Source organism: Cryptomeria japonica, chromosome 6 (genome assembly GCF_030272615.1).
Source record: "Cryptomeria japonica chromosome 6, Sugi_1.0, whole genome shotgun sequence".
NCBI classification, from domain to species: Eukaryota; Viridiplantae; Streptophyta; class Pinopsida; order Cupressales; family Cupressaceae; genus Cryptomeria; species Cryptomeria japonica.
Window position 1 is genome coordinate 11,342,656 of NC_081410.1, and position 72,089 is coordinate 11,414,744.

The 72,089-nt window shown below is 35.8% G+C and overlaps 1 protein-coding gene across 1 annotated transcript; it reads right to left on the reverse strand.

Annotated features, from left to right (window-relative positions):
* Positions 1-20,459: 20,459 nt before the first annotated feature.
* LOC131069658 (uncharacterized) lies at positions 20,460-29,935 on the reverse strand. The gene is made up of 2 exons (XM_058005168.2): positions 29,709-29,935; positions 20,460-22,175 (listed from the first exon to the last, which is right to left on the reverse strand). Exon 2 carries the CDS (start codon positions 22,148-22,150, stop codon positions 20,999-21,001), a length of 1,152 nt encoding a protein of 383 aa, XP_057861151.1. The 5' UTR covers positions 22,151-22,175; positions 29,709-29,935; the 3' UTR covers positions 20,460-20,998.
* Between the last annotated feature and the right edge of the window lie 42,154 nt (positions 29,936-72,089).

Genomic DNA, 72,089 nt, shown 5'->3' on the forward strand with positions numbered 1-72,089 from the left:
TCTTATTCCTTTAGTGTCCATTATCATGATGGTATTCCTCTTTTTCTTTCTATTCATGATATGAGTCCTATCTGGGATTTTTCTCCTCCCTTTGTAAAACACTCCTTCCTCTATTTTTCTTAGTGTAAGGTCTCCTCTTATGTGTTGTGTCCATCTTTCTAGATCTCTCCAATTCCTGCTTCCTATATCCATTATGCTCTCTTGGCTAGCTTTTCTTCTACCTTTTGTGCGAATTGGTACACTTCCTCCATAGTGGTCATTTGGACCAATCTTAATTCCTCTTGAATGTTGAGACTAAGGCCATTAACATATCGTGCCACCTTCTCTCTTTCGATTTCACTATCTAGTCCTAATGATCATCTTGTGAAACTACTCAGTGTGTTCCTTTACGATCTTCTCACTTTGTTGCAAGTTTTGAAGCTTATTCAATAGTTCTAGCTCATAATCTATGGGTATGAATTATCCCTTCATTTCCATCACCATCCTATCCCATTTTGTGATCTTCTCCTTCTCTCTCTGATTCCTATCCAATTGTACTTCCTTTCACCATATGGTAGCATTCCCCTTCAACTTGGTTTTGGCAACCCTCACTCTCTTTGGATCGTCAATCTCTTCATACTCAAAATACTCCTCCATGTCACTCACCCAATCAATCAGCTCCTCCAAATTCAAGCTTTTGGAATAATTGGGGATTTCAATCCTCAACCTCTTTCCAATCCTGGCAATCACCTTCATCATTTTGATCTGATCCAAATCTTCTTTTCTTGGCTATCCTCATCCTGGACTTGTACCCTTGGCTCCTCATCATCAATCTTCTCTTTTAGTCTCGAGTTTGTGCCCTTCCTTTGGTCTTCCTCCATAGCATCCAATCAGTTCTTCATGGCTCTCATCACGTCCATCATCTCTTCTACTCTTTTGATACATTGGCCATTATTGGCATTCTTCATGGTGGCATCTTTTCCTGTAAACTAGGAGTGACTGGCTCAATTTAGTGATATGGTTCAAGGTTGTAATTGTCTCACTTCAATGATGAGTTGACAACACCTGCAACCTGCCTCCATTCGACGATCTATCTCCACCAAAAGTCTTCCAAAACACACACCTCCATAGGAATCTAATCTTGCTCTTATCTCAGTTAATGTAGTCAAAGTTGGAGAGTGTGGAATGGACTATCCATCCTTGTAACCAAACCACACACAAAACACAGCAAAAAATGAAAGTGAAATGGAAATATGAATTTTATTCATCATAACACAAAGCTTTCATGTCCATAATCCTTCACATGCCAGCTACATTGGGCCCATTAGCCCCACATGCTAGCACATAGGCCACCATGGGCTTATTACAAAGAGAATGCTATAATAGAAACCTTTCAAATCTACATTCCCCTAACTATTGCTCCCTAACTACTAGTGGTGATCTCCCGCGAGTCTAAAGGTGCTTGTATATTAGATTCAAATATTAGAACTAGTCCATGTCAGCCTCCCTTGGGTCCTAGATCCAATTGTTGGTGTAACATGTGCATCGACTCTGAATGTTTGAAGATGTTGCACACGCTCCGTGAGGTTCAAAAAAGTCCCACACACCTCCATCTTTAGGTCTGGTCTCAAGTTCTCTGAAATGCCCCTACATCAGTTTGTAAGTTTCTTATTTTTAAGTCACCTACATATTACTTAGTTTTCATAGCACATTGGTAAAAAAAATTGGTGGATCTAGAAGGCATCAAAATCTATGAGTTGACTATAAAATCATTAAATTTGGCCAAGTTGTAAGAAGAAAATACCCAAGGCATATGCTAAGGCCATACAACTTGGGTGACAATGTAGGCACAAATATTGTCATAAATTATTACAATAATTTTTCATTTTTTTAAACTTCTTGTATTTTTTTTAAATACAAAAAAAATAGTATTTTTCCCAATCTAAAAAACAAGCTTTGGATGTGGTTTTATCTCATATGGCGACCTTTTCCAATGATCTTTTAAATGCACTAATTTTTCACTAGCTACAAGATGGTGTAAATGGTTTTTAATCCAACACCTAGATTTTCCAAAAATTATAAGTTTTCAAGTCCATTCCCCACTTTTGGACTTCAAATGCCTATAACTTCCTCATATAAACTCCTTTGAATGAATCTTTTTTAAATGCAATTTTTTTATGTATTGTGTAGTGGATCTATTTGTTTGATCCAATTTTGTACCAAGATTCTACTTTCAACTTTCTCTCACATTCTTCAAGCCATAAAAAGTCTATGCGATTGTAAACAAGTGTTTCAACACTTGATTTTATAAAGTGACATCTTGTATAAGTTTGGGGTTGTCATTTACTTTCCACTTTATGTGTTTGCTACATAATTTTGGGAGGGGTCAAGAAGAACTGTTATGTCAAAATCACTACTAGATTCATTGTGAATTCTCTCAATTATAGAGATTTGTAATGTTGAAATTATTTCATGGCTATTTTGTAATCAAATGAACTAATATAAAGCTCCAAATCAAGTAGAAATATAATCGGTCTCTTTGTTTGGTTGATCTAGTTGGAGTCTGTCATTATTCATCATGGATGATTATGACATTTTAATATTATTGGGTAGTATCTTGAATAGACAAAAATATAAGTCCAAGCGAGTAGAAATCCTAAAACACTATAGATGGAAGAACATATTTCCCTATCTCTATGGACTTGTTTAAGAACCAAGTGAAATAAATCAAATCAATATATGAGTTGAATGGAAAGACAATAATGATCATGTTCTAGGATTGATTGGTTGCAATATTGATGAAGTCATAGGTTGCCTCATTTGATAATAATATGGCATACACTAAGACCCCATCTTCACCAACTAGGGGAGAGGACCCAGTAGTTGTGCACCCTAACTTTGTGCTTCTCAAAATCCTATGTCGAAATTTCAAATCACTCCCAATTTTTTATAGTAGCTTGCTTGGCAAGTCCCTGCTTATAACTAAGGTTTTAGGGCCACATCATCAAATATGGTGCCACATCAGCAAGATTTTTGCCAAGGTGTCCAAAATAGCCCAAAAAAATGTGAGACCAATAGTCGTGCAAAAGAGGCCCCTATACTTGTGCAGCTAATGTGGCATCACATGATTGGTTGTTTTTTACAAGTAATGGTACATTTCTTTCAATTATGGTAGTCATCATAGAAAGAACAACTTTAAAGTCACAAATATTGGTGCAATATTGTCAAAAAATTGGACATTAAATCAAAAAGAATGGGTATTAAATCAACAACTACTATCACAACAATTGAAATGTGCTCAACTACTACATTCTTTCCCCTACTTAAACAAATATCTCAACTTCTCTACATGCTTCTACAAACACTCTTTGTTGGTGCAAAATAAAATTGAAGAGACTAAGAATTTTCATAAAAAAAAAAAAAAGATAAAAAGAGGGTGGGGGGACAATGCGTCCTATCATATCTTGTATGTCATATCAACAGTTTCTAGCGATAGTTGTCGGCTCCCTTGTATGTTACAAGAGGCATTTTTTTCACAGTTGGTGCCCTTTTAAATTTCCTTAACACCCTTTACCATCAACAATTGACTTTTTCCCTCATCGATGGTAACATTTTTTAATAAGAGAATTAAAACCATGAACAAGGTTGATCAGCAAATCGGTATTATAAACAACTAAATAAATGCAACTATAAAACACTATGCATATGCTCCACAAATCAGCAAAATAAACAATTGTACAAGAATAGTTGAACATTAAACAAAAAGACACAGTTGATTAGCAAATCAGCAACCTATATGAGGTTCAGTACAACATCATACATAGTTGTGAGATGCAATTAGAATGCTTATCAGCAACATAGATCTTTCGTCAAGATGACCATCATCCAAGAAGTCCATGTTTGCACACACATTGTCCTCATCCTCAAATATAAGCTATAGTCAATGAAGAAGGTTGCACATCCTTCACACTGCAAATCAATTAAACTTTCAGTTGTTCAAAAGCCACAAGTTTAATTCCAAGCATAGCTCGTATGTCTAATCATCGTTGGTGTTAGAATGAGAGTGCTGCATTGTATATTTTTCCTCAAAAGAGATAATTTGAGCTTGTACGTTGTTCAAAATCTTTTTGGAATCTAGGGTGGCTTGGCAAGATTGGAGGACAAGAATTTGGGGAGAGAAGTTTGCACAAAGTGCCCAAAATTCAATTTGTGTGGGGTAGAAAGTGTGTGAGAATGCAGCCAAACATCAAAATCTCCTTATATGTTTAAGGATTATGTGTCTAAATGTCTGAGTTATAACATTGTGAGAAGTGAAGAGTCCAAGAAGCGTCATTCTTCAAGACCAAGCCTGAGGGAAGAGCACAAGAAGAGTGGAAAACAAAAGGTTCCAAAGGAGTTGAGCATGAGTGCACAACCAGAAAGCATGCTTAATGTTCTCTTTTTTAGCACAAAATGGGCAAGTCGGAGAGGGTGAAATGAAAGAAAGACGATCACCAATAGGAACTTTACAATGCAACACCTTCCAAGCAATCAACTAAGCTTGTGCATCCGCCTTAGATTTCCAAATTAAAGAGCTTAAATTGTTCCATCTTGATCTACTGAAATTACAATGCCATTTGATGTTATGTCGAGAAGGTAGGGTAATGGTGATGAGAACATACACTCTTTCATGGCTAAGGTGAATGATCTTGACCTCAGTATCAAATGTGTCGGTGGAACAATTGAAGAAGATGAAATTGTTGCTAAGGTGCTGAGATATTTGCCTCCTGCTTATAAACATAAATTTATTGCTATTGATGAGATCCAGAGTGTGACTATAGTAACAAGAGAAATGTTGCTTGGAGAGATTGTTGCATTTGAGCTGAGTGAGTTTGGAGAATCACATGGAAAGTCTGAGACTGCATTTAGAGCATCTGCATCTATATCCGGTAAGCAAAAATATGATCTTGATGTGTGCAAAATATCAAGAGAGAGAGAGAGAGAGAGAGATGGATGAACTTGAAGCCTTGATTGCTCGGAGATTGCCTAAAGGTGTCGATAAGTATGATGGAAAGTTGCCTTTGAAATGTTTCTCTTGTAATAAGATAGGACATTTTGCTTCTAGATGCCCAGAGAGAATAGCTAAGTATGACAACCATGATAAGTTTGATAAACATGATAGGAATGATAGATATGAAAAGCATGAGAAGTATGAGAAGCATTACAAACCTAACCGGAAGTATAGGAACCAAAATAATTGTTATTATGTTGTTGATGAAGGTATTACAAATGAATAATCGGAAGGAGATGAAGTTGTATTCCTTGCCATTAAGGAAGATGGACTTGTACCTGTTGATTCCACTAGCTATACTATTGAGGAGAAAGCTTTAGCTACTAAAGTTGAAGAGAAAAACGAATGGGTAATTGACAGTGGTTGTTCACATCATATGACCGGTGATAAAAGCAAATTTGTGAGTATGGAAAGGTGTGATGGTGGAATAGTTAGATTTGGAGCTGACAAAGCTTGTGTGATCTGTGGGAGAGGTTCTATTTCTTTTGATGCTAAGCATAACACTGATGATGTCTTGTATGTTGAAGGTTTGAAACATAATATTTTGAGTGTTGGACAGATGGTTGATAAAGGTTATGATCTACAATTCAAGGATGGAAAATGCAAGATCTTAAATGCCTCCGATATAGAGATTGCATCTGGAACTAAGACTGAAGGTAAGATTTTTTATTTGAATGTTGGTGAGAGCAATTGTTTGATTGTTCAAATTGATGATTGTTGATTGTGGCATAGGAGAATGTGTCATGTAAATTTTGATTCAATGATTAAGATTTGTTCTACACATGTTGTTAGAGATCTACCTAAGATTGTTAAGCATTCTAATCTGGTATGTAAGGAATATCAATTGGGTGAGCAAACAAGGATTTCTTTCAAGAGCAAACAGTATACATATGATGGACTACTAGATATTGTGCATACTGACCTATGTGGACCTACTAATATTAGAAATGTGCAGGGTGATAGATATTTTATGCTACTAATTGATGATTATTCTAGGATAATGTGGGTTATCTTTTTGAAGGAGATATCAAAAGCATTTGATAAATTCAACATATTTAAAGAAAAAGTACAGACTAAATCTGGATTGAAGGTGAAGTGTCTGAAATCTGATAGAGGTCGAAAATTTTGTTCCAATGAATTCAATTCATTTTGTGAGAAGCATATGATTACAAGACAATTATTTGCTCCTAGAACCCCTCAGCAGAATGGAGTTGTAGAGAGGAAAAACATAACTGTCTTGGATGTTGCAAGGAAATGTTTCGAAGAATTACTAGAGAGAGTCTATTAGTACTGCTATTTACACATTCAACAGAGTTCACATCAAAGGTGATACCAATAAGACCCCTTATGAGCTATGGTTTGGTCATGTTCCTACTGTGAGATATTTCAGAGTATTTGGTAGCAAATGTTATATCAAAAGAGATGAGGATATATGAAAGTTTGATGCTAGAAGTGATGAAGGTATCTTCTTGGGATATTCTACAAAGAACAAGGCCTACCGGTGCTACAATAAGAGACTGAGAAAGATAATAGAAAGTGCAAATGTGAAGGTGGATGAGAACCTTGGGAAGGAGATCAAAGGATGTGGTTATGATGATGGACAACCTATTGTTTTAGCCTCTATTCAACCTGAAGAGCCTAAGCAGAATGATCTGATAGAGACAATTAATCCAGATGTTGTTGTTGTTGGTGAAGGAGTGCAGGAACCGAAGAATCAGAACAATCAGAAGACTCCAAGGTACGTAAGACTGAATCATTTTAAAAATTAGATTATTGGTGATAAGAATAAAGGTATAGTGACTACAAGAAGGTTAGTTGTTGAAGAAGTATGTTTGATTTCTAAAGTTGAACCTAAAGATGTTGTTGAAGCCTGTAAAGATTAAAACTGGATAAGAGTTGGATCAGATTGAAAAAAATAATACATCGGAACTTGTGCCTAGACCTAAGGATAAAAATGTTATTGGTACTAAATGGGTATTCAGGAACAAATTGAATGAAGTCGGTGAAGTTGTCAGAAATAAAGCTAGATTGGTCTGGAAAGGTTACTCATAGCAAGAAGGAATTGATTATGAGGAGACTTTTGCTCTGGTTGCCAGACTTGAAGTTGTTAGACTGTTGCTTGCTTATGTTGCTTATAAATATTTTAAGGTATATGACTGTTGCTTGCTTATGTTGCTTATAAATATTTTAAGGTATATCATATGGATGTCAAATCCGCCTTTTTGAATGGTGATCTTGAGGAAGAAGTTTACATTGAGCAACCTAGTGGATTTTCGCTATCAGATGATGGAGACATGGTATGTAAGATGAAGAAAGCTCTTTATGGATTGAAACAAGGTCCTAGAACCTGGTATGCTAGATGAGATAAATATTTGTTGAAATTGGGATTTACTAAAGGTGTTGCCGACAACAATTTATACTTTAAGATAGAAAATGATAACATCTTGATTGTTGAAGCCTTTGTTGATGATATTATCTTTGGAGGTGATAATAACTTGAGCATGAAGTTTGTCGGTGATATGCAGAAGGAATTTGAGATGTCTATAATTGGTGAGATGAAATCTTTCTTAGGTTTGCAGATTGCACATATTAGAAAAGGTATATTCATATCTCAAACTAAGTATGTGAAGGAATTGCTAAAGAAGTTTGGATTAGATGACTCCAAACCGGTTGGAACTCCTATGATAATTGGTTGTAAATTGTCTAAGAATGATAAATCTCCTAAAGTGAATCAGTTTGTACAGATCTATGATTGGTGGACTGCTATATCTTACTCATACTAGACCGGACATTATGCATGTTGTGGGCATGGCTGCTAGATATCAAGTTGATCCGAAAGAGAGTCATGTTATTGTTGTTAAGAGGATATTCAGATATCTGAAGGGAATGGTGGATTATGGTTTATGGTATCTGAGGAATGATGACTTCATGTTATGTGCCTACACCAATCTTGATTGGGCCGGTGATGTTGATGATTGAAAGAGCACTACTGGTGGAGCATTCTTTTTTGGTAAGAAGTTGGTTTCATGGGCTAGTAAGAAAAAATTCAGTGTCCTTATGTACCTGCTGAAGCTGAGTACATTGTTGTTGCTAGTAATTACACTCAGGTAGTTTGGATGAAGCAAATGTTAAAAGATATCAGAGTTATTTATGATGAGCCTACTATTATATACTGTGATAATTCCAGTTCTATTAACATGTTAAAGAATCTGGTGCAACATTCAAAGAATAAGCATGTGTCAATCAAATATCATTACTTGAGAGAGCAAGTCAGTGAAGAGAAGTTGAAGCTGGAGTATGTATCTACAAAGGAACAAATAGCTGATATTTTCACTAAACCTTTGCCTACAGATTAACTACTTGAGAGACAAGTTAGGGGTATCCACCCCTCCTATTGAGAACTAGATCCATTAAGTTGCATCGATTTAGTGGATTTCAAAGCCTTATCCTTTTATCTGGATTGATGAGTTGGTACTGCTCCTCTGGTGGAGTAGTTTGGTTATGTATTTTTGGGGGAGAGAGATTCATGTTTTTGTTTTGAGAGAGTTTGGTTATCTGTTTTGAGATCTTTGGCATTGTTGTCAAAGGGGGAGAGAGATCATGTGAAAAAAAAAACTACTTTATCTATCCTTATCTTAGGGGGAGTTTGTTGGTGATATCTTCTTTCTTTGCATTGATTGTTTTTCACATTCATATATTTTTTATTAATTTAAAAATAGGTTTTGAAGGGACCTTAAACCCTGTACAAAGAAGATTTAAAAGGGAGGACGTGAAACCCATAACTAAAAATATTCAGGAATATCCACAAAATGAAGTTGAACAAAGACGAAACGGAACAAAGCCAAGAAAGGGGATCTAAGAAGACTGGCCCCTCTAGAAAGAAAAGTTGACTGTCAAATAAGAACATATGCATGGAAAGTCTACAGGCATTTCAAACAACAGCTACCCCCAACCTGGAGCAACCAACCAACATTAGGATTTCCCTTTGGATCCCTTCTGTTGGGATCTAAGGGTCATATCAAAAGAAGGCCAACACATTTTAGAATGTTTTCTTTAAACCAAAATACAGCCTTCTTCAACCTTAGCAGCTTCAGCTTGTCAAACCAGCAAATCCAACTCAGGAAACCCAACATCCAAGGAGAGACCAGCAGACAACGATAAACAAGCAGGACCAACAGAGCCAGGGCCAGGCACATCCCTGGAAGACGAGACAAACAGTGAGACAGCTCCAGCAGAAGCGTTAGAAGCAAAAACAAGCAAAGGGGCAGCACCAGCAGATGTACCCTCAAGAATCCTATCACATTCATATGTTGCCATCAATGCCAAAGGGGGAGATTGTGTTTGGTGAGGAGCCTGATCAGTCTCCAAATGGGAGATTGTTGATATGTGGCGACTGATCAGCAAAGTATTGTACACTCAGCAAGAATTTTTTTGCCCTTTTTTTGTTGATGAAAACCGACATTGTAATAAAACCCTAAAAAGGGCCGACTTTGTTTGTTGCCCTAAAAACGCATGTTATAGGCGGTTGGGATGCTAAAGGCATTGTAAGGTTGATGTACTATTTTTGCTGGATAATAAGAAAGATTGGACGGCTGTGTATGGTGGACGTAACCCATTCTGGGTGAACCACGTTAAACCTCTGTGTTATATGTGTCATGTTTTATTCCTTCATCTTTTGTATTTAAATCTGCATATAATTGTTAGTTCATATTTGCTTCAGATCTGCTAGAAACCCTAACAATTGGTATCAGAGCGAGGTTTTCTGTAAATTGGCAGGACTTTCAGTTTTGAGTGGGAGCAATGGAGGATTCCAAATTCAAGGTCGAAAAGTTTAACGACCAGAATTATTAGTTATGGAAAATGCGGATGGAGGATTACCTGTATCAAAAGGATTTGTGGCGGCTATTGGAAGGAAAGGCAAAGAAAGTGACCACAATGTCAGATGAAGAGTGGGACATTTTAGATAGAAAGGCACTGAGATCCATTCGATTGTACCTTGCACCGTCTGTAACTTTCAATATAACAGAAGCAAAAACGGTTGTAGATTTGATGGCGACATTGGCTAAGTTGTATGAGAAACCCTCGGCTTCGAATAAGGTATTTCTTATGAAGCGTTTGTTTGATTTGAAAATGAGTGAGGGAGGATCTATAGCAGAGAACTTAAATGAGTTTAATACAATTACCAATCAATTGTCTTCAGTAAAAATTACTTTTGCACAAGAGGTTAGGGCTCTCTTTATTTTATGTTCTTTGCCAGAAAGTTGGAATAGCTTGGTTATGGCTATAAGTAACTCTGTCTCTGGTAAAAATACTTTGATATTTGATAATATTGTTGGTGTTATCCTAAGTGAGGAAATGCGAAGGAAGAGCACGGGTGAAACTCCAACATCATCAAGTAGTGTTTTGAATGTGGAGAACAGAGGAAGATCAAAGGAAAGAGGAAAAGACCCTGGGAATGAGAAGTCACGAGAGAAGTCAAAGAAAAGACGCTCTCAATCTAGAGGAAAAAAAGATTGTTGGTACTGCAGAAAGCCTAGTCATCTAAAGAAAGACTGTTGGTCTCAGAAAAACAAAGGAGACAAAAATGAAAATGACAGTAAGGAAGCTAATATTACAAGTAATGCTTTACAAGATGTTTTACTCTTATGTTTGGATAATGTTAATGATTCCTGGGTAATAGATTCTAGGGCTTCATTTCATGCTACACCCCATAGAAAATATTTTCTAGATTATGTTCAAGGTGATTTTGGACAGGTATATTTGGGTGATGATGAGCCCTGTCAAATTGTTAGAAAAGGAAAGATAAAGATCAAGTTGAAGAATGGAAATGGTTGGTTTCTGCAGGAGGTAAGACATGTTCCTAATTTAAGAAGAAATTTAATTTCTACAGGGCAACTAGATAGTGAAGGTTATATAGTTACCTTCTCACACAGTATCTGGAAGGTCACTAAAGGATCATTAGTAGTAGCTAAAGGTGCGAAGGTAGGCACATTATATTTGTGTATTGGTAACACTTACTCTACCTTAGCTGCTACAGATACTGTTACTGCAGGGACAACAACAATAGATTTTGCAAGAACATATTCGATAATGTGGCACCATAGGCTTGGGCACATGAGTGAGAAAGGGATGAAAATCCTTCACTCCAAAAATCTATTGCTGGGACTAAAAAATATTGATTTAGAGTTCTGTGAAAACTGTGTTTATGGTAAACAGAAAAGAGTCAGATTTCTCAAGGTTGGCAAAGAGAAGAAGAGCGAGAAGTTAGAGCTTGTGCATTCAGATGTATGGGGACCGGCTCAGGTATCATCTCTTGGTGGCTCTTGTTATTATGTTATTTTTATTGATGACTCAACAAGAAAAACATGGGTATATTTCCTAAAACAAAAATCAGATGTCTTTGAAACTTTTAAGAAATGGAAAGCTTTGGTTGAGAATGAGACGGGAAAAAAGTTGAAGTATCTCAGATCGGATAATGGAGGTGAGTATTGCAGCAAAGCATTTGAAGATTACTACTCCTTAAATGAGATTTGAAAGCAAAAGACAGTTCCAAGAACTCCACAGGAAAATGGTGTGTCAGAGAGAATGAATAGGACTATCATGGAACGCGCGAGGAGCATGAGATTGCATACTGGATTGTCCTTACATTTTTGGGCAAATGTTGTACATACTACTGTTTATTTGATAAATAGAAGACCTTCAACTCCTTTGGATGGTGGTATTCTAGAGGAGGCATGGACTGGTAAAAAGATAAATTATTCTTTTCTAAAAACCTTTGGCTGTGAAGCTTTTGTCCATGTTGATAAAGAAAATAGAATCAAGCTTGATGCTAAATCTCATAAATGTACCTCCATTGGATATGGGATGGATGAATATGGCTATCGGTTATGGGACTTTGAAAATAAGAAAATAATTAGAAGTAGAGATGTTATATTCAATAAGAAGGTTATGTATAAAGAACAGATGCAGGAAAAGAAGCATGAACAGGACAAACAAGAATATGTGGTGTTGGATGAGATTCCTGAAAATGAAATGCCACAGGTACCTGATGCTCAGCAACAACAGATTGTCCCACAAACTCCTACAAGTGTTAGACGTTCTACAAGGTCAAGTAGACCCCCTAAAAAAATTTCTCCCTCTTTGTATTCTATTTTATTATTCTGGTGAACCACAAAAATATGAAGAAGCAATACAGGTGGATGCCAAACAACAGTGGGAGCTAGGCATGAAAGAGAAGATGGGCTCCTTGATGAAAAATAAGACTTGGGACTTAGTCCCTTTACCTGTAGAAAAAAGAGCTTTGCCTAACAAATGGGTTTATAGGCTGAAGGAGGAAGGAGGTCAAAAAAGATATAAAGTCGGACTTGTGGTAAAAGGTTTTGCACAGAAAAAGGGTATAGATTATGATGAAATATTTTCTCTAGTTGTAAAAATGACTTCAATTAGAACCGTACTTAGTCTTGTGGCTGCAGATGATTTACATCTTGAACAATTAGATGTCAAAACAGCTTTTCTCCATGGAGATTTGGAGGAGGAAATTTACATGTTGCAACCACAGGGATATGAGGTTAAAGGTAAAGAGAACTTGGTGTGCAGGTTGAAGAAAAGCTTGTATGGCCTAAAGCAAGCACCCCAACAATGGTATTTAAAATTTGATAGCTTCATGGTTAAACACGGTTATCATAGATGTCATTCGGATCATTGTGTATATTTTAAGAGATTGGATAATGGCAGTTATATTATCCTGTTGCTTTATGTTGATGACATGCTTGTTGTTTGGTCTAACATGCAACATATAAATGATCTTAAACAGAAATTAGCCAGGTCATAGGTGCACCTCTATATCTTTGTTATGTTTTGATAGCTATTAGTAGGCTTTTGTGTCTCTGCAGTTATGTTCTATTTGTTTTTAATCTCTTTAATGCATTTCTAAACCTAATTAGCTCGCATCAAAATCAATCAATCCAATTTTCATACAACATGGGAATAGAACCCAGGTTGTTTGACTCTGTGATTAGAGTTACTCAAATATAATACATATGGCTTGTTCATATTCCAATGTTTTATTAAAGAGAGATTGGCTCTAGTTAAGTTACTAGCTCTATTTGTCCATCTCTTTTCCATATCAAACACCATCCTATCCATTCATGTGTCCATGCATCCCTCTTTGCATTCATCATTAGATTTTGAGCTTCTCCCTAAGTTGATCCTAAAAGGGGGTGTTGGAGTAATTAGGATAATCACCTAATTAATTATCTCTAATTAAGTCCCATATTACTTTATTACACTTAAGCTAAACTTAGAAGTGTTTTTCTATTATTAGACTGAGTTATTTATAAGTCGTCTCAAGTCATTAACGTACTTTCCATGCATTTAATCCTCTCCTCAGATTTCCATGTAGAGTTTTATCTTTATGCTTCTATAGGCATTCATTGTAATTTATCCAATTCATTTACAAGTTAATCTCAATATCGAATTCCTCTTTGGATCAATCACTCTCTCAAGGTCGCATAGCATACAATCATGGCTCCTTTCCCTCACATGTGATAAGCATTTTGGTTGCAAATGATTTCTAGAAGCTATGGGGTTAACTATAAACTCCAACACTCTTTAGCAATATCTACCTAGATGGGAATAAATAAATAATAATAATATTCTAAATAAATTTATTAAATAATTGGAATATCACACTTAAAATAAAGTAATATCTTATGTAAAGTATGAATATTATACCAACACTTTGTAGTTATCATAGCTACCTTACATCATATACTTCAATTGACTATATTTTCTTTGTTGCAAATATTGGCTCCTATTGACACCTTTACATGCATTACTAGTACTTAGAAATTCTTAATATTCATAAATAGTTGTGCAATTTTTATTTACTCTTTAAATCAACACAATCATTTATGCAACACCAACCATATGCTTTTTGTTTCGTGTGCATATATAATTTTGTAAGATTAGTTTTCTAAATCTAAATCTTGTGCTTGGTTAATTTCATATTTTTTATATTGATTTATTTTACATCTAAAATTGTCAACTGCATTCCTCCCCAAACCTTTGATCCAAGCACAAAATTTATTTATAATTTGCATAGCTAATAGCTTGCATCAACTACCTCAATCCTATGCAAGTTTTTTCAATTACAAATAACATAAGATTAAGGATTATATTTAGTGATTAGTCATCCTTCAATGGAACTTGGTTAGAAAAAAGGAGTTTGACATCATTAAGCATGCTCCCCTTCATAGTTTTATAGGAATTGACCTCATTGATCATTAAGTCATTCTTCTATGAAATTTAGTTGCACAACATGTTTGTAAAGAGTTTAATATTATTAAAATCTTGAGGATTGAAACTTGTAATTAAGCATTTTTTAAAGCACTTAAAATTATTCTTTGCAATGTAACAATGAGTTGAGAAGTTTAATTTGGTCAATGATTGCAACTTTTGACACTAGACATAAATTGGATGAAAATCTAAAAATTTATAATAGTGTAAAAATCATCTAACACATTGTAAGAGGTGTAAAAAACATATTTGAATGTGTAAGAATAGGTAGCCTTTTTTGGACATGATATATATATATTCTAGTAGATTGATTTTGTCCTTCAATAAAAATTAAGATCAAAATTCATGAGGAAGGTCTTCAAGCTTCTAAAAGGATGCTTCACTACCAAACACGTCATAAAAAATCTTTCAATTATTTGGTTCATAATTCAAGTTCAATGTATTGAAAACCATTTATAATTTTTAATATTACTTTTGATCATAAATTGGAGCTTAGAATAAGATAGAGAATAAATTATTTTACAAGGTATAGAAATAGAGAAATGTTACAAAATTTCAAACAAGAAAATATATTGGTGTAACTCTATTAAAAGCTTAATACCATTTTTGGATCTCTTTGGATGTGAATTTTTTTGCCTACAAGAGTTTCACCACACATATATATATATATATATATATATATATATTGTGGTTGTTAAGTCCTTAGTATCGACCTTGTAGAGGTTCTCTTAGTCTTACAATATAGGATAAAGTTGGAGGCTAGTTATATCTCAAGTGAGAAGGGAAAAAAAATGTTTTTCTATCATTGTAGATTGTACTTGAGTCTCCTTGAATTTTTCATTGGCTTAATGTGGAAAGAAATAAAGAATTTTAATGTCCACAAGGCTAAAAATAGTCTATGAGACATACTGCCTCAAACTAATTTTTGCATTTCAACCATTTTCTAATGCAACGCAAGGATGAGTGCTCCCAACTTCTCAATGGTTCTCGCTAAATAAATTGTCCCAAGAGCTAGTTGTCAAGATATTTACATAATTATCATGTTGTCCTTGAAGACATCATACTCTAAAATGAAATGTTTTTCTATTTCCACTTTTCTAGAAGTGCAAAAAATGCATACTCTTTCTTCCCAAGCTTCTTTTGGTCTTTTCCAACACTTGATTTCACAACAAAAGTTGATGAGAGTTAGTTCTTGATTGAGCAATAAGAATTTTGGCTCTCCATGGAAAATTGGCTCGTGTACACTTTTTGATGATGATTACAAGTGGGATTAACTCTTCAATATAATATTTTTTCTTTCTCCCTAGTCCTTTATCCCAAGTATGCTTGTGGAACTTATTCATTACAAAAGCCTTTATCTCTTTACTATTCGTGGGGCACGTGTTCAAATAAATTTCTCATTTACTAAAACATTTGCTATTTTGTCACATCCAAGTCTTCTTGCTTTTACGCAAAAATGTCATTGAAGACAACCTTAGGCCATGTGTCTTATTTCATCTACTCAATTATTTTTAAATATCTTACGAGTCACACCATAGCAATTGCTTCAATAGTCGCAGCCCCCATTTCACTCAACATGATATTATAAGGGACTAAACTTCTAATTTTGAACTTGTTTGTAATCAAACATTTTTTAATTTTCTCAATTTGTTTCCACTATAAGTTGAAGGTATTGTTGGCCCACAGTTCACAAGCATAGAGTACAAGCGGAAGCACTAAAAGCCCAAAAAGAGTTTAGGTAGTCTTCCAATCCCATAGCTCTAGCTCTACCTCTTGGCACCTATTTGAAAAGCATAAAATGCTTTCCAACCTCTCAAAGTTTTTTTCTTTCTACAACATTCACAACTTTAATTTTTATTGAAAATTTTGAGGTATTTGTAATTTGTCACTTCTATGATATTGCTATTAGGGTTCAACTTTGTAGTTTTTGAGTCAAACTCATTGACCCATGTTTCATGAGTAGTGGTTCACAAGAACCCATCTCTCACGAGAATGAATGATCCACCTAGCACTCATTGCATCTAGGTGATGCTCACAAAGGTGAAGCATTGGGACTTCTCAAGAGGTCACCCATCCCAATACTACTCCAACTCGAGCATGTTTAACCATGGAGTTCCCTCCAAGGTTTTGCAAATGGGGTTGTAAGCTAAGTGGGTTTAACCTTGGAGGGAACTCTATGGTTAAGCATGCTTGAGTTGGAGTAGTACTGGGATGGGTGACCTCCCGAGAAGTCCCAATGCTTCACCCCTATGAGCATCACCTAGATGCAATGAGTGCTAAGTGGATCATTCATTCTCATGAGAGATGGGTTCTTCTGAACCACTACTCATGAAACATGGGTCAATGAGTTTGACTCAAAAACTACACAATTGAACCCTGATAGCAATATCATAGTTTAACTTGCTGTGGAAAATACCTCTTGCTTATCAATTGATGAGTTAAAGGGGCTCTATAATAAATGGTTCATAAGGCACAACACTTGTTGAAGGTTTTGCAAATGGGGTTGCAAGCTAAGTGGGGTTAACCTTGGAGGGAACTTCGTGGTTAAAGACGCTTGAGTTGTAGTAGTACTAGGATGGGTGACCTCTCGGGAAGTCCCAATGCTTCACCCCTATGAGCATCACCTAGATGCAATGAGTGCTAAGTGGATCATTCATTCTCATGAGAGATGGGTTCTTGTGAGCCACTACTCATGAAACATGGGTCAATGAGTTTGACTCAAAAACTACACAGTTGAACCCTGATAGCAATATCATAGTTTGAATTATTGTGGAAAATACCTCCTACTTATCAATTTGCCACTTCTTCAAGAGTATTGCCTTCAAAGTATAACTTATGTTGGTTATGTTTTCTTTTGTTAGAGAAGACCATCACTTTCATCTTGCTAATATTGACTTACATCCCCATCATTCTACAAAAAAAGTTCAAGGGAAAGTAAGTGCTCTTGCAAGCCAAAAGCAAATTTAGCAATTAGAATAAGGGCATCCACATACAAAAGAAGCCTTGTAACAAACTTGCTCAAATGGACACCATCGCTACCTTGCAAGTTTAATCACTCTTCAAGTTTGTCAATATATAAACCAAAGAAGGTAGGAGACAATGGGCACTCTTGTTTGACCTTGATACCACTCCCTAAACTTTTGAAGATGCTCGCTAAAGTTCTAATTTTGACTTTAACCTCCTCATGCATTCTACAAACAGTTGCTCTAAAATGTATAGGAACCCCAATTCCTCCATTCTGTGTCAAAGCTTATCCTTAGGGAAAGTGTCAAAAGCTTTTTTAAAATCAACAAAGCAACAAAAGACTTCCTTGTTTTTCTCCCAATATTTATCAATGATATGCCCTAAAGTTATATCATGATCCACCATGGAATAATTAGGTCTAAAACCTAGTTGCCCATTAACACATCTATCTATTCTACCACCCACTTGCTAATTCTATTTTCTAGCATGCTTCCAAATAAATCTGCAAACAAAGGATTTACCATAATGGTCCTATAATTGGAGAGATTATTGACATCACCACACTTGAAAAGAGGTATTGCTAGGCTAGTTGTTCAATCTATAGGAAACCCCTATTGAATGATGTTGAAAAAAATTGTAATGTGAGGTGCAAGAGTTTCATACCCCACTTTAGCTACTTTTCTCAAAGTTCAACCAAGTCTTTTGTTTTTCCAACATCCAACTTCTTAATACCCATCTCGATCTATTGCACGGTGAAAAGCTTCATAATAGTGTTGACCAAAGGGGGAGGGTCAACACTTTAGATACTCTGCTTGAAGTTCAAACAAGTCTTTCGTTTTTCCAACATCCAACTTTTTGATACCCATCTCGATCTGTCGCATGGTGAAAAGCTTAATAATAGTGATGACCAAAGGGGAGAGGGTCAACCTTAGAATCCTACTCATAAAGCTACCATGCATAATCAAACATTGAGAAGCTCTCATATTTTTTTCAATTTGCCTCTTTCTTAGTTAAAGCTCCTTCCAAAATAACTTGTGATTATTTTTCCCAAGGAAGATTAGCTCTTCCCTCATTGTGACCATAAATTCAGCGTTTTTCTTTCTTAAAACCTATTTGTAATCTTTGAGGTTTACATTTTTTGAGAGAGATTGTTGAATACATTGAGTTTTCGTCCCCAACTAATTCTTTTCAATCCAAGAGAAACTTAAATAAATCAGTTTGTGATCAAATTTTAAATCCCAAAGCTGTTCACAATCAATACTTCCTCCATTGTCTTAACACAAGTCATGCGAGCAAATTGCATAATCCACTACACTTGCACCATTCTAGGTATTACAAGTGAAATTACCAGACTTCACCTATCTAGCCAAACCATTAAAAATCACTAAATCAAATGCCCCACATAAAATAAGCAGCTGCAGTCTTTGTTGTCTTCTAAAACTCTTGCCCATTGATAATTACTTTCTTCTATTATCTAAATAAGATTGCAATCTTCCTTACAACAAAGAAAGCTAGCTTATTCACAGGCAGTCCTAGTATTGAAAGCTAGCTTATTCACTGGCAGTCCTAGTATTGAAATCACCCACTAGAAGGACTTCACCTAGCTGAGGATGTGTTGCAATATCTAAGGCTGCAAAAGGGTCTTTGTGGTCAAGCCCCCTACTTTTGTAAGTTTTTGAAACCTGTGGAGCAAAATAACATGTTGCAATTCTAATGAGATTTTCATTATTTGAGATTTTAAACCAAATGAATTGTGAGTTTTCTCTTTCTAGCTGAATGAAACAACCTTCTTTTTCCCTCACTAAGATCATAACAAATAATGTATGGTCCAGCACTTCGTCGCTGAGCGGTGAGCGCTGAGCGGTGAGCGCTGAAGTTGGATGCACCACAATGCTGAATAGACTATCCAAATAAATTAGTCGCTCTGTCATATGACATGACCTTCAAAATAATTACAAATCACACCAAATAAACTATAATGAAACAACCTTCTTTTCCCCTCACTAAGATCAATAACAAATAATGTATGGTCCAGCACTTCGTCACTGAGCGGTGAAGTTGGATGCACCACAATGCTGAATAGACTATCCAAATAAATTAGTCGCTCTGTCATATGACATGACCTTCAAAATAATTACAAATCACACCAAATAAACCATGTATATAAACCCTGGAGCATCTCATCAGGCAGTTCATGAAGGACAATGTTGAATAGGCTATCCAAATGAGACTAGTCGCTCGGTCCTATGATATGACGTTGAAAATAATTACATATCACAACAAATATAAAGGGTAAAGATTTTAAAGGCCAATTCTCTGCAGATGCTCTTCCCATCCCCCCACACCAAATAAAATCTGTATATAAATCTTGGAGCATATCATCAGGCAGTTCATGAAGGATGCATCACAATGCTGAATAGGCTATCCAAATAATACTAGTCGATAATTACAAATCACAACACATGTAAAGTGTCAAGATTTTACAGGCCAATTCTCTGCAGATGCTCTTCCAATCCCCCCACACCAAATAAACTATGTATATAAACCTTCGAGCATATCATCAGGCAGTTCATGAAGGATGCATCACAATGCTGAATAGGCTGCCCAAATAAGACTAATCGCTCTGTCCATAAAACTAGTCTCTCTGTCCATAACACTAGTCGCTCTGTCCTATGACATGACGTTGAAAATTATTACAAATCACGACACATGTTTGAACTCTAGATAAGTGTAAAGATTTTAAGGGCCAATTCTCTACAGATACTCCTCCTATCCCCCAACACCAGATAAACTATGTATATAAACCCTGGAGTATATCATCAGGCAGTTCATAAAGGATGCATCACAATACTGATAGGCTATCCAAACAATACTAGTCGCTCTGTCCTATGACAGACGTTGAAAATAATTACAGATCACAACACATGTTTAAACTCTAGATAAGTTTCAAGATTTTAAAGGCCAATTCTCTGCAGATACCACTCCCATCCCCCCAACACCAAATAAACTATGTATATAAACCCCTGGAGCATATCATCAGGCAGTTCATAAGCAGAAAACAAAGCCACACGTCTTACCTAGTTTTAGTTTGAATTATACAGAACCCTGTGCGTTGAAAGTTAAACCACGTGAATTTACTCCTCACGATCTAGAAAACTCAATGCTCCAGTAGAACGGAAGACGCAGAAAGACAGATTATATTTTAACCAACAGACATAAAGAGTGTTTCAAAATCTATAGCTGCTATAATATATGAAAATGACAGCTGCTAATTTTACGAGAAGGCAGTCTCTCTTCTGTATGCATCCGGCTGTTCCCTAATGGCTTTCACGTGTGATTATTTGTGAACATGTCAATCATCAGAGTTCGTTTTGCCCTTCCCAATGAAGTTAAGTAAGAATGTACAACCATGAACCATTTAGTACAGGCTCACTCGAAATTGACTAACATTACGTTTTCACATTTCCTCTAATGTAAATCGCTCAATCATGTGGAAGTATTGAGTATGTCTTATGCACACTGATCGCTTACATTTCAATTTTATAATCACCCCATGACCAAAACCATATGCAAGTCCCAACCGAGGAAGAAAAGAATCATGAATTCAATGTAATCTAACTGCCTTGGATGCTAAGTTTGCACAATTCTCAGAGTACAACTGATCGACAAGAATATTCACTTGTCCGATTATTCAGACCCATGGTCACTTCATCTGCTTGATGATTCTGTAGGAAAATGCGTGTCATTTACCCTAGCATTGCTGGTAGAGACATTTCCTTGAGCATTAGCACCAGATTCAGAATTTTCCACCCGCAAAGGAAATGACCTTCCAAACCTGTCATTGTACCTAGCATTGCTGCCATCGCCTTCAACGCTAACACTAGCTTCCAAGCTTCCTTCCCTTGAAGAAAAATTCCTTCCAGATCTGCCGCTGCGCCTTGCACGGACACGTGCAGGAATTGCCCTGCTGATCGTAATATGAGCATTTTGATCCAAAAACCGAACAAGAAGTAAGAAAGACCACCAGTTCCTTTCATCACCTCGAAAATAATTTTCATTGTCTTCATTACCAGTATTGCCTCCGTCAATGACAAAATCCCCAAACATCATGGCACCGGGTATTGCTGATCTAATAGAGCTAATCACATCACCAATGTTCCTCTCTTGTTCTAAATTTTGCCAATCTCTCTGCCGATCGGGATCCACTTCCGTTGGCCGAGCAAGTGGATGGTCCGATCTAGCATGCTTTCGCAGCTGTCCATAAGTTCCCTCAAATGAACAGGATTCATGTGAACAACTCCTAGATTTTGTATTCAAATACTTACGCGCCTGTTCAACAACAGTCCATCCTTTGACTTGTCCTCTACAAAGCGGACAACTCAACTGTGGTATTTCATGGGAAATCAAATCCACCTCTGGATTTGGTTCGAAAACTTCATCGAGCAAAGACTCCTCATCTGCTGTTGTATCTGCCGTTCCCCCCGCATTTGAAAAGTTTTGCAAATTGGCATGTGGATGAAAGCTTTCATCTGAGATATCTGAATTCTGTCCTGTAGGTATCAAACTGTGAACCTTCTTGAATTGATCAAGACAATTGGAATGCCTATAGCTTGTATCACACATATAAGTACGACATCCCTTCTCATGAGAAGAGCACAAGAGAAGAACTGCATTATGCGGTGGATTCATACATATGGGACAGAGAGCATCTTCCCAATCTTTATTTGACAGGGATCTCCCTGCATCAGAGGAATTTACATGTGGCACTTCCCTATCAAAAGGACACACATTTAGCTGGTAAGGAGAATGTCCTCTGGATTTCCGAGACGAAAATACACGGTTATTTCTTTCCTTAGGCATTGGAATTCCTGATACAGAGTACCACCTAAGAAATCGACAGACAAGACAATAATTCAGTAACATGAAAGAAAGTCAAAGCATTGAATTATTTCAAATGTCGTACTTTTTAAATTCCAAATTCATTCTGAATCAAATATCCCATGCAAGCTGTCTAAGGCATCGCAAATTAGTTTAGGCTGTTGTTCGCTTTTCAGAGCTGCGAGAAGGTAAATTCAGACTCCAGCATTTATTTTATTCCTCATAGTTTTTAGAATGGTTACCTTCACAGCTGGGAAAGCTGTCTATTTACTTTACTATAAATGAAGAGAACCAAAAATGGCAGGCTATGACTTAGAGGACCACATGCCAAGTTAAGGTTTGTTCCTCCACATCTTCAAGATGAGGATGACAAGGATATCTGAGGCCTCTTTTTTAAAATGGCCTTTTTCCAGTTCAAACCTTTTATTTGGCTCATTGTGAATAGATTTCTTGGCCCAAATATTTTTGTGTTTGTAAGGCAACAGCGTTCCTGGGAGAGACAAAACACTGTAGGTATACATATTTATAATTAAATTTGATAGACATGTGGGGGTTACGGGTTGGAGAGCTACAGAATTGTCTAAATTGATCTATGATTCTGATATATAGCCCTAGGTAATTTGAATTAACAGCTGTTCCCTTAAGAGGAAACTTTCCAAGGCTTTGTATATTGGTCCTCTATCAAATGAAGCTCAAAGCTACCTGTGAGGGAGGCACGTAGGTTCACTCCCATGAGCAGCAAGGTAGCCAACGTACTTTCACTTCAACGAGCAGCATGGTAGCCAAGGGGCTTTTAATGTTCCAGGCATGATGAATTACAGACAGAGAACTCACAGTAAAGTGAATGTGAAGAAGGTTACTGAATAAACTGAAACCTAATCATGAAACATTTTCTTAAGTTAATGATGCTGAAACTGTCAAAATAGAGATGGACCAGACTTTAAATTAGATAGTGCCTCCAATTGATTGCATTGATCGCACTCATGATAAGTAATGAACAAGTAATCTTTTATCATATTATTTTTTTAAAAAATTAATGAGAGGTTTCGACATTATAATAAGTTAAGGTGATGTTTTAGGCCATAGTCAAGCTAGCACACCAATTTCGCATGCAAGACAATCCCCCTTGAGTTTTGACCTTATGACAGCTCAGAAGTAAATTGTGCTTTGTCAAAACCACAAAATTAAACTCGAAAGGTAAAAGAAACACCAGTGCTGTTGGTGTTATTACATTAGTTTAGATTTAATTAATAAAACTACCAGCGGTTGTGTTTTCAGTTGTGCAGTTACACAACCATTTGCTGTTTTGTATTGCCTATTTAAAGGTGCACATTTAGAATGAATATGTGTATCTGATAATATATTTTATCCTACAAAATCAAATCAATTATATTTTTCATTTGTGCCATTCTCTGCAATCATGGTTTAGTTTTTTCTGTTCTATGTTGGCTCTACCATTTCAAAATGGTATCAGAGCGAAAACTTGATACTATGCTCTGTGGCTAATGGAGGAATAAGATTGGGGCTGGCTTCTGCATTTGCTGTGTTGCAGAGGAGACAAAGCGGCTACTCGGCGTGACTTAGAAGAACTGTAGATGGCAGTGATATGATTTCAGTGTTTGTAATGGTGAGAGAGGAACAATAAAAGGAAAGTGGAAGTGAAAATAGAGATATGATTCAAGTCCAAACGCCAAACTAGAATCTTGCAATCATGTTTCAAGAAAAGAGGTATGAAATGGATTCTCTTTATAGGGTGACATCACAAATCTTTTGTTATCATTTTATTTGTCTTTGAGTGATAAAGATTATGGATAAAGTAGTTACAATTCCTAAATTCGAAGGGCATGAATTCCACACATGGCAAATTAAAGTGCAACTGTCATTAATTGAGAAAGATTTGTGGGAGATTGTGGATGGGACTGTAACAAAGCCACAAGATGCAGATGCAGCAACGAAATGGACAACAAAATATTGTAGGGCCACGGCATTGATTGGTCTTGGTTTATCAGATGCATACTTGCATCATATTGATTTATCAAAGACGTCAAAAACAATATGGGACGGGCTCAATGTCTTGTTTGGTTCTCAGGCTTCCAGTGGAAAGATGTCTATTAAGCAGAAATTGTTCGGGTTAAAGATGAATGGAGGTGATAATATTATTCAGCATATAAGCATTTTTCGTTCTCTCCTTAATCAACTTGCAGGTATAAATGCTAATGTCGCTGATGATGATGCCAAGGCCATATTACTTAACAGTTTGCCTTCTAGTTTTGACAATATTGTCTTTACTCTAAACAAAATAAATCCTAGCTTGGAAACAACAATCTCTTCTCTAATTGATGAAGGAAATAGAACTAATAAGCACTATCAACTTCCTGAAGAATGTGCTTTGGTTGCTAGGAATAAATCTAATGTTTCCAGTAGAAGAGAATTCAAATGCTTTTATTGTTAGAAAAATGGGCATGTGCAGATGAACTGTTTTCAACGGGCCAAAGATCTAATCGATGGAAAGTTAAAGAAAGATACATCTTTTGTTGCAACAGAAGGTGAGGCCAACTTTTGTGGATTTGCAGTACATAAAAATGACTCATCTGATGGTGACAGTCCATCAGATGATATAGGGGTTGATACAAGATTTCTACTTTAGAGAATAGTGAATATTGACAGGAGGTCGGAGGCAACGGAGGCAGGAGGATCTTTTATCATCTCGAGTTAGCTTCTCGCTTAGAGATGATCATTGCATGAGAAGCAACCTATCTATGTCCCTGTAAAGCCGGGGCTTGGTAGATTTGTCCCTAAAAAGGGGGCGCGATTTATCTATGTTCTTGAAGAGAAGAGGGAGCTTGGTAGTGTGATTGTCCCTTCTAGGAGCAAGGGGAGGGACAGGATTGTGGAGGCATAGCGACAGTGATCAAGTTTCCATAGCACTTGAGGAGGCATTAGACACACTCGGAGGAGATGTGGACTGGACTTTCAGAGGAAAGGCGTCTCATGTGCAGCACTGGAGGAGGCATTAAACACACTCAGAGGAGATGTGGAATTTCGGAGGAAATGTGTCTCATTGTGCAGGGGGAGGTGGGAACTTTTGTTCTTGTGTAGACAGTTCCAGGTTTTGCGGTTAGGAGATCCACTGATGCAGTCAGTTCGGTGTTTCTTGGGCGAGTGAGGAGGATTGGTGAAGGCACTTCATCAAAGTCACTCGAGGGTTGGATTAAAACCCTTGCAACTTCCACTCTTGTTCAGATTAATGTAATAAGGAGGGGGATGTTGGTGTTATTACATTAGTTTAGATTTAATTAATAAAACTACCGGCGGTTGTGTTTTCAGTTGTGCAGTTACACAACCATTTGCTGTTTTGTATGCCTATTTAAAGGCGCACATTTAGAATGAATATGTATATCTGATAATATATTTTATCCTACAAAATCAAATCAATAATATTTTTCATTTGTGCCATTCTCTGCAATCATGGTTTAGTTTTTTCTGTTCTATGTTGGCTCTACCATTTCAACAAGTGCAACATTCAAATATGAGTGGTGCATTCTTAGATTGAAAACTCGTGCCATAAGGGAGAATAAGACCACCATACAAAATGCCCTTGTCAAGACAGACGACAAGATCAAGCCAACCCGATATTAGCCTAAGGATTTATGATGCACCATAGATTCACAAAGATGGGATCCTGTTAACACCAATTGTCGACACTACGGATTCACCCCACATGGATTTCGTTCAAAAGAAAACCAAACTGTTAGCGGAGAAGATTTGTTCATTCATCAAACATTCTACTCATTTTGTTGATATGGTTAAAGACAAGAAGTTGAGGATGGATGAAATTTCAAGGAACTTCAATGCAGTGTCATTGTTTATGAAGGTCCCAAGTAGTGAGGTAGCTTAGATTGTAAAAAGATGCACGGATGACAAGACAACATCACGGGATGAATTATGTTTGAAATCGGTACTTAATTCATTTTATTGGACCTTTCTATTAATATGTCATGCCCCCGCCTTGATAGCATCGTCCAAGGATGAATTTAGAAAAATCGTCTCATTAAGACTTCATGATTTTTCCTGAGGCTGGAATTCGGCAGTGGAAGACTTCAGCGTTCACCAAGAGAGTAAAATAATTCCTAAAGCTTCGCAAGACTTTAATTGTCTATACTCTAAATCGGCTCCCGCATTCAAGCAAATTTGTAAACTTAACAAACCCTAGAAGGGCGGTTGACAAGGACCACGTAAGAAGAAGAAGCATGTGATCAAGGTGAAGCAAATCGTCATGCCTATGTTGCCTTGATAACAGTCAGAAATCAAAGGAAACCATCTTTCAAAGACTAAACGATATCCTACTCGGGTGACAAGGAAACAAGTTAAAACGATTAAGTGATTCATTAACTATGAAAAGGCACGCGTGAGGAAAACGAGGCAGCAAATGAATAAATGAGGCCACGATCACAAATAAAGAGGCACTACCTTGCAGGAGGAGGACGTGGTCATGTGGCTATGAAAAGAAGTGACCTTCCAAGAGAGGCACTACCTTGCAGGAGGAGGACGTGGTTATGTGGCTATGAAAAGAAGTGACCTTCCAAGACCAGTGGAGGGGTATATGTTGCCAATCGATACTCAAAGGGAGGCAGCAGGTAATCAAAATCGAAGAAAAGAGAATAAGCAGCGATAAAGCAAGAGATCTGCAGTTTCAATGTTAATAAATTAGACTGCAGTTGACATACTGGTCAATATTTTGATATGCTGTATAATGCATGACATTCTGATTAGGCTGAACTGTCATTTGCCTTCCATTTGATTTCAAATAGGAATACCCCATATATATAGTCTATGCATAATTGAATAGATATAACGATTCCTTTAAAGCTCTCATCCAATCTCCCTCCATTATGGATGGGAGATAGTGCTTATGAGGAATGCAAGTAGCTAGGAAGCCATTCTAGTAGAGACACCCCAAGTGGGGCTTGGAGGCTGAATAACGGATGTCATTCCGTGCTCCTGGGCTGGTTGGAACGGCTCAAGACACCTTGTATGATCTCCCAAGTGGTGCTCTATAATGACGATAGATTGTTGGGTAGAATCTTAAGGGAATCCCACAAGTATATTATGTAATTTACAATAATGATTAAGATAATGTCCCTAACTCTAATAGGAATGATCGATTTTATATCTAACATGATTGAGGGATCTCAATCAGGATCTAATTAGTAAAAGATATTTCTATTTCATTCCTTACTTTACTTGGGATTATAATTTTAAGGAAAAAAAACTAGGGTTTTGGAAAAGGGGACATTACATAATAGTATGACAACGGGATCACCACTATCTCCCTTAGTAGCAAATATGTAAATGGTGTAAGTTGAAGAGATAGGTCACAGTTATTTTTCCATTAAAACCTAAGTGGTGGAAGGGTTATGTTGATGACACATATCTGTATTGGCAACATGATAGAAGAAAAATCAAAAAGAGCAGGGCAACAGAGGTTTATTGGAGTATTCTTCCTTTATGTCCTCAGTTAAAAAAACTGATTGCTCCTTTTATCATTGCATAGGAAAGTCACTCACACTGACCTTTATCTGCATGCTTATTCTCATTGACCTGCCAAACACGAAATGTAGGTGTCCTTAAAACACTAGCCACTAGGACCTTTCCAATATGTGACACTATATTGAGCAAGAGATTGCATATTTGACTTCCATTTTTGAGAAAAGTAATTACAAAAGCAGATTGCTGGAGCTTTTAAACGAGCTGAAAGACATCGGGATAAGCATAAAGATGTAGATTACTCGCCGAGGAGATCTATTTAAAATCCTAAAGAACAAGTGCGTAAATACATTAATTCAACTTTTATACATTATCACAAATTACTGAAATTGAACAAAACCACAAAGAATCAAAGGGAAACTGCCCAGAATTGTGGGGTGCACAAGGTTGAATGTTCTTGCGGGAATCATTAAATCGAAGAAACTAATTGCTCTATGGGTAAGTCATGAGTAAGTCAACCTTAGCAGAATATTTATTTAAGACCATGCATCACATTTGCATTGAAAATGCAAGAAATCTAGTAGTGTAAATAAACTTTCTAAAGGCGCATGAAGGAGGACGTTTCAATTTGGAAGCACTCACAAAATGCCAAAACTTTAGGAAAAATGAAGACTTGGGATTGTAAAAGAAGGCCCATTAATTATTTTGTCTTAAATTTTGTTAATTGCTTTAAATAAGCGGTTGATATTATTTAATTTTTATAATGCATAATATTTGATAATTTCCCTTATGGCATGAACGGTACACATTTCAGAGCTGAACGGTGCACAATATAGAGCTATAATCTGCTATCCAAACATAACCGTTTTCATTTCAATAATAGAACACAGAATGTGATCTGAAACCTTTATGTGAAATTTTCTACGACAATTTTTTCAAAAACCTTTTTCTTAATTACATGGACTGTGGAACCTAGTGTTCTTAATACCACATTTAGCTTGAAGTGTGACATACTTCAATGGATGAAACCAATTACAAATCTTGGATGAATTTGATGGAAGAGATACTCCTGAGTCATGACGTCCATGTCGAAAGACTTCTCCAGAAGCAAATCTACCAAGGAAAAAATAAAATGGAAAAAATAAAAAGAAGACGATTTGTACCAAATGACGAGTAGAAGATAAGATAATTCTGTTACCAAAAGAATTTGGGAAAATAATATACCAGGCAACTAAATCAAGAAAAAAAAATTATGCTTTTATAAATTAACATATAATACGCAATTAGAGTAGACAATCAGTTTTGCATAACCAGAGAAAGAATTTTCCCTACTCAAATGGTTGTTTGCTAATCCAAGTTTAGAAATCTCCTGCGGCACAGTTGTTTCAACTTTCAACCATCAACTGATTGGCCGAGAGGACACCTTCTCCCTCCCCCTTTCCCTTTCATCGGCACATAAACGATATGTGGATAGTATGCACTCTGCTAATGATTAAGGACCCTCTCCTAGGTTCTTGGCTCGGGTCTTTGACATAACCTTTTGCGCAAAACACAGAATGGTTCCAAAGGTCGAAATTTCCCTTATGTGGAGTTTATAAGGTAGACCCAGAACATCAAATGAAAAGGGGAAAAAGAAAAACCACAATTTTGCATTCAAATATACCATTCAAAATGTCTACCTGTGGAAAGTTGAGAACATTCACATAAGGGTTAATTGACACAAACGAAAACCGTTTTAAATAAAAATAAATGTAATCGTTCAACTAAAAAAAGCATACAGGGAAATATGCTACCGTGTGCTGTCAAATTTTGCGTTTAACCTCAATACGAACCCTACACCAAAACCTTGGACACTAAAATTTCAAAAAAAAAATTACAAAATCGTGTGATGATTAAATTACCCTAAATATTACATGCCAGCCCTCACCAAATCGGCTAACCAACCTACTCAATTCAAGAAAAAACCTATAGCAAAAACAAATTTTCAAACAAGTAAATAAGGATTTTATAATTTAAAGAAATAAAAAATGGGAAGAAAAGTTTTCAGACTTACCTTCAAGCGATCAGCAAGAATAAATTTCGAAATCGAACCCCAGCGCCTTATCCTTCTGTGAATGTGTATTTTCAATATGTATGAACTCGGCGTGCGTATACTAAATGTGTATATATCCTCGGCATAAATGATCTTTATTTTTTCATGCCGAGGCAATGAAAGCAACCATCAATTCTGCGTGCGCACGTCAAGCGAGTGCATAGTTACATATAATGGAATATTTCATTAACTTCCTCTAGTCTCATATGTATAATTTATTCTAATGTTTTTATGGAGGCGTAAGTGCAAGTTAATAAAAAAATCATTTTTTTATATTTTTTTATTGAATTAAAATTGAAATGTAAATACATAAAAGAATAGCAGTTGAAAAAGAGGAATTGTAAATAAGAAGAAACGAGTTCAAAGATAAAGGACATTATAAAAATTATGACTTGTTCACACAAGGCTATTACAATCAATAAAAGCATCGGTGATATGAAAGTTCCACTTTAGCATAGGAGAAAAACTATTAAAGACTAAAGGACCATTATCAAAAATCATCAAATATACAAGAGTAACCAGCCCAAACATGGCAGATCTAGCCAACAACAAGACCTTGTTTTCAAATATACAATTGGCAAAATAGAAAAAAGTATTACAATCTAGGCTTAAATAACCTTTGAAGTTGTCTTGCACAACGAATTTTTTAGCATAAAGTTGCAAAAACTAAAACTTGATTCCTTCCAACTGTTTGTGATAATGGACATCATTCTTTAGCTATGAACATGGAGAAACAAATTGTAGCATGATGTTAGAGTAAAACTTAAGAATTTTTATTCTTAGTGCAAAATATGATTAGAAAACATGGTTAAAAATCTACTTTTCCAAATATAAAGCAAAATAGTTTGTCTCATAGTGTCAACAATAACATTATTATGAATTTCATTACCCAATGAAAGTTTTTTCCAACCCAATAAATGATCAAATATTGCAAGAAATTGAGTATTTATGACCTTTTTTATTTTGGACAAAAATCGGTCCCAAAGAATTTGTTTCAGATTCTCAATATGCTAGCAGTAGGAGAATTGATATAATCTTCAAACATTTCAATCTATCACCAACCGAAAGCTTAAAAGGAAGGATATTCCAAGCTAAACATTGAGGATTAGCTTATGCTTTAGAGTTTTAGATTTGAGTGCTTAGGCTACCCCACTTTCTTTCCTAAAAATTACAACTCTCTTCCATGTTGAGATTCGGATTTTGCTTCATATTTGGAAGTAGTTTAAGATATATTTTCTTTAGGGGGAAACAAAAAAACTAATATTTATCTAACTATAGCTAGTCTTTAAAGAAGTTTCATTTCAGTGGTGTATAAATTATAAGACGTTCTATAGGCACCAAGGATTTAACAAAGGTCAAAAACCCCTTATATCTATTGTTTAAACACAAAGTTTCTTTTGTGCTTTGCCAATCATCCCAATCAAGGGATTTGAAATCCCAAATATCCTCAAATTGTTGCACACCTTTTTTAAAGAGATGATGAGCTTGTCTAGGAAAGATAGTAGCTAGTGGTTGCCATGATATTGTACAAGCCTATTCCACTGAATGGAAGAAGTCCCAAATTTGAACCCATGTTGTAAAGAGTCTTTTTTTTCCAATTTAGAAATTTGCAACCTTGTTGCCTATTTGATAAATATGAAGTTGTTCCTATTGGATGTGCTAAAGAATGGTAATGTGCGCTAGCTGGAGGATGCGTATGAAGCTAGTTTGGGACTAGGTGAGTTTGTGTTGGGTAACTCATAGTGTGATCTTACTCCTAATGTAACGTGTTGTGGTTAGGATTGACCAGCCACACATTTGTTTTGAGGAATGTATTATTGGTTGTCTTATGGACATTAAAATTTGAGTCTAGACTGACAGGAAGATGAATTTAGTAAATTGGAATGCATACATAATGTCAAAAAATTATATTCTAATGTGTAATCTCTCTTAGGAAGTGGTTGAAGTTGTGCAAGTTGTATTCAATTAGAGAAGTATTGTGCAAGTTGTATTCGATAAGAGAAGTATAGATGTGATAAAGTTGGTGAATTGAGATGCATGTCTTATACACTTTGTGAGAGTGTTTAGGAGCAGATAAGATCAGACAAATGATGAAGATTGAGTTTGAAAGGTCTACATGATGTATCTTTTGTATTTCATATTTATAATTAAGGTTTGTGACTCATAATCTAAGTTTGTGCTCAGCTATTTAGATTAGGGGATTGGTGTCTACAAAATCTAATTAGGGATTGGTGTCTCCATCTTGGGTTAAAATTCTTATGGTTGGTGCTTGCAAAATCATTAAAAGGTCTTTATAACTTTGTGAGGTTGGATATGGGCAATAGATCCAAGCATTTATTCTCACCATAATATTTCCTTTCTATATTTTCACGTAAATCTGGTGTTCTAATGCTTTGATGTATGGATGTGATTATCATTTGTCTAATTATTCTAGAAATATGAGATGCAGTAATGGTTTTAATATCGTATACATTTTGAAGTAAAATTGGCATACACTGTTTCACCCTCCCCTCTCAATATATTTGTGTGATTAAAAATTCATATCAAAGCCAAGTGCCTTGTAGAAGCTTGACATCTTGAGGTAGATGATGAGGGTTCACCTAGTTTGCTTAACACTTCACCTAGCTGGTGTTCCTCAATTCCACCAACTCACCAGGCCTAGTTGCTCTCTAGACCTCCAAGTCCTTCTCAGTCTCTTCTAGGTCTTGACTCTTTACCTTCCCAAGGTGTTTGCTTCAAGTTTTTTGGCTAGGAACCCTACCAATTCACAATGCTTCCCAATTGCTCATTTATGGCTTCTTGGCTTCAAGTTGTCAAATTGACCTCCTACCATTGTGAGATGATGCAGAGGTGTGGAGGTGTCTTCTTTCATGTTTTGAATGCATTTAGGGCCCATTTGATGTTTTCAATCATTAGGTTTCTTACTGATTTCAAAATCTTGCCTAGAAAAGGGCTACAAGGAATTAGCCCAATTAGGCCTCCTAAAACTAATTTTTTAGGGCTTGAGTGAAAACGGTCCAAAAGACCCCCTAGAAATTTTGGATTTCCTTCAATGGTTCATCTAACCTCAATATATTTTTGTGATTTTGGCTTCTTATTCCACCGTACAATATGCTAACCCCAAAATGAGGGTTTTGAAGGGTTTTCTAGGCCTCTAGTTAGCAGTGAATGGTCAAGTTGGGGTTTTAGCATTAAATGGCCTTGTCAAGGCTTCTCCTTGCATTGGCAACTCTATCCCAACTCCTTGGACCTCTCCAAAAACTTATAAAGTGATTTTGCATTCACCTCTGCACTTGGCACTTCATTTTCACCTTATTTCCTCTAGCCGAGTTGCTCCTGGACTCGCCTAGAACAAAGTGACAATCATGTTAAAACTCTTCTCCAGCACTTGTCCCTACATATGTACACTGTACAGGTGGTTTCCCTTCATGTCCTAACAAGCCATTATGGAATCGCGTGTGGAGTTCATGGGGCAACCATTTTTACATAAAACTGCTATATATAAGCCAAAACTGGTTGTTTGCAAACTAAAGCAAGAAAACACTAATGAAAACTATCTATAAAGCTTTAAATTGAACCAACAACATTGTAACACACTACAGAAACTCAATCCATTTCTGGATCAATGGATTCAATCCATTTTCAATAACAAAATGAGTAAAATCAAGCCAAAATGCTGCCAACTAGTCTGAAAATGAGTAGTTTCAGATTGTTGAACTTACATATCACATTTTCCAACCTTGGTAATTGTGCAAGAAAGGGTACTTATATATTTTCCCACGTGTGTATTCATCCTAGGGCATTGAACAATCCCTAACTCCATCACTAACCAATTTAGGACAAAAGTTGTCATGACAACTTTTTGCAACTTTGCACTTTTGCACTTTTTGGTCTTTTCAACCTATGAGACCTATTCTAAGTCATCACACATGACTTTAAAACATGCCTAAGACTAATTTAACCCTCCCTAATGCCTATACCAAGTTTTGATATTTTTGACCATCAAGAAGGTCAATTACCTACTCAAACCCACTATTTACACAAAAATGCAAACCTAAGAAGAATGAACTCAACCTAGGCCTACATTGACTCAAAACACTAACTCTTGGACCCTCCTGGAGTCCTTATTCACTACTGACTTGGCTAGGGTTAGTGCAAGCCAAAATTGAGAAAACTAAAAAAGTCTAAGTCCTAGGTGCTCCTACACCAATAGATCCAAGATGGCACACGTAGTTACTCAGAAAGGTCTTTCTTCAAAAAGGAACCATTGTTTGATAGATCCAACTATGCATTTTGGAGTGTAAGGGTGGAAGCCTATTTGATGGCTTTGGGATTTGATATTTAGTAGGTAGTTGCAGATGGCTATAAGATTCCAAAAAATCCTACAAGAGATCATGTTGGAAAGAAATCTTGTGAGAGTAATGTTAGGGAAAGAAATGTTATCCTATGTATTTTATCAGACTTTGAGTTTGTTAACATAATGCATTGCAGGACTAGAAAATAAGTTTGGGATAAGTTGCATAATATCTATTAAGGAGATGAAAAGTTCAATCAGGCAAAGCTCTATACCTACTAAGGATAGTTTGAGAGTCTAAATATAAAGGAAGAAGATTTTTTTTTTGTATTACTACTCTAGGTTGATGAAATTGTTAACACCATCAGAGGACTTGGTGAACAAATGAAATAATTCATGATTGTGAAAAAGCTACTCAGATTCCTCCCCCCAAAGTTTAATTAAAAAGCTTCTATAGTTGAAGAAGCTAAAGAACTAATTACTTTGATTATGGATGAATTACATGGAATACTAACTACATATGAGATGAGAAGTGTGAATGACAAATCCTCAAGAAAGAGGTAGCTTTCAAAGAATCTAAGAAGATTGAAGAGTTTGATTCCAGTTATGATTCAAATTCAAAAGAAGCTAACTTTGTAAGGAAGTTGCAAAGAGACTCCAAAAAATATAAAGGTAAGTTACCCTTCAAATGTTTAAATTGTGATGAGGTAGGACATTTCCTATCCAAACGTCCCTACAAGGTAAGAAATGATGAAGACAAAGGATACAAATCCTATAAAATGAATTTTAAGAATTCAAAGCCTAAGAAAAAGAATTTGTATAGGAAAAGTTTCTATTTTAAAGAAGATTGCTAACTCATCTAATGATCAATGCACCTCTAGAAGTGAATGTGGAAAAGGAGGAACCCCATTAATGGCTATGAAAACTCTAGATAGTGATGAAGAAATTGTGAATTCTAGAAAAAATGAAGAAGCAGATCTTGAGAAAGAACTATATTATGCTAGCAAGGAAATCAAAAGACTTAAGAAGAGGAGTTTGGAGGACATGAAAGACAAATAAAAACTAGTTCACAAAATCTTGAAAGACCTATGAAGATGATCATAGATCTAAAAATCCAAATAGAAAAAGCAAAAAGGGTAGAGTATTTCATGAGAGTAAAATTAAAGATAAAGGAGAAGGATTGTGAAAATCTTGAAGCGAAAATGGCATCCCCAAGAAAAGCTTTGGAGAAAGAAAAATAGTTAGCTAAGTAAGAACTTAAATTTTGGAAAAAGCACTATGAACCTATATGTGATCATAAGCAACCAAAGATCACTGCACGTCAAAAGTGATATTGGATTTAATAAAAAATAGAATAGTAAGGCTAAAGAGTAGTCCATGAAGACAATTTCAAAGGGTCTAAATGAGAATGGATCCAAAATTTCAAGATCTAATTTGTCTAAGGTGATTGAGGACAATAAGAAAGAAGATGATGCCTTAATCCAAGTTCATAGATAGAAGAGGAAATTTGAAATACAAAATCTAGGAAGACAAATGTATAATTCCAAGTTCAATCGTTCATTTTCTGGTTACTATTGTAATTGCAATTATTTTGGTTATAAGGCAATAGATTTAAGAAGGTTCCTTGTAAGAAATAACTTTTGCGAGCATAAATACAATTGCAATTTTGTCTAATTTCAATTTTTTTTGTTATAAGTGTAACAACTTTAGACATATTCCAAAGCACTGTAGAAGTTAATTTGTGAATCCTCCTAAGCTGAATATGAATGAAAACCTTTGAAAAAGTCAAAAGAATGAAAATGAGAAAGTGTTGGAAAGGAAACAAAAGGAATACAAATAAAAAAGTTCAAGGATTGCCCAGACTGCACTTCATGCATGTAAAGTGAGAAGAATCTATGGATCATTGATAGAAAAAAATCTCGCCAAAGATAAAATCAAGTTCATCAATATGAAAAGTGGAATGGTGGAATAGTTAGGCTCGGGAATAACTCATTTGCAAATATTTCTAAACAAGGTAACTTGAGTCTTGATGGTGTAAAAAAGGAGACATATGATGTCCTATATGTGAAAGTTTTGAGACATAATATTCTAAGCATAAGCTAGATGTGTGACAAAGGTTAAAATCTTTCATTCAATGCAAATGAATTTGAGATCATAAAAGAAAGCACTAGTGAACTAGTTGTAAAAGGAAGAAAGATAGAAAGTGATGTGTATAATCTTAATGAAGTCAGTGGAAATAATTGTCTTATAGTACAAAAGAGGAAAGTTGGTTATGGAACAAAAGGATGGGACATAAATTTTGATCATGTTCTGAGGATCAACTCAAAGGAAGTGGTAAGAGTTATGCCTAAAATCGTAAAACCCTCATGCACTATCTACCGAGGAATGTTAAGAAGGAATGCAAACAAGAGTTAAGTTTCCAACAAAAGAGTATTCAAGTACAAAGTTGTTAGAATTGGTTCAAACAAATCTACGTAGACCAATGAGGACAAATACTATACAAGGTGATAGGTATTTTATGATGTTTGGTTATGATTTTAGTGGAATGGTGTGGGTTAATTAAAGGAAAAAAGAATCTTTCAATAGAAGTTTAAAATATTCAAAGCCTTGGTAGAAAATGAGATTGTTTAGACTATCAAATGCTTAAGATCTTATAGATGCATGGAGATCACTTCTGATGAATTTGAAGAATTTTGAGAGCAATATGAAAACCAAAGATAACACTCTGCTACAAGAAATCCTTAACAAAATATAGTTCTATAAAGTAAGAACATAATAGTTTAGGAGATGCAAAGGACGATGTTGAGCCAAGCTAATATACTTGATTTATATTGGAGACAAATTATTCAAAATATAGCTTGCATTTGAAATATAGCACAAATTAGAGAAAACGCACTAAGACACCATATGAATTGTGGAAAGGTAGACCAACATCAATTAGATGTTTCAAGATATTTGGAAGTAAATGATATATTAGAAGAAACAAAAACAACCTGGGTAAGTTTGACTCAAGGTTTGATGAAGGTATATTTCTTGGTTATTCAACAAGAAGCAAGGCATATGGATATTACAATAAAAGGTTGCAAAGAATTGTTGAAAGTGTTAATGTGAGAATTGATGATACACTACAGTTAGATGAATCATCAAATGATGATGACAATGATGGGTTATACCATAGTAGTGAATATTCCATTGAAAGTAAATCTAAGAAGACCATTGCAAAGACTTCAACAAAGTATGTTCATAAAAATCATTCTAAAAATCAAATCCTTGGAGACAAAGACAACAAAGTCTAGACCAAGAAAAGTTTAGCAAAAGAAGATGAATAAGTACACTTTACTCTATTGTAAAAAATTGAACCACTAAATTTAGTGGAAGCTAACAAAGATGATAATTGTTAGATTCAATGGCAAACGAAACTAAATCAAATTGAGAAGAATGAAACTTGGGAGTTTGTTCCAATACCTAAAGACAAGGATGTCATGCACAAAATGGGTTTTTAGAAACAATTTGAAAGAAGATGGTAAAGTGATTAGAAATAAGCCCAAACTAGCATGCGAAGGATATGCATAAGTCGAAGGAATTGACTTTAAATAGACATTTTCTCTAGTACCAAGATTAGAGCTAATAAAAAAAATTATATCCTTATCAGCTTTCAATAACTTTAAGGTATATCATATGGATGTCAAGTCAACATTATTTAATGGTGAATTAGAAGAATAGGTATACATTGAGAAACTAGAAGGGTTTTAGTGGTTAGAGAATCCAAACTTTTTATGTAGACTAAAGAAATATCTCTGTGGACTCAAGCAAGCTCCCAAGGTATGGTAGTCAAGACTAGATAGGTATATGCAGAAACAAGGTTTTAAGAAAGGTATTGTGGACAATAATATCTATATCAAAACTAAAGGTGATCATCAGTTAATTGTTGTTGTTCATGTTGATGATATTATCTTTAGAGGTAGTAATAATGGAATGTGCAAGGACTTTACTAAAGAAATACAAAAATAATTAGAGATATCAATGCTTGGTGAGCTATCATTATTTCTTGGCTTATAAATCTCTTAGCCAGATAAAGTCATATTCATATCACAAACCAAATATGTAAATGAGATATTGAAGATGTTCAAAATGGAAGATTACAAACCGGTTAGCATGCCTATGGTTACTAGGTGTAACTTGAGTAAAGATGATAAATCTTCCCCAACAAATCAGACTTTGTATAGATCAATGATTAAAAGTTTGTTGTATGTGACTAGTTCTAGACTGCATAATATGCAAGCAGTATGTATGGTTGCAATATTTCAACTAGCACCTAAGGAAACTCATGTGAATGAAATATAAAGAATTTTTAGATATTTGAAAGCAACCTTGGGTTTTGGTATGTGGTATCCCAAGGGAAACAACTTCAATTTCACAACTTATACAAATGTAAATTGGGCTAGAAAAATTGATGATTGGAAGAGTACTAGTAGCGGTGCATTCTTTCTTATTAATAGTCTTGTGTCATAGTTGAGCAAGAAACAAGATTCAATATCCCTTTATATAGCAGAAGTGAGGTATGTTGCAGTAGTTTCATGTTGCACTTGGGTACTTTGGATGAAACAAACCCTAAAGGATGTAAAAATTGAGTATGATGAACCCATTCCTATTCTTTGTGATAATATAAGTGTCATAAACATCTCAAAGAATCTAGTAATGCATTCAAGCACAAAAAATATTTTAATAAAGTATTGTTTTATCAAAGAGAAGGTTGTTGATAAAGGAGTGAAGCTAGAGTACATTGAGACAAAAGAACAAATTTCAAATATATTCACATAACCCCTAACAATGGAAACATTTGAATATTTTGAGAAGAAGTTGGGAGTGGTGTATCCCTCCTCTTATATCAAGAGGAAGTAGAGTTTTAGGGGGAGTGTTTCCCCCCTAGAGTAAGTAGAGAAGTTGGTCTTGTGGTGAAGCGCACAATGTAACAATGCATGGATGATATCATACAAGGAGAGAGAAAGACTCAAAGAAAGAATCTAAGTGTTCATTTTCCATTGATGTCAAACAGGGAGATAAAATGGCAAAATTCAGAGAATGTAACAATGCATCAGTCATAAGAGAGAGAATACCAAATTTCTCATAAAAGGATTAGAGAAAAAGACATCCCACAAAGGGGGAGAGCTAAACAGAAAATGGAGTGTTATCCATTAGGGGCATTTTGATTTTGATACCATTAATGAAAAGGGGGCAGATCATTGAACATAGTGGTCATTGATGTCAAGGTGTTAAGGAGTTTGTTGTATTATCAAATTATTGTCAATCATGTCAGAGCATTTGAGAACAATGAAAGACAAAGTCTAGTAATGGTTAGATAACTCTATTGATGTCTATGTACTAGTGCCAATAGTTCTTGTATATCTAATGTACTTACAATGGCCTAGAATTTTATGAGTTGAGTTTTTAATAGTTTTTATTACTTATGATTATGTATGTATCTGGTTGTACTATTAATATATGTGATATCACATTCTACCACATTCTTTAGTATTCCGTGATTTGGAAGATAAGTAATGCTATAAACAAAGACAAATATTTTAAATTTTTAGAGGATTTGGTCAAGTAGAAAAAGAGATAGAAGTGACAGAATGATCACTATGATAGTTCGATAATTGTGCAAATGTTCTTGTTAATTGTGCTAGCAAGAGTAAGCGTGTGAAGGTAGTTTGGGATCATTTGAGTTCATGTAGGGTAACACATAACATGATCTTACTCCTAGTGTAATGTATTGTGATTAGGAATGGTCAACTACATATTTGGTTTAAGGAATATACTTGGTAGATTTGTAGATATTAAAACTTGAATCTAGGTCGACATGAAGATGACTTTAATAAATTGGAATGCATATATAATTTTAGTTAGTTCCATTCTAATCTGTAGTTTCTCCAAAGAAGTGGCAAAAGTTGTGCAAGTTGTATTTGATAAGAGAAGTATAGATGTGATAAAGTGTGTGAACTATGATGCATATCTTATACACTTTATGAGATTGTTCTAGAGCATATCAAATTAGACAAATGATGGAATTGAGTTTGAAAGTTTTGTGTGATATATTTTGTATTTCATATTTTTAATTGAGATTGGTGGCTCATAATCTAAGTTGGTGCTTAGCTCTTTAGATTATGGGATTGATGTCTCATGTAGGTTGATGTCTGGAAATCTAATTGGGGATTGGTGTATCCATCTTGGGTTGAATTTCTTGTGGGTTAATAATTATAAAATCAATGCAATTTCTTATAATTTTGTGATGCTAGATATAGGTAGTAGATCCAAGCAATTATCCTCATCATGGTTTTTCCCTTCTAGGTTTACGCGTAAATATGGTGTCCTTATGTGTTGATGTGTGTATGTGCTTGTCATTTTGCATAGTTGTTTCAATTATAATATGAGATGTAGTAATAGTTTTAATGTTGCATTTATTTTGAAGTAAAACTGGCATATATTGATACAAACTCCCCCCTCTCATTATATTTGTGTGCTTAACAATTTTTACATGTTTTTTATAAAGATAAATTAGGGTCGGTAAATAATGCACATAACTTATCTTTGGTTAAAAAAATTATCATTGACCATATTATAAGAAAATTTTATGGTATAAAATTGGAACCAATTTTCTCTATAGGTTGTTTATTTTTCCTAGTCATGATTTTAATGTGAGATATCAAAGATTCCAACAATGTGGCAAGAGCTTTGGGGTGGGTGCTTAAATTAGGATTTTTTAATGTTCTATCTATATTTGAAGCTCAATTTTATAATTTTGCATTTTCCCTAAAATATTTATTTTGTTTCATGAGGATGCATGGCAATTATAGGCTCATTTGAGGGGGATTTTGTTCAATATGCACTTCTAACTCATTTTCTTCATGCATTTAATTGAGTGAAGGAGAATTTCTATTAAATAAAAAGGAAATTTTCAATAACTAAAAATTAGTGCAATACAAATACTTCGTTCTTAATTAAAATTATCAAAAAATTGACATAAAATTACCTATTGAATACCAATGCATTATTGATGGAATTGAAATCACTTCAAGAATTATATTAAGAAGATGGTCAATCTTTTCCTCATTCACATTTAGCTACAAATTGATAAAATAGAATCACAAGTGTATGCTTGTGTTTTTTTTTATATGCATAACACAAGTGCATTAGGTTGGAATCAATCAAGCCTAAATGCATTGACACAGCCATGACCCGAAGGGTCCTCAAGGAGAACAATCTGGATCGTGCAACAAGAGTAACACAACAAAAGAAACAACAAAAATTGTAGAAAAGGCAAAATTAGACATCTGCAATATTATAGATTCATTATAAAGTAGCCAACAACATGCGGGCAAACATGCAGGCTTACAAGCCTTGTTAAAGAATGCATTCCAAAATACAATCCATTCGGACCTCCAAGAGGTGTTTCAATTACAAATCATGAATTTATATCATCATATCTCTTTGCTATATACTAAAGGATCAAATATAACAATATATATAGCATCTGAAACACATTCAGATTGGCCACAAAAGATTACATTCTCCATGATAGAAAAAATGAAACGTGTAAAATAGGTTGAACCCAAAGCATGAAGATCCCCTCTGCCAAGGATGCAAATGAAGTGCGGACCACAAAGGAAGGTTGGCCAAGGGTCCAAAAACATCGAGTGTGGTACCAATTAGATCTGCAAGCCAAGAAAGCACTAAACAAGAGAAGAAATATCCAACTAGCCGTTAAGCTCAAAACCACTCCAGGAACCAAGAAATAGACAATTCAGAAGCAACAACTTGCTGGAAAAAGATCCAAATGAACTGAAAAATCTGGAATAAGGAATGAGAAAAAGTTTGGAAGCCAAAGATCCGATCTACAACGAAAAATGAATAAATTCTAGAGAATTTCGAAAGAAACACAGAAGCTTGAACAAAAAAAAACTAAACAAATATTTATGGTTGATGAAAGATTACTCATTGACCAGGGACGCTCTTGTATCAGACACCCCAGGTAGAAAAGATGTTCCATGAGAGGAAGCTCATGAATATCGAAAAGGATTCGGGATTTAGACCCCATGCTCATTTTTTATCCAAATGTCTTCTTTGTCTGCAAGTTTCTTCCTCCTTAGCTCTTATGGTACTTCTGCTAGATTCTCCAACTTCTTCTTCTCTTCTCCTCTCTTTCCTTGCTTCATACCTACACTTTGTCTCTTACCACCACACCCCTTCTTCTGCAAATTTGATTTAGTTGTTCCACCGGAACTCATCTTATCTGCCACCATAACTCTAACTTCACTATCATCCGGTACCACCTTGCTATCAAACCTTTCCTCCAGGTCCTTCAAATCCATGCTATCCTTTTCATCATGCTTCTCAGCATAACAACTCTTCACAAGACTCAAGTTCTTCACTTCCATCTCCTTCTCCTTCAAAGAACCCAAAGTAAAGTTTTGTCCATCCTTCTCAATAGTGATCAGGTTTCTTCCACAATCATAGATAGCTCTATCAAACTGCCAAGGTCTTCCCAGCAAAACATGACAAGCACTCATAGACACAACATCACACAAGACTTCATCTTTGTAAGGTCCAATATTAAAATTTACCCAGCATTGCTCTCTCACCTCTTGCACATGATCGTCTTTCAACCAACTCACCTTATAAGGACAAGGGTGCTCAAGCCTATTAAAACCAAGCTTCTCTACCATCTCCTCAAATACCAGATTATCAGTACTTCCACTATCCACAATAACCTTACAACACTTACCTCCTAATTTGCAAATAGTCTGGAAAAGATTCTTCCTATGTGTAGGTTCAGTTTCCTCTCTTCTTTGCAGGACTCTTCTAAACATAAGGGATTCTCCTTGCTCCAGTTCTACCATACTTACATATGTAGCTCTAATTTCTTGGTCCTCACGTGCTAAGAAATTCCTTGCCATTCCTTTGTTACCCTGATAATACTCATAGGATCTATGCCCAGTTTCCCCACACTTGAAGCATTTACCCAAGAACTCCCTGCAGCTACTACCATTTCCTTTTCTTTTTGCTTCTGGTCCAGTTCTTTACTCTGTTAGATCCAATGATAGTCCCAAAGACACTGAGAGGTGGGGGGGTGAATCAATGTCTAACCAGTTAGTAGAATATTTAAACTTATTAATAACTTTGCATCCCAAAATAGTGTACCGGTAAATAAGAATTAAAGCAACAAATAAGAATAACAGAGACAACATGGAGAACACACCATAACACAAGATATTTAACGAGGAAACCCGGTGTGGGAAAAACCTTGGTGGGATTTGTGACCCACAATATTCACTCACTGGCCAATGAATAAATATTACTTACAATGAGGGGCCTGCACATGCAGGGAGGCCAACTGCCTAGAGCTTATTGCTCAACTACAAAAAATGGAAGTCTCATTGACTTACAAAATGGATGATTAAATCAATACAATGTACTGCTCTAATCAACATCAACTATGCCAGGTTCAATACCGATTTAAGCTCAGTCTATAACCAAAACCTTCGTTGTCCTTATACAAAATTGTCTTAACCTTTTCCTACATATACATATCAAAATGACTTACAAGACTTCATATATATGAGTCTTTTACAATATATCAAGTTGGCTTTTACAAAAGATAATTACAATTCAAAATAAATGTTTATTCCATGTTGGCTTGAGTGTCAGTATGCATTATAGCCAATGTCGGTTAAGTGCATGCCAGTGTATGTAGAAGTCTATTGCCGGTTGTCGGTATTTGAGAGTGTAGAATGCCAACAATCTCCCCCTTTGGCATTGATGGCAACACTCATGAGAAAAATCCAAAAACTGAAGTCCAAAAAAGATGTGCTCCCCCTGAGCAAGTGATCTCCTATGTACATTTATTTTTCTCCTCCACTACTCCCCCTTTGACATCAATGACAAAGGTTGCCAAAAATAGTCAAACGAGTTCAAAAATTTCACCTCAAGGTCTGTAACCAGTTGGTTACAATCTGAAAAATATCTGCCAAAATTAAATTTAGACTCTACATAAACCTTTTGCTATCATTCAAAGTTGCCTTATCCTTTTCCTACATATACATATCAAAATGACTTACAGGACTTCATATATATGAGTCTTTTACAATATAGCAAGTCGGCTTTTACAAAAGATAATTACAATTCAAAATAAATGTTTATTCCATGTTGGCCTGAGCGTCGGTATGCATTATAGCTGATGTCGGTGAAGTGCATGTTGGTGTATGTAGAAGTCTATTGCTAGTGTCGGTATCTACCGGTTGGTTTCCAGATGAATGCCAGTTGGTTTCCATCAATGACAACATCAACTATTCTCATAAGAGTGTAGAATGCCAACATACTCCATTTAGATTTTGATTCTTCAGTAGTCTGCTTCTCCATACTACCACTCATCTACCCTCTATCGGTTGCATGTCTCTCTCTTCCCCTAGGGTTATTTTGTTGTCTTCTCTTCACTTTATCTTATGCCTTTAGAGCATATTGATAAGCCTCTTCAACTATAGAAATCTCCTGAATGTTAAATTGAAGTCCATTTATGTATCTAGCCACCTTCTCCCTATCCATCTCTCAATTTTCAGATTTGATCATCACCTTGCATAATTCCTTAGTATACTATTTTACACTCATGTCCTTCTAATCTAGGTTCCGCAACTTCTTGAACAACTCCAACTTGTAGTCTCTGGAAATGAATTTAGCCTTCAACCTTGCAACCATCTACCTCCACCGGGGGATTTTCATCTCACCATTATCCACTCTATCTCTTTTCAACTCTTTCCACCATAAAACAATGTGCCCTTTCAACTTATTTTGTGCTAACCAGACCCTCTGTGGGTCTTTAATATCTTCAAACTTGAAGTAGTCCTCCAATTATCCAATCCAATCTATCAAGTCTTTCGAATTCAATGTACCTAAAAATTTAGAAACATCATCTTTATGAATTTTACTTACTTACACCACTTCTCTAAGAAATATTTCTTCTCCTTCATCTCTTGATCCTTCAACCTCTTCAGCCTCTAGCTCTTCCCCTGCCTCTTCATACTAATCCTCTAATTCCATATTCCTTTGCAAATTAGCCAACGTGTTTCGTATCTCATTCCTCATTTCATTTCCGAAATCCTTCATCATCTGCCCTACCCTTCTAAGGTTCATCCTTCTCGGCGACATCTCCTCCTTTGATCTAGTGCAACTACCTCAACTCATCTAACTACAAAGTTCCAATTTCCTCTTTGTCGGCAATCTATTGAACACACCTGCAGCCTACCTCAATTTGGTGCTCTATTCACCCAAAGGAATCCCTTAAGGTTCGCAACCAGCTCTGAGACCATCTAACACAACCATGACCTGAAGGGTCCTCAAAGAGAACAATCTGGATCATGCAGTGCAAGAGTAATACAATGAAAGCAACAAGGATTGTAGAAAATGCAAAATCAGACATCCACAATATCATAGATTCATTATAAACTAGCTGATAACATGCGAGCAAACATGTTGGCTTACACGCCTTGTTACATAATACATTCTAGAATACAATCCATTCAGACCTCCAAGAGGTGTTTTGATTACAAATCACGAATTGATATCATCATATCTCTTTGCTATATACTAAAGGACCAAATACAAAAATATTTAGAGCATCCAGAATAGATCCAGGTCGACCATAAAAGATTACATTCTCCAAGACCGGAAAAATGAAACGTGTAAAATAGGTCAGACCAAAAGCATGAAGATCTCCTCCGCCAAGGATGCAAATGAAGTGCGGACCACAAAGGAAGGTTGGCCAAGGGCCTGAAAACATCAAGTGTGGTGCCAATTAGATCCACAAGAGAAGAAAGCACTCCACAAGAGAAGAAATCTCCAACTAACCGTTAAACTCAAAACCGCTCTGGTAACCAAGAAGTAGACAATTCAGATGTGACAACTTGTCGTAAAAAGATCCAACTACACTAAAAATATGGAATAAGGAATGAGAACAAGTCTAGAAGCCAAAGATCTAATCCGCAACGAAAAATAAATAAATTCTGGAGAATGCCAGAAGAAACACAGAAGTTTGAACAAAAACAAAACTAAAATAAATATTTTTGGTTGATGCAAGATTACTCATCAACTGGGGATTCTCCTGCATCATGCACTCATGTTTATAACATGGTAAATTTTTGATATTGTCACATGTTTTTTTTATCAGCAATATTTATTTTATATGGATATTTATGTAAAAAGATACATTTCAAGTCTAATATCATCAAACAATTCTACACCAAACCCTACCACCCAGACACATTTCACCCACCAGTAACACAGTAGTAAACATAAAATAACCATAACAAAAAGAGAGAACATTCTCCACAATGCCCATAAGTCTAATAAACCCCAACACTTTCATACATACTAAAAACCCCTATGATCAAATTTCAATGGGTTTCTTAGAAAACCCTAGATTATAACAATCAAAATTTGAAACACAAAAAATACAACAACTTTCCACAATGGTCACGCCAATTAAACCTTGTGCTTCTTACACATCAAGTCACAAGGTTATTGGGTCTTCAACCCATCCCTTTGCTTTCTTCCTCTCACATTATCTCATTCCAGTTGTAAAGTCTTTCGTTCTAGCTCCCATATTCTTTCAAAAACTCCCAACTTGTTTGAGCTTCTGCCTTGCACTCATCTTTGTTGCCAAACACACTGCAAATAAGGAATGATTGTATTTGAGTCTTCACGTAACCAAATTGGTGCCAATCTCCATAGTGATCCCACAAGCCCAAACTAGGCTCTACCATTTCCAAGATTACCATCATACCACCACACCACTCTGTCTTCTCACACTCTTTCATTACCCTCAAAACTTCCTCTTTAGAATTCAACTCCAAACCCTAGGCCATGAACGTTGAAGCGATGTCGATGTTGGAGCAATAATGATGCTCCGATTTCAGAAACTTCTCTCCCAAAATCCTTTAACAAATTTTCCAAAAAATTGGGTCATCTATTTTTAACATGCTAAAAAGTCACTTCTCTATAATTCTTCCACAAAAATATTGTTGTTGTCTCACTCTAGCCAGTGTAAAATTCACATCCATGGCCTTTGTCGCCAACCCACTCTTCAAAGCATCGATTCACAATAATGAAAAAGACAAATGTTCCTTGGGGGTTTTAAGGAAAGCATTCAACACCACTATCCGCCCATCACATTAAATGATGATATCATCCTCCGTCACAAAGCATTTTAGTTCTTGATTGCAAATCTCTCAAAAGTCCTCAAATAAATCTAGCCCATTTAATTCTAATGATGAAATTGTAGTATTTGATAGCATGTCTGCCACTTGGTTGCCACTCCTCCTCACATGTGTGAAAATGAAATCCTTAAAAGAGGAAAGAGTAGATGATATTAATTTAATGTATTTATTCAAACTCCAAGCACTTGTTTTCTCTTTTTCTATGGCATTAATCACCAATAATGAGTCACCCTCCAAATGAAGGGGATTGACCTTCAATATTTTTTCCATTTGAATGGTTTCCCAAGTAGCCCGTTCTTTGGCCTCATTAGGGGTTCCATTGCCAAGTCGTTTTACACCAATAGCTAATAGGTTCCCTTGATATTCTTACGTCACAAACCCTACACCCAACAGGCCAAGGTTGCCTTTGGATGCTCCATCAAAATTTATTTTTGTCCAACCCGATTCAAGACATTCCTAGTGAACCATTAGATTTGATTGCTCCTCAAGATTAGCCCGAGAAGGCCCCTAAACAAGCCTAATTTTAATCAGAGGCCAATTTCACTAATTTAAGTTGTCACTAAGACTGAAAGAAACTTTTGTTAGATTAATCTATGAGGAAGCATTACAATTTTTTAGATGGCCCAGGTTTCAAGTCGAGTCAAGAATCTGCCCACATTTTCCTTCTTGTCCTAAAAGATATGTTGATTTTGTTCTTTTCAAAGCTCTCATATGATCGTTGAGGGCAAAATCTGCCATATGCTTGAAAAGGTTGACCTACTAGGACTTCTCATCCAACTTTGGAAATCCACCAGAAGAGACATTGGCAAAGAGAACTACTAGCCAAGCTACAATAACAGAAATTTCCAACAAGCTTGTGTGGAATCATAATTCAAGAATAGGTGGTCTAGTGTTTCATCATTACATTGACATAGAGGACACACAAAGGGGCCTACAAACCCTATCTTTTACAATCTTTCTCCAGTTAAGATCCTACCATGAATCACCAACCAAGCAAAGGACCTCGCCTTTAGAAGGCAATATTTATTCCAGCAAAGAGTTGATGGTCACTCCTCCAATGAATTAGTATCCTCCAACAATCTATACCCAAGTTTCACAGTTTACTCACCATTTTGCAATCCACACTAGATTATTTGATCTGAGCCACCTAAAAGAATAGCTTTATGCGAGGATAGGATTCCTCAAAGTAAAGCAATGTTACCTTAATCCAACTCCCTATCTTGTATTGATTTCCATTTCCAACCAAAACCTTACCCTTCCGTAAAAGGTTACTAAAAATCTACTACCTTGTCTCCCCATTTGTTATCTATGACAACCTTGAAAGGTGCTAAATTCCCCATACTATTGTAGCCTCCTAAAATTGCGACACTTGCAATTTCGACCGCATTTGGGTCTTCACGATGGCGACGCAACACGAAACCTAAATGGAGACCCCGAAACTTGTCCATGACATCAAAAACTGCATTTTCTTGCACCCTGGCCTGATCCTCCTTGCACCCTGCTGTCCCGGGAGGTGGGACCAGAGCGCCCAGCGCCCTGGTCCTTCAGGACCATGGCGCCCAGCGCCCTGGTCCCTGGCCCTATTTTGGGGCCCGGTCTCTTTTGGGACCTCGGGTCTTTATGTTTGCAATTCGGGAAATATTGTTTCCTGGTCGGCCTAAGGTCGGAAAAATCAATCTTTCAACCCTAATTGACAAGTATATAAACTACATTTTCCTCTCTCATTTGGGAGATAAGAAAAAAGATGGAAGCAATATTCAAACATTCAAGCATTCAAGCATTCAAGCATTCCTTCAAGCAATTGATCATTCTAAGTCTCCATTCAAGGCTAAGTGTTGCCTTCAAGACAAGGATTCAACCATTGAAGAGGAGATCACATACTACAACATACAACATACAACAACATCTACACCTTCGCATGTAAGAATACAAACATTCTTACAACAAGGTACTAGTACTTGTTTTGCATTACAGTCATTTACATTTACAGCATTTCTCATTTCTTGGTTAATTCCAAAACCGGGGTTTGACCTAAGGGCAAACCCCTAATCCCTAACCCCCCAATCGTCTTCACTCTTCTGTGTGTAGGTTGCAGGTACGCGACTGAAATTGAAGATCTGGAATCCTTGTGCAGAGACGAACAGATCCCCCTTCGTTTCACGGATTTTTCGGAGGACCGTGTGCACGCCGGGCGCCATCGTCCCGTCAACTTTTGCTCAAATTTGCAGAACAGTGTTGTCTCGACATTTTACTGCTAATTCCAGGTCCGCAGCTTCATCCTATATCCCTATCTCTGTTTATAAGCGAATCTTTCTCACTTTTCATGCATTCCTAGCTTAATTCGTCTATCTACATTCTTTACAAAAGAGGGTAGCCTTGCTGTCTTAACCCTTGAAACTCATTTAGAATCCAATCTTGCATTGTGTGGGATTGGATCTTGTGGGTTTCAACCCCTCTTTTGAATGTAAAGTCTCCCCTAAGTGAAAACCGTCAATCCTAGTAACCTCCCTTCTCTCTCCTTGGAGTTGGAAGAGGGGAGAGCAACTAGGGTTCGATTTTCCACTTTACATTTTGGTGAACCCGATGTGAACATCCTTTCTGATTATTCATGGTTAGATTTGAAAATTGGATTCCTTGATTACATTTCCATGTTTGATCTTTTGCAAAATTTTAGAGGTTAATTGCATAAAAACCCTAAATTTTCTTTTTAGTAATTGAGCTTGCGAAATGTTTAATTATCAATGCTTGTTTTAGATCTACCCTTCTATTGCAAATTATCAATTCATATTTGTGCTTTAATTCTGAAAATTAAGTGGTTAAGTGTCAAAGCCCTAATTTTTGAAACCCTCTTGATTCAACCTTTGTCTGACAATTTCACTGATCAAAACATCTCCAAATCGGCTGTAACTTTGGATTCCGCAATAAAATCATAATATCTTTCATCCCTGAAAATTTGGAAAAAAGTTGCAAGGATCGTGTGCACTTCGAGCGCCATCGTCCCCGACATTTTTTTCGAAATTTCGGGAGCTAGATCTTACTGTATTTTTCTGCTAAAATCCAGAATTTTTGGCTGATTTTATCAATTATAACACTTTCAAAATTAAAGTCAAAGTTGGTCTTGTGATTGCTTGGTTTAAGGCTTCTAATCATTCAAAAATTGTTGAAATTGAAATTTTATGTCAAAATTGTGTTCTTACTGTCCTAAATCTGAAAAGTGTGTTTGCATTCATTCAAAATTTCAGTGCTCTATTCAAATTCTTGCAATTTGTGACTTTTGAAATTAAGTGCTTAATTACACCAACTTCGATTTCCGCTTTCAAAATTGAATTTTGCGTGAAATTGAGTCAACTTTTAAATTTCAAAACTTGCATTGCTTTTGGTATTCCCTCTAAAATCATAAAATTCAAAATTTCAGTTTCCCTCTCTTTTTCAAAATTCAAATTTTGCATTTTTCGACAATCTTGGTAGGGTTCAATTTTAAGATTGCAACTTTAATTTGGCCTATCTACAGATCGTAAAATCACTCAATTTTTTCAGATTAGCTTTAAAATCATCATAACTTTCATCTCTGCAAATTTTGAAAAAAGTTACGAGGACCGTGTGCACCTCGAGCGCCACGGTCCCTGACATTTTTCCCGAAATTTCAGGAGATTGTCGTGATTGCATTTAACAGCTTAAATCTAGGAGATTGGCTGATTTTACTGAAATTTGCTACCTCTAAATTCAAAATCTTCTCTCTCTCCCTAGTGCATGAGTTTTACAACAATAAGCGCTACTTACACTATTCCCGTTAGACGAAGCCTTAGAATTAAGTCTTTCCAAGGTTTAATTACTGAGGAGATGGAACCTAATTTGAATAGCTTTTTTAACGAGGACATGGGTAATTCCTCTAATCCTCCTAATGATGAAGAAGCTCTCCATGAGGTTTCTGTAGAACAACTTTCGAAATTGGATAACCAATTTGACGATTTTCGACAATGGATGTCTCAAGAATACCCCGATAGTCAATCTCTTTCATTAATTGAGGGTCTAAAACGTATGGTTCAAAGTGATAAGAATGGAATTGATATTTTGCGTGGTATCACACACATTGTGGATTCGAATGTGATGCCTATGAAGAGTTGTGCTGAAACTTTAGGTTATACACAACCTCCCACTCAAGTCAATCATTCTGTTCCTTTAACAAATTCTATTGCTAGCATACCTACCTTTACATCAAACATAATGGCTACTTCTATACAAGACATTCCCCCTATGATCACCAGTCATGGGGGCAATCCTTCTTCTTCAATTAACCCTCTTCCTTCATTCATTCCTTCAATGAGTGTTCCTATTACATCTCCACAAATGAACATGACGCAAGGGGGCAATTCATTTAACCATTCCATTCCTCCTTGTAGTGTTCCTCCTTTCCAATCATCTCCTATGACTAACTATCATAGTGTCCCGCCACCTTACTCTCAATCAATACCTTCTTTCAATAACATCATACCTCCATCACAATCTAACACGTCTAATATGAATTCTTCAACTGAAGCGACCATTAACAATCTTGCACAAACTGTCTCTTCCTTGCAGCAACAAATTGCCTCTATGAATCAATCTAAGTTTAGTGTGCCCACATTTGATGTTGCGAGCCCACTTTCTCTTGACATTGTTCGAGCTATTCCTCCTAAACATGTTGAAATCCCGCATTTGGAGCTTTATAATGGTAAAGGTGATCCTCTAACACATGTTAAGACTTTTCAAACAATATGTACCGATTTTGCTTATGACCAAAGGTTGCTTGCAAAACTGTTTACTAGGACATTAAGAGATAAAGCCCTACAATGGTATTGCTCGTTGCCTTCTTATTCTATTACTTCTTTCGAACAACTTGCAAATGCTTTCATTCAACAATTTCAAAACAATATAAGTCCTAAAGTTACTTTGATTGATTTAATGCATTGTAAACAAGGTGTTAAAGAAAAAGTGACTGATTTCATTGGTAGATATAAGCATTTGTATGCTCAAATTTCTTTTCCAGTGCCTGACAATGATATTCAAAGAATCTTTATTTCTAATTTACAAAAAGATATTTGAGATAAACTTCTATTTTTTGAGTTTACTTCTTTCCAACAGTTGCGTGCAACTCTTCACAATTATCAACTGACTGTGAGTCAAATGGAACAATCACATCCTATGGCTCCGAGTGATAAGGGTGATAGTAGTCAACAACCATTTGGGAAGTTTAAACCGAACAGAGAGTCCGTCAAATTCAATGAAAACATCATCAACAACAATGTGAATGCAGCATCAGGTGTGCCTCCTATTTCTAAATTTTTCAAGAAAGAAAGAAAGTTTACTCCTTTGAATGAATCATTGCATAGTATTATGAATAAGTTATTGGAACAAAATGTGCTTACTCTTCCTCCTATAAGGCAAATAGATCCTACAAAGATTAATTCACCTTATTTTGATAACAAATCTTTTTGTCAATTTCATCGTCAACCTGGGCATGATACTGAAAAATGTTTTGCTTTGAAGGGTAAAATTCAAGATTTGATTGATAATAATACTATCTCTGTTTCTGGAGTGAATGATAAAGGCAACACATCTGTAGCTCCTCCTAACCAAAATCTTCAGATTTTTACTAATCCATTACCTTCTCATACCTCTAATGCGATTGAGACTAATGATTCCTCTTTCTCATCTGATGGTCTTGTGTCTATGACTCCGAATGTGATTAACTTTGTAGAGCAGCAAGAAATCCCTAAAGAACCTTCCATCACATTTGATTCTAGTGAAACTATCAGGGCACCTGATGGTCCTTTATATATAGTTGCAAAAGTCAAGAATACACCTTGCCGTGGAGTGCTTATTGATCCTGCTTGCATGGTTAATGTTATTACTGAAGAATTCCTTTTTACTTTGTAATTGAATCAAGTGATATATGACAAAACAGATGTGGTTGTGAAATTATTTGATGCATTTTCTTCTCCTTCAATTGGTTCTATTGCATTACCTATTGAGGTCCATAACAAATCCCTTGATGTAAACTTTGCTATTATTCCTTCATCCGAACAATTTCGTGTGAAGCTTGGCTATCCTTGGCTATCTTCCATGAAAGCTATTGCTTCTCCTATACATAAGTGTTTGAAATTTCCCCATAATGGTGAAGTTGTTACTGTCAATCACAGTCTCTTTAAACCAGCTGAAAGAACTTCTAGTGTTCCTATTGATTATTTTTGGCCTAAACAATTCCAATCTCTTCCACCGCGAAGTGATCATCTTTTCAAATCTTATCAAAAGTGGAAAACAGATATGATCTTATCTCTAAGTAAACCTAGAACACCCAAACTTGATATTCCTATCATTCTTGAGAAGGAAGTTCTTCCTTTGAAAGATAAAACTAATGTCTTTCCTCAAGACGATTCCCAACCCATCCCTATGGATGTAACTATGTCTATGCCTAACAAACTTTCTAAAGGTAGACCTATACCTCCTCGTCATGATGGACTTGGTCTCCTTCCTAAACCAAAAATTCCTCCTTTATATGGAGCAGTTCCTCCTCCATCCTTTTATAGAGAGAAGAGACCTTCCTCTTCTCCTATTATCCAGCCTAAGAGACCACAACCTAAACACCCAAGTGATAAGGATGAGAACATTCCTCCTCCTCAATCTTCTCAACTCCCTACTAAGACTAGACGAAACCATTCTGCACGTGAACGTCGACGAAGGCGTCGTCTTAGAGCTCAAGCAGCTGCTTCTCAAACTTTGCAATCTCCAAAAACACCTTCAACAAGCATTATTCCATTTTCTCCTCAACCAGAAATTGAGCCAAAATCTCCTAAACATAAAATGCATGATGATCTTGATCCTGTGCGAGTTAAAGATCCTATTTTTATAAATCTTGATGATGATATAGATGAAAATGTTATTCATGATGAAAATGTTACTTCTCTTGCTTCTGATAGTGAATATGAACTTGTTGATATTGATAACCACTTATCTAATGAATTTTCTAAAGCACTTATCCTAGCTCCTAGACAAGAACAACGTGGCTTGGAACATGAACATAGCCCTTGTTTGGATCTTGTGATAGCTCCATCTGCTGTGTTGGATGTTCTTCCTCTAGCGTGTTCCCTGCCTTTCCGAAACATTGATCAGCAAGATCGGGGGGTAGATGACGTGCTAGACTAGTTACATTAGCATAGCAGATTCTCTCCTCCTTTCTTTTGTTACTTCTTCTATATGTTATTCTCATTCTTCTATTTGTTGTCCTTAGTGTTGTCTACTTGAGGACGATGCAAAGCATTGAGATCTCTTTTGGTCTCTCTCATGTTGACTCAAAAGACACATGTGTTCCCTTCTTCTAGGTGACCTTCCTTGATTGGGGAATGAAGAACAATTATGCATACATACATATGATATACATGAATTATCATACAGCATACTGACCCCGAGGAAAGTGAAGTCACCTCGTGCTTTGTGTTTTGTGTCTATTATCCTTGGGTTTATCTCACACTTGGGGGCTAAATCTTTGTGATAACGTGCTCCTTTCCCTTCTCATTTCTTATATGTATCACTACCTTAAAGCAATCACCCCCGTTGAGGCGTGTGCGATCGCTTTAACGTAGGGGGGCATACACCCCATCTATCCCTTCAGGATACTTGAAAATTTCTTGGCGAACTTAGCCTTGCCTTGAAAATTTTTGGTATTTCTCTTACATGACTCATAGTGAGGGAACCTTACTACTGACAGTCATGGTTCTCCCTCATGATCTTCCCTTTTACTTTGTCAATCGAATTCGTAAGATCCTTAGTCCACTGGGGGCTTGGTGTGTCTTGCCTCCTTGACATGGTGAAAGTCTTTCAATGTTGTTTCCTTGTACTTTACCAGAAGTATGAGCGTACGCCTATACTCCCGCTAAAGTGGGGGCTAAATGTAGCATCCTAAAATTGCAACACTTGCAATTTCAACTGCATTTGGGTCTTCACGATGGCGACGCAACACGAAACCTGAATGGAGACCCCGAAACTTGTCCATGACATCAAAAACTGCATTTTCTTGCACCCTGGCCTGATCCTCCTTGCACCCCGCTGTCCCGGGAGGTGGGACCAGAGCGCCCAGCGCCCTGGTCCCCCAGGACCATGGCGCCCAGTGCCCTGGTCCCTGGCCCTATTTTGGGGCCCGGTCTCTTTTGGGACCTCGGGTCTTTATGTTTGCAATTCGGGAAATATTGTTTCCTGGTCGGCCTAAGGTCGGAAAAATCAATCTTTCAACCCTAATTGACAAGTATATAAACTACATTTTCCTCTCTCATTTTGGAGATAAGAAAAAAGGCGGAAGCGATATTCAAACATTCAAGCATTCAAGCATTCCTTCAAGCAATTGATCATTCTAAGTCTCCATTCAAGGCTAAGTGTTGCATTCAAGACAAGGATTCAACCATTGAAGAGGAGATCACATACTACAACATACAACATACAACATACAACAACATCTACACCTTCGCATGTAAGAATACAAACATTCTTACAACAAGGTACTAGTACTTGTTTTGCATTACAGTCATTTACATTTACAACATTTCTCATTTCTTGGTTAATTCCAAAACTGGGGTTTGACCTAAGGGCAAACCCCTAATCCCTAACCCCCCAATCTTCTTCGCTCTTTTGTGTGTAGGTTGCAGGTACGCGGCTAAAATTGAAGATCTGGAATCCTTGTGCAGAGACGAACAGATCCCCCTTCGTTTCGTGGATTTTTCGGAGGACCGTGTGCACACCGGGCGCCATCGTCCCGTCAACTTTTGCTCAAATTTGCAGGACAGCGCCGTCTCGACATTTTACTGCTAATTCCAGGTCTGCAACTTCATCCTATATCCCTATCTCTGTTTATAAGAGAATCTTTCTCACTTTTCATGCATTCCTAGCTTAATTCTTCTATCTACATTCTTTACAAAAGAGGGTAGCCTTGCTGTCTTAACCCTTGAAACTCATTTAGAATCCAATCTTGCATTGTGTGGGATTGGATCTTATGGGTTTCAACCCCTCTTTTGAATGTAAAGTCTCCCCTAAGTGAAAACCGTCAATCCTAGTAACCTCCCTTCTCTCTCCTTGGAGTTGGAAGAGGGGAGAGCAACTAGGGTTCGATTTTCCGCTTTACAACTATCAATGACTTCCATACCATCCCAAGAATCTAACCAAAATTTTGCACTCTTCCCATCTCCCAACATCTAAGAATATGATCAGTAATCACAGGCCTACATGCCATTAAGAAATTCCAAACTATCGATCCTCTTGGCGAATCTTAAATTCTCAATATCCTGTGACTTTCTCTATTGTCCAAATACTTAGCCTACAAGATTTGTTTTTGTGCATACTCCATATCAATTTTGCTCCCATAGCATCATTCATGAGTTTCCACTTACGAAGACCCACCCCACCCACAACTTTGGTTTACAAATTTTGCCCTATGCTAATATAGGAAGCTTGTCTTGATCCCTATTCCCATTCAAAAAAAACTTTCACAATTTTTGCTCAATCAGCCAAACTACCTTTGTTGGGATCTTCAAATAAATCATTGAAATGAGAGGCATTACTAAAATCATTGCCTTTACCATAATTAACCTACCTGCAAATGTCAACCACACACTCTTCCATCCCTCTAATTTTCCACTACAACTATCCACCAAACTATTCCAGAGATACGACTTCCTATCCCCTGAGAGAAAAGGGATACCCAAAATCACCCCAACTTTGATATTAAGAATCCTCAATATCTCCCTCCTAACCACCAAGCTAGTATTGAAGAAACACATGTCAGACTTGTGTCAATCAACATTTTGTCCAAACACCTTGATATGCTTTTCAATCACGCTCTTCATGATTCTTGCTTCTCTCAGCAAAGCCTTGCCCATCAATAGAGTATCATCAATGAATTGGAGGTGGGAGATAGCCTCAACACCCCTAGTCACTATCATGGCCTTCCGAGAACCATTCTCCCTTTGTTTAGAGATATGATGGCCCAACACTTCCGCCATAATGATAAAAAGGAAGGGCAAAATTGCGTCTCCCTCCCTCAATCCCCAAGAAGTTTCAAAAAACCCTGAGGACTACCATTGACCAAAACTAACACTCAAGGTGAGAAAATGAGACATTGAATCCAAGAGATCCATTTTGGATGAAATCCAAACTGTTCCATCACTTTGAGCAGAAATCCTCTATCCACCCTATCATAAGCCAAAATTATGTCCAACTTTACAAACATCTTGTGAGTGCAATCTAATGGAATGAATTGCTTCATGGGCAATAATAATGCCTTCTAAAATGGACCTCTTAGGGGAAAACCCATTCTGTTCTTTTGAGATAATAATACTTAGCACCTTCTTTAGCCTATTAGACGCCACTTTCAAGACAATCTTATATATTGTATTGCACAGGGAGATAGGGTGAAAATCATCAAAACACTACTCTTTCAGTTTCTTCAGAATAAGAACAATGAGATTATTGTTGAAATCCTTGAGCACAACCCCATCTCTCCTCTATTACTTGACAACCTCCCAAATTTCATGTTTCAACATATCCCAAAACTTTTGAAAGAAAATAGCTTGAAACCCATCTGGACCCAACACCTTGTCACCTTCCAACCCAAACAGTGTATGTGTGACCTATTTAATTGACACAGGGGGAAATCAACATTTTCTTATCCTCCTTAGAAATAATCTTAGGGACCACTCTAAGGACATCATCACTTCCTGTTGATGGCTTAGCTTCACCTGAAGACAATGGGAAGAAAATAAGGAAACCACAACTTTGTTAATTTTTCCTAAATCATGCATCCATTTCCTATTGGCCATTTTGATTGAAGAAACCCTATTAGTTGATCACTTAGCTTTCACCGAATTATGAGAAAAAATTGTGTTGCCATCCCCCTCCTTCAACAAATTCTCTCTAGATTTTTGTCTCCAAAAAATTTCCTCCCTTCAAAGAAGTTCAAAATACCGAGCATACAAATCTCACTTAGTAAGAAAATCAATCTAATTCATGCCTTCATTGATAACCTTGTCATTCAAAGCTTCAAGGTGACCTTATATTACTTTTTCACCTCAAAGATATCCTTAAAATGTGTCTAATTCCATGCTTTTGGATTCTCTTTAATATACTATAACTTTTTTAAAAATAAAAACCTTTATTGCCCACTCTATGCGGGGAATTCTTTCACCAATTAAAAATTAGATCTTAGAAACCTTCCTTCATGAACCACATCTTCTTGAATTTGAAGGAGCACCTCAGTAGAACAAAGTCTCTTTAAAAGACTAGGGAGACCGGACAGTGATCAGACCCTAAAAAGGGGAGGATTCTAGCTTCATAGATAAGAGATAAGGAAGTCCACCTTCCCACCAAGAAAAAATGATATAAATTTTCTACAATGTTGGAGAAACCTTGAAGTATTTTTGTCTAGGTATAAGATCCATTACCCGTCTTAAACTCCAAAAGCCCATTGCATGTGACAAATTCAAGAAAATCCTTTTGAATAGGGCCCAGGGAACCTATATCCCCTCATTTGTATGCTAATTCTAAAGTGGCATTGAAGTCCCCACAAATTATAAAGGACTCTATAGAAAGTGAACGAATGACATAAAAGATGTTTTCCCATAATAATTTTTTGTCTTTGGTATTTGTAGGGTCATAAACATTGATCAAATAGGAATCGATATGTAATATTGGGGATTTGATTTTCACTAATTGCCAATATTTGTTTTGAGAAACTCTCTCCAAACTGACTACTAAGTGGTTTCATAACACCCCAATACCTCCTAAGGCCCTATTTACCTCAACAAAAGCACCATTCCACTTCTTCCATCCACCTAATAATTTTTAGCATCAAATTTACTAAGCTTTGTTTCCTACAAACAAACCACATCCGACTTCACTTGATCGGCTCTACTCAATCCCCAACATTCTCCACTCCACTGGGATTCTTTCCATCAAAACTAACCATGTCTTTGCTTAAAATATCCTTCTCGATTACACTTGTTTAGACAAATGGATACCTTTATTTATATATGCCTCATTGACCACAAGATTCCCTTTGATGTATTTAGAACATTCTAGTTCCGTGTGCCCAAATGTCTTGCAAGATTTACACCTTTCCACTACTTCCTCCACTTCTATCAATTGCTTCCATACACCAGCATTAGATCGAATCTCAATCTTCTTAGGGAGGAGAGGCTCTAATTTCCAATTAATACAGATCCTCGCATACATGTTGAAGTCCTTTGCCTCAACCCCTTCACCTACTCTAATAAAGGTGCCCAGTTTATCCCCAATAAAAGCAGAGTGTCCATATCCCAGTATTCAAATGGAAGATTATAGAGTCAAATCCATATAGGAACTTCCTTTAGATTTATCTTCAAAGGATTGAAGTTGGGATCCCACTCTTTTAGAAAGAACCCAATTCCTCTCATCGTATAGGGCTCGTTATCAAGGATCCACTATTTCACATTAGTAGTCTCGTAGATCACCAAATAAAAAAGCATTGGGTAGGGTTTATGATCAACTTTAAACGACCAAGATTTATCACACAATTGATGAATGCAAGACAAGGCTAGCCAACCCCTAACCCATTTCATGAAAAAACCTCTTTTTCTTTAGCCAATTGATAGAATCATTCCAATCAAGGTGCTCACTATTAAAAAAAATTACTCTAAAAGGATTGGTTTTAATGCGTACCTGAGAAGGTCCCTATGCCTCTCATTTCTCTTAAGGATTCCATATTTTCTTCTCTATTCTGGTCCAATCTCCCTTATAAGGCTTCAATCATCCTAAAAAATCACTTCTACTCAGGGGTTTCTTAGGTTGTGGCCCTTGAGCCCCTCAACCTCCAATTGTCTTCTTCAAACAAATCCTTCTTGGCGGTCTCCAAGCTAAACATGTCCTTGACATTATTCTAAAGCCATAGTCCTGATCCACCCATGTTCGATCCTACCAATGCCTCTCTGCAAACCCTTGCCATCGCCAACAATCTCTCTCCATTTCCCTTTGGTGATATTGTCACATGTTATAATGAAAACACATTACAATTTTTATAGTGTGAACATGTTATCTTTTATTTTTCCTCTAAAAATAAATCGGTTACTTTTGATCACCCATATTTGTGCACATACCCACCAATTCTTGCATACATACAACATCGTTAGAATCTAAAGTCATGTCATCAACATGGGATTGGTTTGATTCAGTTGTGGAATAATTCTATCAAGTACACCTCTCACTTTTTGCATATTTATGGGCACCGACTAATATTTTTCCTCCTCTATACATATGAGGTGACAATTGGAGCTCTAACATGCATTTATCAAGCTAGAAGAGAAACCATTTTCATGTACTCTCTAATTGAGAGTGGCCAATATCCAACAATATAAACAATTTTTTGATAATCACACATGCTATAGGACCAAATTAAAGCTCATATTTATTAGCACAAGATTGGGGACAAGGTTCAAATTTTTTTTTAGTCCTTGTGTAATTGAGATGTTTCTAAAAAAATAAAGTGAAGAAATGAGAGATTAGTAGCTCTTAAATATTGAGTTTAATGGTATTCTCGTAGATTTTGTCTACCGTTATCAATAGGCCTTCAATACTTAAAATTATTTCCTTGAGTAAGACCATGCTCTTCAACAATCCATTAAAGTGTGGTACCTTATTTTCATTTAACTTTGTAGTAGGTTTTGTGTGACTAACTACTTTCCCAATATAATATTAATAAAGCATATTTCACTATAGCTGATGATAAAGCTCTAATCTATAAAGGTGTATCTTGTTAAATATACAAACCTTTGTGTGAAAATATTAGTCTAGACCTAGAAAAGGTCTATTTGGAAGCATACAATTGTTGTTCTTGTTGCAATATTAGTAAGGAAGAAAAAATTAAATTTTTTATACCTATATGTGGTGATATAAAAAGATGTCTACATTTGGTGATCAATCACACTATTGAATGCTTCTTTCTTAATTATTGCCAAAGCCCCTACTCTTTTTCTATGAAATTTTCTTCCTCTTATCATCTATATTAAAAAAACAAGATTCATCAAAAGAAGAAATACCATAAAGTTATTGTTGTTTGGAAATGTATGGAATGAGATTATCACTCTTAGTTACAAGATATTTTAATAAAAAATAATGTCATAAAAGCTTATATAATCATACTTAATTTCCATTTATTATTTTTATGCTCCAAGCATTGGGGTTTGGCACCGAGTTCATTTTTTTAAATGCTATTTATACATCTCTCTAGTTGTCTAACCATTAATGGTAGGTGTAGATACTTAAATTTGGTTAATCAATTTAATCAAATTTATTTCCCTTAGCCATTTAATTAATTAAATATCTTAATTAATTAGCTCATCCCTTGAATTAATTAATTAATTCTCCCCTTCCAATCCCTTTGAATTAATTAATCAATCCCCCTTTCATTCTATTCCCGTTAATTAATTCCTAATTAATTAATGCTCCCTTTCCAATCCCCTTTAATTAATTAATCCTAAATTAATTAATTACCGTCTCCACATTTAAAAAATTAATTAATTATTAAAATTAGTCACATGTCTCCTACATTCTAACCAACTAACCTATCCCTTATCCTTACCCTTGGGTTCTAACTACCCAATCCTTTCTAACTAACTTTATCCTATCACTTCTAACCTCCTCCCACATGTGTGCACATCCTAACCAATTACTAATTTTGGCGAAAATATCCTATTTTGGGTGGCCTTTTCCAAAATGGACATGTGTCCCTACATGTCACTCTTCCTATTTTTGGGTGGCTTTACCCCAAATAGACACGTGTCCTCGAGGACACATGTCATTTATTTTTCATCTAGTTGAGCCACTTGTCCTTTTTTTTGGAGGACAAGTGTCTCCTCTTCACCTCCCCTTCCCTTCCTAATCTTGCCTACTTAATCCCTCCATTTTTAGACCAAATCCTCTCTGATCCACTTTCACTCAACCGTATCGTCACTCCACCGAAATTATCACCCAACTCACACTTCATCTTTTACCACTCGTCATTCATCATTTTGCATCATCATGGAGCAATATCAAGCATCTGAAGCTACATCATGAGCACACATCCAATCATGGAATAATCAAATTGAAGCAGGAATTGTGGTTTGCATTGTTTATCATTTTGTTCTCCGTTTTAGTTTTACCATTCTAATCTTGAGGTGTATGATGTATTGTGTTTGCTTGATTAATTAGCTATATTTTTAGTCCTTAGTATTCACACACACATTTTTCATCGCAGATTAGGCAACCACCCTCTTTTTGGTATTCAAGTCTATTTTACAAGGTTATCTACTGGCCCATGTCTTTATGTGCCATTTGTGGAAGGATTTGGCTAATTTCTCGCTATTTTTGTTTCTCAATATTGTGTCAACTATATTTACCTTCCCAATGCCAACCAACAATTTGTTAATGAATCTTTTCTCAATCCCTTGGAAGAATTAGATGATGTTGAGCATGCTTTGCAATGTCTTGACACTTTCTATTTAGCTTCAAGATTTAATATACAATGGCTGAAAACCTAATTCTACCATCAATCTTTTTTTCCTAAGCCTCCTTCACTCAACATTATGATATTAGATCGATCACGATGAGATTTTTAGATTTTTTTTGGGTCATTTTTTCTTTTGAACTTTGTCTCTTTGAAAATATGTTATTTTTGCAATGTTTAGAAAAAATTATATTATTGGATATCCAAAACCCTCTCTCTTATTGGGGAATGGTATATTTATTCTAAGGTTATGGAAACTAATGTTTATCACTCTTCCTATTGGGCTTCATCCATGGATTATCACTCAAAATTAAAAAATGTAATTAAGTGATTACTTAAGGGTGTCCAAAGATTTGCTTGGGAATTGAGTTGTCTTCCCCATTATTCTATTGGGCATGTACCTATTAATACCCATCATCAAGGGTCATCTCTATGTATTGAACATATTATCAAAGAAATTCTAGGGAATGAATCTTAAAAAAATTGCTACAATATTGTATTTATTCTAGGGTTTCTATTGTGAGAAAATATTGAAAGGACTTGGATTTCATTATATTGCAATGAAGAAGGTGCATGTGCAAATTTAAGGCACTTTTATTGCCAAACGAATATAGAAAGATTGAGAGGCTATAAAACCTATCTACTCTAGAATTGGGAATAATTTTAGAATGGGAACACGATTATATCAACTAACACTCTCTTTAGTGGTCCCCATTATCACTTGCCAAGAGCAACCTTTGTGGACAAAGTCTCATGGATTCATGCTCTCAAAATTTTCATAAAGGGAATCAATTTCATTTCATACCTCTTTTCCAAATTTACTAGAAATACATTATCTTAACTTGAAGTCGATGAAAAACATAAAGTTTCCAACCAAGATTTGACTCTTTTTAGACCATTATTGAGTTAATTTCTCCAAATATACATCACAAGGTTGGGATAAAATATACCACCTCCTAGTGGGAAGATTAGAAATTATACTCAAATACTCCTTTCCAAAAGTATAAGCCTTGTAAAGTTTATTCATGGCTTTCTTGACATTTTCCTATGGTCCAAAAGCCATAAAAAATGGGGTTTATAATCCATGTTTATTCCATGACAATGACAATTTCGTGTTGTTTGATTAGCCATTTTGGAACACAACCTTCCTTGTTTCAGTTGGTGGATTCTTTATCAATTTTTCTACATTAGTTCTTGATTGATCAATTTGGGCGTTGCCAATAACCATTATCCTTTTAGTGGTCATCCAAAAAGAACATCTCTTTTGGTTTTTCCTACGAGCTCAAACTACTTGGATTTAAATACATTATTTCTTTAGGCCTTTTAGACATAATTTTTTTTCTTAACCTATGATTTGCTATGAATGTCAACTAAGTTCACTCAAATTTGGAATGGTTTTAGACTATAAAGTTTCTTTAGCATTTGGAAATATAGAAACTCAACTCTTTTTTAAGAGCATATATTTACTTGCATTTTTCCTTGTATACTAAATCTATGATTTATTTAGAGTTTTTCTACAAACTTAGGTGCAAGCTAATAAGGTTGTATTAGAAATTATTGAGCATTAGACTAAGACACCTTATACTATCACACATGTGCTACCTTGGTGAAACAATGGCAAGGTGTCGTGGTTGAGTTTGGTTATCTCTCTTAAGAAAAATACACCACACATAAAAAATAATGAAGAAATTATTATGGGATGAGAGTCAATTCTCGATAGCTAGAACATCTTAGATGTTGAAAGAAACCCTTCAATATCGATGCACTACCTCCTCCCAATAATTCTATAACTCTCACTATTATATATTTTTATTTCTATTTTAAACTTTACCTTATTTAAATATTTAAAAATATTATTTTAATACATTACTTAAAAAAATTATATATATAATATATCTTCTTTAAAATAATATAATAGACACTTATTCGTTAAAAAGTCCTCTTGACTTAATCTCAAACAACATTTAAAGCACCTCATTCTCTAAATTTTGATGAAAAGAAGATTCCTTAATTAAAACTAATAATAATAAAGATCATTACAATAGAGGAAAAGTTTTAACGTTTTCTATTTTAAGTTCACTAACCTTACTTTAATTATTCTCTTCATCTGAGTTCTCTATAAGATTTAGTAATTATGCTTATACTCATTTTATACTAAATATTTAATTGGTACTAAAAATTATTATGATTACTTTATTCTCTTTATTGGATATTTAAAAAAAACAAAACAATATGGTCTTCCCATAAGAGGTTTTAACAAAGAACATAAATTCAGCATTCAATTATTTTGAAACTCATGTTGGGTTATATTTATTAATTTATTATTGCAATTTTAAAATTGTAGGGAATCAAATATATCTAATTTGGTATATAATTTTAATTGTGTTTATTTTCATTTGTATTCATTTTGAAGGATTGATTATTTTTAATTTTATTTGTTTCTCTCTTAAGATAAATTATAATCTATTTAAGTGATCTAAGTTGGTTCTTTAATTTGTGTAAATAATCTTCAAATTTTTAGATTTCAAATTTGAATTTAGGGCTAACCTAACCCTTCTAATTAGCTATTGTATATTGAATTAAAGAGCAAAATGTTTTGATTACATCCTTTGGTGTTGTATTTAACAACTAACCCCGGTTCATTTTGATCGTTATAAAATTCATTTAGCAAGAGAATTCATGAGAAATTCATGTGCATGATCAAAACATTTATTACTATAGTATTTGCATACATCAACGTCTAGGACATCTCCTAAATGCTTTCTTGATATTTTTTATTATTTTAAAAAGTCATTGACGTAATATCCTTAGGTATTTAATTGATACATATTCTCATCCATTGACAAACTCCCAACCATAGCCAAGCTTTTTATGTCGAAACAATTACAAACATTCAAGACAACATGAACACAATATTTGGATGTACACATCTAGATCAAATTTAAACTTGTGTAGGTCAATCAATAGGAGTGTGATCAATCTCGCAATTATGGAAATAATCCATATTAAAATGTTCCAAGGCATTTATCTTATTACTCTTAATTTTCCTACATATTGATGAATCACTTACAACTATGTGTCACAACATATCTACGTTGAGTTTCAAGCTAAGTATATTTATTCAACGCTTTACTCTAATTAGTTACCAATGCCAGATATTTAATTTGAGGGAAATTTGCTAATTATGTTTACTTAATTATTTTACAAAAATGACCATTTATATAAAATGTATTTTATTTTGCCTTTCATTTTGGTAAAACCCTTCATTCATATATTAACCAACCATAAACAACAATAGAAAGGGGATATAAAAAATCACAAATATATATTAACCAACCATAAACAACAATAGAAAATAATTAATGATTTGGTAGTTGTGCAATATTGTTCTTTAGAAGGTCATAGTATTTAAAAGAGATTATTTTAGGAATATGCTTATTTAGTGCACACAATTATAGGAAGTCATAAATCGCAATGATGAAGTAGTTAATGGCTTAAAATATACGCTAGAGTGGTTGATAACCTTGAATGTGCATGAATGCCTACATACACATTGTTGGGATGTCCATATTTTTCTCTTTAATTGATGCAAGGGCATCCGGAAAATTCTTCCGATTGAAGCAGTTGACCGTGGAGTTGCTGATTACTGAGGAGGTGATCTTGGAGATTGTTGTATTTCTTCATATTTGTGAATTTAGAGTTGGGGATCTAGACTTAGCATCTAGAGATCCTTGACTTAAACATATTCGAATTTCATGGCATTTGGATTTGATTCCGGTGAGATATTTGTTGACTCTAAATTTTACCTTGAAAGCGAATAGGCTTATGGGAAATTTAGTGACGGGAGACCTATTGCGCAAAACTTACTGAATGATCTCCGGATTTAAGAAGTTGGCTCTTCCTTGTGATTGGGAGAAAAGGGGAAGAAGAAACTTAAAGCAAAATGATTTAAACTATTTAGGCGATGTGCCAAAAAATTATGGAAAAGCATTAACAACATATAAAACCTAGAAACATCCAGTTTTAAAGCCCATTCAACAATCTATATATCTGAACATAACCAAGATACAACCAATATTCCTTTTAACATAAAGAAACATAAATCATGCATCCACCAGATAACCTTGAATGTGCATGAATGCCTACATACACATTGTTGGGATGTCCATATTTTTCTCTTTAATTGATGTAGGGGCATCCGGGAATTCTTCCGATTGAAGCAGTTGACCATGGAGTTGCTGATTACCGAGGAGGTGATCTTGGAGATTGTTGTGTTTCTTCATATTTGTGAATTTAGAGTTGGGGATCTAGACTTAGCATCTAGAGATCCTTGACTTAAACATATTCGAATTTCATAGCATCTGGATTTGATTTCAGTGAGATATTGATTTCAGCATTGGTCTGGTGTTGGTGTGTTCTTATCGGTTGGTCTTGCAGTGTGTGGAGTGAAGAAGAATTGGGTTGCAGATGGTTTTTGTGACTTGTGGATCATATGAGAGTGTTATTTTGGACCTGGCTGATGTTCGTGGAGGTCCGCACAAAGTTCTAAGTATTTTTGGATGTGTTATTGGTGATTTGGATGACGTGTTTGTGTTTACACATTTCTTCATAAACTAGAGCATTTTAGCCTACTTGATTTAGTTGTTGAGGCTTGCGAATAGTATAAAGAGGAAGTTTGCAGATTGATTTGTGACGGGAGAGATCCGTAAAGGATAAGAATCATAAAAGATGTAGATTCTAGAGGTGTTGAGGCATTTTGATCTGGCAAACTGATGTTTGGATCAACAGACAGCAGACGATAGAGTCGAAGGCAGATGATCTACCAGATGAGGAAATTAAGTTGTTTGAACCATTTTGTTATCTTGGGCTGCAGCCTAACATCTATAAATCTTGAGGGCATATGTAATTCATTAAACTATTATAAGGATTGCTCTTTTTCTACTTTCTCCAATTATATCTTGTGTTGTGTGAACCGGTTGCCAGTATCTTTCATGGTGTTTATGTTTTACGATACAAGGTGGGGTTTCCCTTCATTAGTCCTCCCTACCTTGACTGCATTAGGTGGTATCAGAGCACAAAGCTGGTTGTGAACCTGTTGGAAGAAGAGAACTTGAGGTAGCTTGCAGACTTGTTCAGATCGTCGAACATTGAGGTAGTACAAGGATTGCAAGTAGTCTGTCGAACCTAGGAGCAAGAACTTGAGGCAGTTGGTAGGTTGTCTTGAACAGATCACCAATTGAGGCAAGTTGCAATGGTGTCCAATAGATCGCTGAAGAGAGGCAATTCGAACTTGTAATCAGGTCGTCAAAGCTAAGGCAGTTGCAAGTACCTGTGAGCAGATCGTCGAACTAAATTCTAGAGAGAGCATTGATTATGGTATGTTGCAAATCAAAGTGATGGGACTCACTTTTCAAATAACCCTAAGAATCTGATGCAGGGGCATCCGGGAAATTCTTCTGGTTAAAGCAGATGATTGTGGAGTTGCTGATTATCGAGGAGGTGATCTTGGAGATTGTTGCGTTTCTTTGTATTTGTGAATTTAGAGTTGTGGATTTGGATTTAGCATATAGAGATTCTTGACTTAAATATATTCGAATTTCATGGCATTTGGATTTGATTCTGGTGAGATATCGATTCCGCTATTAGTCCAGTGTTGGTGTGTTCTTACCGGTTGGTCTTGCAGTGTGTGGAGCGAAGAAGAATTGGGTTGGGGATGGTTTCCGTGACTTGTGGATCATATGGGAGTGTTGTTTTAGACTTGGACGATGTTCATGGAGGTCTGCACGAAGTTCTAAGCATTTTTGGATGTGTTCTTGGTGATTTGGCCAATGTGTTTGTGTATTCCAAATATATATCACATACTTCATGTATTCCACATGCTTAGATTCTATTAAAAAACCAAAAATTTATTGACACATAAACAAAGGCTACTTTAACCCTTAAAAGCAAAAAAACTTCAAAATAATATTGCACACAATATTCATTAAGCATCAATTTTAAAAAGCTAAAATATAAACTTAAGAGTGAGCCCAAGGATTTTATTTTAATAGAATAAGAGTGTCAAAAAACTAAAATTATAGAAAATAATTAATGATTCGGTAGTTGTGCAATATTGTTCTTTAGAAGGTCATAGAATTTAAAAGAGATTATTTTCAGAATATGCTTATTTAGTGCACACAATTATAGGAACTCATAAATGACAATGATGAAGTAGTTAATGGCTTAAAATATACACTGCAGTGGTTGATAACCTTGAATGTGCATGAATGCCTACATACACATTGTTGGGATGTCCATATTTTTCTCTTTAATTGATGCAGGGTCATCCGGGAAATTCTTCCGGTTGAAGCAGTTGATTGTGGAGTTGCTGATTACTGAGGAGGTGATCTTGGAGATTGTTGTGTTTCTTCATATTTGTGAATTTAGAGTTGCGGATCTAGATTTAGCATCTAGAGATCCTTGACTTAAACAAATTTGAATTTCATGGCATTTGGATTTGATTCCGGTATTGGTCTAGTGTTGGTGTGTTCTTACCGGTTGGTCTTGCAGTGTCTAGAGCGAAGAAGAATTGGGTTGCGGATGGTTTCCATGACTTGTGGATCATATGGGAGTGTTATTTTGGACTTGGCCAATGTTTGTGGAGGTCCGCACAAAGTTTTCAACATTTTTAGAAGTGTTCTTGGTGATTTGGCCGACGTGTTTGTGTTTACACGTTTCTTCATAAACTGGAGCATTTTAGGCCGACTTGATTTAGTTGTTGAGGCTTGCAGATAGTATAAAGAGGAAGTTTGGAGATTTATTTGTGATGGGAGAGATCTGCTAAGGATAGGAATCATAAAAGATGTAGATTCCAAAGGTGTTGAGGTGTTTTGATATGGCAGACTGACGTCTAGATCAACAGACAAAGCAAAGGACATAGGCGAAGGCAGATGATCTACCAAATCAGGAAATTAATTTGTTTGAACCATTTTGTTATTCTGGGCTGAGGCCTAGCATCTATAAATTATGAGGGCATATGTAACTCATTAAAATATTATAAGGATTGATCTTTTTTCTATTTTCCCTAGTTATATCTTGTGTTGTGTGAACTGGTTACCAATATCTTTCATGGTGTTTATGTTCTAGGTTGCAAGGTGGGGTTGCCCTTCATTAGTCCTCCCTACCTTGACTGCATCAGGTGGTATCAGAGCACATAGCTAGTTGTGAACATGTTGGAAGAAGAGAACTTGAGGCAACTTGTAGACTTGTTTAGATCGTCGAACATGAGGCAGTACAAGGCTTGCAAGTAGTCTGTCGAAACTAGGAGCAATAACTTGAGGAAGTTGTTAGTTTGTCTTGAACATATCACTGTTTGAGGCAGGTTGCAATGGTGTCCAATAGATCATCGAGGAGAGGCAATTGGAACTTGTAGTCAGGTCACCGAAGCTGAGGCAGTTGCAAGTATCTATGAACAGATCACCGAACCAAATTCTAGAAATAGCATTGATTGTGGCATGTTGTAGATCAAAGTGATGGGACTCACTTTTCAAATAACCCTAAGAATCTGATGCAGGGGCATCTGGAAAATTCTTCTGATTGAAGCAGTTGACCGTGGAGTTGCTAATTACCAAGGAGGTGATCTTGGAGATTGTTGCGTTTCTTCATATTTTGTGAATTTAGAGTTGCAGATCTAGATTTAGCATATAGAGATTCTTGACTTAAACATATTCAAATTTCATGGCATTTGGATTTGATTTCGGTGAGATATCGATTCCAGTATTGGTCTGGTGTTGGTGTGTTCTTACCAGTTGGTCTTGCAGTGTGTGGAGCGAAGAAGAATTGAGTTGGGGATAGTTTTCGTGACTTGCAGATCATATGGGAGTGTTGTTTTGGACCTAGATGATGTTCATGGAGATCTGCACGAAGTTCTAAGCTTTTGGATGTGTTCTTGGTGATTTGGCCAATGTGTTTGTGTTTACATGTTTCTTCATAAACCAGAGCATTTTGGCTGACTTGATTTAGTTGTTGAGGTTTGCGGATAGGATAAAGAGGAAGTTTGGAGATTGATTTGTGACGGGAGAGATCAATGAAGGACAAGAATAAAAAAAGATGTACATTCCAGAGATGTTGAGGTGTTTTGGTCCAGCAGACTAAGGTCTGGATCAACAGACAGAGCAAAGGATAAAGTCAAAGGCAAATGATCTACCAGATCAGGAAATTAAGTTGTTTGAACCATTTTGTTATCTTGGGCTGCGACCTAACATCTATAAAGCCTGAGGGCATATGTAATTCATTAAACTATTATAAGGATTGTTGTTTTTTTCTATTTTCCCCGGTTATATCTTGTGTTGTGTGAACCGATTATCGGTATCTTTCATAGTGTTTATTTTATAGGCTGCAATTGTGGCTGCCCTTCATTGGTCCTCTCTACCTTGACTGCATCATTAATTCACGTGTAGATTTGTAGTTTCTTAAAAAAGTAATGGTAGTAATTTTCCTTTTCATTATCATTATCATGTTTATCCTTAAAGACCCATAAATCATTATATTCATCAAGGTTTTGAGATTAATGGGCACCACTATTTTCTCTCTCTCTTCAATATGCTTCCTATTGATTATATTTCTAGGGTTTGTTTATGCCAAGAGCTAGTCAAATCCTAATTTACTCTTTCAAAAAAGTGGTAACTTATATCTTCATATGAATTCTCATTTTTTCAATTAGGAAGTCCCCATTAAGGCTAATAAGAATGAACAATTTAATTTTGATCATTATACACATGTAGATAAGTATTATGTATCCTCACTAGACAATGACTTTGTAAAGAGCTTTCTAGTGTTTCTTTGCATTAACTAGATCTCTTTAGAAGTACAAAGTTTCTTCATCGTATTGGAAACACAATATATTCCTCTACCTATTTAAAAAGTGCATCTTCACCCATACCCTTTTACCCTTCCACTTCTAGTAGTCTTTGATCTTCTCATCCTTAGGTAGGTCCTCTCATTTTTCCTACCTCCCATTTTCCATGTTTAGTATTATCTTGACTTTTAATGTTGATTCTTAAATTGTCCTTGCTACCTTTCCTTTTTCTAGTATTCTATAGATGCTCATATATCTTCTAAATATCAATACCCTATAAAGAACATAAATGTGACAAGTCCTACATGTGTGGGAAGTTGATGTGTAAGACTATCCATAGGATTATGTTTAATTCATTATCTAGTATAGAGATTAATCTAAAGATAAGGGAATTACTAGGAGTGTAATG

Bases quoted from the DNA above. Each gene is read 5' to 3' on its own strand.
- LOC131069658 (XM_058005168.2), bottom strand. From the start codon at position 22,150: ATGCCTAAGGAAAGAAATAACCGTGTATTTTCGTCTCGGAAATCCAGA.